This window comes from Panthera pardus, unplaced genomic scaffold (assembly GCF_024362965.1).
Source record: "Panthera pardus isolate Hobbes unplaced genomic scaffold, ASM2436296v1 HiC_scaffold_6, whole genome shotgun sequence".
NCBI lineage: Eukaryota > Metazoa > Chordata > Mammalia > Carnivora > Felidae > Panthera > Panthera pardus.
In genome coordinates, this window is record NW_026526991.1 from 108,302,921 (window position 1) to 108,375,009 (window position 72,089).

The following is a 72,089-nucleotide window of genomic DNA, read 5'->3' on the forward strand; positions in this document are numbered from 1 at the left end:
GTCCCTTGCATTAACTTGGAATGGCCATCAGATCTGAGTTTGGTGCAAAATGGGCTGGGTCTCAGTTGCGTCTGTATGGCAGGACAGCTTCTCCCTTAGCTCATCTTGCCTTCTTTACTTCCTACATGTGCATCTCCCAAGAGTGAAAAAAAGTCATTCTCCAGACTAGCAATGCCCTTCAGATTAATGAGAAACAGAACAAAAAGTTTCTAAATTAAAACAAGACAATACAAAGTTCTTTGACCATGGAAACATGCTGTAGCAGGTGGTTTTATTGTTGATGGTTTTATTCTTTTCTTTGTTTACTCCTGTAACTGCAATACCTCAGCCTGAGTTTAGCACATCATAAGTGGGCAATGAATATTCTTCAAGTAAAGGAATGAATTAATGGTTTTCTCATGTAACTTTTGGAGCTCTGGATCATATTCTGTTAAGAGAGTTGAGATTTTTAAAAGTAACTATTGGGGGCTCCTGGGTGGCTCAGTTGGTTCAACGTCCAACTTCAGCTCAGGTCATGATCTCGCAGTTTGTGGGTTCTGTGTTGACAGCTCAGAGCCTGGAGCCTGCTTCAGATTCTGTGTCTCCCTCTCTCTCTGCTCCTCCCCCACTCATGCTCTGTCTCCCTCTGTCTCTCAAAAATGAATAAGTGTTAAAAAAATTTTTTTTAAGTAACTATTGGAGAAATGGGATGACAAGAAATGGGGAGTCTTGTGATCAGCTTGCTTCTAATTGAGAAAACTTCCTACCCTGGGCTTCAAAGTTTACTCATTGTGCTAAGAAACTTTGGAGAGAAAGAACTTGTAGGCTGTTTTAACTCTGGATGGGTAATGATCCTCATTAAAAAATTTAAGAGTATCTCTATGAATAAAGGCTTATTAGGTAATTATCCAGAATAATTCTTCAGTATCACCTAAGGAATCATATAATATATGGTAAGTCAAGGTTATTTGATATCACTGCCTAAAACTAGCAACTTGTTGCTCAAAACAAGTAATTTGATATGATTTAACATTTTAGTAAAAAATATATTCCCATTGTTTTTGGATTATTGAAAACTAGTGTTTGACCCCACACGCACCCTGGTTGTGGAGCAGCCTTCCACGGTCTCCTCTGCAAATGGGCTCTGTGGCCAAGTGTCCCAGTCCCTCACCTGTGATTGCTTGCCAAGGCCCACAAGGGGTCGCTCCTGAAGTTTCCACCAGCTCACTATCTACAGCAAGTCAACCTTCACCTCCAGTGGTCAGCTTGTGGTCCCCCTTGACTATCACCAGTGCTACCTGGGTTCCATTTCCAGTAACAGCTCCTGCTGAAGTGCAGAGTATATTGGGGAAGGCTTCCCTCACCACCCCGGTTTCCACAAGGCCCACTTGGGTCACTGGTGGACAAACTTCTTTTTCAGGAAGTCCACCTTCTAGTTCATGGCTATAGTGTTGGAATCCCCAGGAACCTAGGAATCTCCCCAGGCCTCCAATGGCATGGTTGCCTGTGACTTTGCTCTGTAAGCCATGAGGAAATAGACTACTGGCCAATTTGGCATAGCCAACACAGGGCCCCAGTTCTTGGTGGCCACCACCAGCCACCAAGTTTCAGGAGGCACTAGGCTGGTTCATCAGAGCTCCTTCCCTCCCCTCCCTGCAGACTAGGCAGGCTGCAGCAAGTAGAAGCAATTGGGTTCTTTTATATCAAAACACAAAACACCAGAAAGAAGCTTAGAGAACCCCACTCTTTACTATCCAAGCCACACGCAAGCCTTCCTTGATGTCCTGGCACTGTGTACCTGGCACCAGATGGAAAATAAACCCCAAACAGCCAGTAACAACAGAAAAAAAAAAAGTAGTGTTTATAGCCACGCCTCCAAAATTTTTCAAAAGCATTAAGCTTTGTGTTGGCAGTCATCTATTTTCTAGGTTTCTAATATCTATGTTGTATATTTGTGATGGAGGCATTGGTGTTTTTTCCAGCTATTCTAAGGTATAATTGACAAATAAAATTAAATATAAAATATACAACATGATGTTTTGGTATACGTGTACATTATGAAAGCATTATTCTTCATCAAGTTAATTAACACATTCATCCCTCACATTATTTATCTTTTTTAAGTCTATTCTGTTAGCAAATTTCAATTGTACAATATAATTTCATCAACTATAGTACTACCTGTATGATACATTAAATCCTCAGACCTTATCTACCTTATAACTGAAAGATTGTACCCCTTTCTCAACTTCTATTTCACCACCACCAAGCCCCTGACAACCACCACCCTACTCTGTTTCTATGAGTTCAGATTTTTCTTCTTTTTTTAGATTCCATATGCACAGATATAAGTGATACCATGTATTATTTGTCTTTCTCTGTCTGGCTTATTTCACTATAATAATGCTTTTGAAGATCTTTCATATTGCTGTGAATGGCAATATTTACTTATTTTTTAAGGTTAAATAATATTTTTATATTCTATATTGAAATATAGAATTTATATATACTATATATAGATGTTTTGGTATATGTGTACATTATGAAAGCATTATTCCCCATCAAGTTAATTAACACATTCATCACTTCACATTATTTATCTTTTTTTAACTCCCTTTATCCATTTATCCAACAATGGACACTTAAGTTGTTTCCATAGCTTGGCTATTGTGAATAATGTTGCAGTGAACATGGGAGCAGAGATATCTCTTTGAAATAATAATTCCATTTCCTTTAGATGTATACAAAAAGCATAATTGCTGGATCATATGGTAGTTCTATTTTTAATTTCTTTTTTTAGCAGTTTATTTATTTATTTAATTTGAGACAGAGAGAAGGAACATGTGTGCATGAGCAGGGAGGGGCAGAGGAATAAGGAGAAAGAAAATCTTAAGCAGGTTCCACCCCTAGCATGGAACCCCACATGGAGTTCCATCTCATAACCGTGAGATCATGACCTGAGCCGAAATCAAGAGTCAGAGGCTTAACTGACTGAGCCACCAAGGTGCCCCTATTTTTAATTTCTTGAGGGAACTCCATACTGTTTTCCATAATGGTTATACCATTTTAAGTTCCCATCAACATTGTACAAGGGTTCCCTTTTCTCCCCATCCGTGGAAGCATTTGCTATCTCTTGTCTTTTTCATAATAGACATATTAATAGGTGTGTGGTGATATCTTATTTTGGTTTTGATTTGCATTTCCCTGATAAGTCGTGATGTTGAGCACTTTTCCATGTACCTATTGGCCATTTGTATGCTTTCTTTGAAAAAAAATGTCTATGCAGGTCCTTTGACCATTTTAATTAGATTATTTATTTATTGCTATTGAATTGTATCAATTCCTTGTATATTATGGATATTAGGCCCTTATCAAGTATGTGATTTGTAAATATTTTCTGTCAGTTCATAGGTTACATTTTCATTTTCTTGATGGCATCCTTTGTTGTGCAGAAGCTTTTTGGTTCTATATAATCCCTTATTTATTCCGGTTTTTGTTGCCTTTGCTTTTGGTGTCAAATCTAATAATTCCTTGCCAAGACCAATGTCAAGGAACTTATACCCTGTGTTTTCTTACAAAAATTTCACAGTTTCAGATCACTGTTCAAGACTTTAATCAATTTTGAGTAGATTTTTATGAATGGTTAAGGTAAGGGTCCAGTTTCATTCTTTTGCAGGGACTTTCCAGTTTTCCTAACACCATTAGTTGAAAAAACTGTTCTTTCTTCATTCTATATTCTTACTCTTTTTTAAAAAATTATTAAACATATATACATCAGTTGATTTCTAGGCTATTTTGTTCCAGTGATCTACGTGTCTGTTTTTATGCCAATACCATTCTGTTTTGATAACTATAGTTTTGTAATATGGTGTGAAATCAGGAAGTCTGATACTCCAGCATTGTTTGTTTGTTTTGTTTTGCTTACTCTCACGACTGCTTTGGTCTTTGTGTGTGTGTGTTTGTGTGTGTGTGTGTGTATGTGTGTGTGTGTGTGTGGTTCCTAGAAATTTTAAGATTTTTTTTCTATTTATGTGAAAAATGTAATTAGATTTTTTATAGAGATTACATTGAATCTGTAGATCACTTTGTGCAGTACTGACATACTAACATTATTAATTTTTCCAGTCTATTAACATGGAATATATTTCTATTTATATGTGTCTTCTTCAATTTCTTTTATCAATATCTTATAGTTTTTAGGGTACAGATCTTTCACATACTTGGTTCAATTTATCTAGGTATTTTTGATACCACTGTAAATGATGTTGTTTTCTTTATTAGTTTTTGATAGTTTATTTTTAGTATGTAAATATGTAACTAACTTTTGTAAACTGATTTTACATCCTGCAACTTTACTGAATTCCTTTAGTTTTCTTTTTTATGAGGTTGAACTTCCCTTGCTATATTACATATTTCTGACTTTTCACCAAATTGTTCTTGCACAAGGAAATCAAATTTCATGTCTCTGAATATAAAATTAGAAATGTAAATTTCTAGGATATAAATTCTTGCATATATATATATATATATATATATGAATGTGGGTATATGTATGTGTGTTTGTCACATGTTAACACATATGTATACCTTATGGGATGAACTGAAACACACCTGCTTTTCATTTAGCAAAAAACTTGAGTCTGTGAGCCCAAGTTCCTGAGCAACAGATGATCTTTCATGCTTAAGGAAGAATGAAATATCTGTAAGCACAATAATCCTAGGGCTGCCGTTAAACAAGAAATTGAATCAAATTATGTGAACAAAGGAATATACTTTCCTGCTAGATGAGTAGTTTGGGATTTCTTCAGGAAAAAATAATTCTGTGGAGTAAAGAGTGATGACAAGTAAAACCAGTAGCTGGCTTTTCCAACTTTATTTCAGACAACACCATCAAAATATAAACAGAATAAACTTTATATTAACAAAGGGTTCAGGCCTACAAAAACAAATGTTACATGTCTCAGAAAGGGTCAGAAATCCTAGACTCATATCTCCTGTGATATACACTTCCTGTAGAAGATAATTTGACTACCAGGACCAGTTGGGATTAGTACAAATAGAGAGGAGGATGCCTATATGAAATCTGAAAAGGATGAACACATCCAAGTAGGGCCACCTGCAAAGGTCTAAATGAAACTTCACATTCTTACTTACATGGTAAATAAGTAGTCACATAGATTACAAGTACTTGTGTTTTTATTGCATTCTGCTTCAGGATGCATTCTTGATCCTTCAATAAAATATATGTTCATACCTCCACTGAAGTCAACTGCAGGTTGGTCTAATAAAAATGGACATAATTTATCTCACGTAGTACTATCTTGAGTTGCGTCCTTCCCATAGATAAGAGAAGGTATCACTACAACAAATATGCATGCCCTCTCAGAGCCAGTGACTCCAGTTCTAGACTTCATTCCAGTTACCTGTGAGGCCAAAAATAACAAACTTCCCAAATGTTATCGAGTTCACTGTGAGAAACTATTCCATTCTCATTGGTGGGTCAGCTTTTTAAAGGCAAACTCTCCACCAATATGGAGGTGCCTGAGCTTGACCATGAAATAATTATTTGGTAGGGACAAGGGAGATCCTAGAACTCCAACTTGCAGTGGACTGCAGAAGAGAGGCAAAGATGGAAAAAAAGATGGGTGGGTACCAGCTACAGGCGTGGCACCACTTGTAATTGCAAATGTCAGAATTCTGCTTGTATTCAGGAAGGGGAAAATATCTTGTTCATTTTCACCAGGCAAAGAGCCAGCAGATAAAAGCAGAGATAAAAAGAACTATAATACCTTCTACATTCCAGTCCTATTATGAGATCGATTTATCAGATATTCCTATTATAAAGTAGGAGATAATTATACACACACACACACACACACACACTAATTACACATGGTTCAGAAAGAAGAGCTTATCATAAAGTAGGCTAGGAGAGGAGGAAGAAAAGACAAAGCAGAGATAAAACGTAAGAAATGATGATTAAAAGCAGCAGTATGCAGTCATTTTTTGTAATTGTGTCATTTTACATTTCCTAAAAATGACTTTATGTTTAAGATAACACCTTCAATCTCTCTTTAATCTTAAAAGAGTCAATTTAGGTAGGGAATGAAGAAAAGTTAGCAGGGGACCAGTCATGAGTGAAATTGACATTGTTAGAATTATGATGACTATGGCTATTTAAGTTCCAAGGAATCCAAAAATTTTGGAAAAACACTGGAATGTACTTATTCAAAAAAATGTTAACTCTTTTAAATCAACCTTTGTTCTGTGGTACATGAGATTAGGGAGGTGTCAAGCCTGCTTTTGTTTAATATTAAAGGGAAGAGAGACCCTGGAAGTCTAGAGGACTGGGACACAAACTGAAGACATCTGGATTATATTAACTGTGTGTGTGTGTGTGTGTGTGTGTGTGTGTGTGTGTATGTGTGTGTCTGTTGATTAAGAGCAAGGACTCTAAAGGCCAACTGCCTAGATTCAAAACTAAAGTCTGTCTCACTGTGTGGTTCAGGCAAGTTCCCTAATTCCTCCATTTCTGATTTTCCCATCTGTAGTTATAATGTTATTGACTTTATAGCACTGTGACATAATGAAATAAGCTAATATATGTAATATGCTTATAGCAGTAATATAGTAAGTGCTCAATAAATTTTAGTTGCAGTTATTATTGCACTGCATCTTGCTTTTGTCATTTCTAAAATGGAGAGATTAAATTGACAATCATACATTATATTCTGCTTCTAAGTCTCTATTATATGATTCTATCATATACATAAATAGAGTTGTATTTTGTATTATTAGTATTCTGAACTACCCATAGGCAGAAATAATATTTCTTAATTTTTTGTGAGGGATTTTTTCAATCATAGACCTTGAGGTTTAAATCCTTCATACATGATACTACTTGCTTTTTCCTTCTGAAAACCTAACTTTAGAAAAAGAAGCACCCATTTACAGTGATTCCCCATATTCTTTTTTTTAACTGTAGGAAATCAGATTATGTTCTCCATATGGCACCATAATACACACTGCTCTTAGCTCTCAGTATATTGAGAAAATCAGCTCAAACTGAAACCATACTATATTTAAAAAAGAAATAGTTATGATGGATTTAACTCTTTACTGATAACAAAAAGACATGGAATTTCAGTTAGATGAAGTTTAATGGCAATGGGAGACTTTTAAGCATGTTGGAGTATCTAAAGAACCTACAAGGAATTCAATATACAATGAATTAAAATTTGAAGAAAAATTCAATTATAAAGGAGTGTCCCATAAAATAAAATAATTTGACACAAGCTTGGAAATTTTCAAAACAATGACACATTTAAATAATAAAGCACAACTATTCTAATACCAAATTTTCAGATACCTTAGGCTTAATAAAGCAGGTTATGAAAAGTGCCTTAACTAGTTAAGTGTGGGTTTAGGCTTATGAAAAGCTATGAGTCTATAATGCTCTTTTTTTGCTCTGTAGATGCTCAATAAATGCTAGCTTACTGACAGAGCATTCTGTTGTGTGACCAATTAGTCCTGCAGGGGATTCAGAATAGCCCATTGTTCATCTATTTCTAATGCTATTCAATCCCTCAAGGCCTGGAAAAAGGCTTGGCCAGTCTAGTGGGCTGAGGGGTTAAGCACATCATTAGTGGCTCCCTCCTGTGTTACACATTGGCTTCATCAGAAAACAGATTTAAAGTGATTAATTCATTCCCCAGAAGTGATCTGCTCACCTTCTTCAGGGACAGAGTCAAAATAGCTATTCACAACTAGACCCTATCTAAGTAGCACAGATGGCAAGATTTCCTTAATATGCCAGTTGGAAGGGAATATTTGTAACAAGCTAAAAGATCCCACCATGGCCTTTATGGACTATTCAAGCATTTCTACCTTCAAGTGGTATTTTCTAAAAAAAGTGACATGTGTGTTTCAAATTCTGACAACTACAGGAATAGTTGGGCCATGGAAATAGGGTCAGGGCTTGGGGCCAGGAGACATGTATAGAGTTTATTTCTCTGCCACAGCACTACCAATTTATTGCATGACCTTGGGCAACTCAGTTAACCTTGACTGATATATTATTTACTGAGCAAAATAGTGTTCTAGAAGATATGAAATGTTCATAATGAATTCCATGTATATGCCTATGAGGCATACAAAGGAGGGAACTGGGACTTCCTGACTAAATTAAAGGCCAAGCTCTGTCGAGTCCACAATAAGGAAAATCTGCATACTCGGAATTAATAAACATGTAAGCATCTGTTAAAGGCTTAGATTTGACCCCTTTCCCTCTATTTACTGCTCAAAGAAGGGAATATAGGAATTCTCATTCAGAGGGTATTGTAGACTTATTTAAATTAATGAATGTTGAAGGGTCTAGCCTTTTGTCTGGAACAAAGTATACAATATTTTTTGACTGTGAATCATTACATCAGAGGCAATGATGCCAATCAAATCCAATGGGACACTCAAGAATAGGTGTAGCTCACAAAAATCTATTCTTGGATCACCTGGGTGGCACAGTTGGTTAAGCATCTGACTCTTGATCTCAGTTCACATCATGAACTCACAGTTTGTGAGTATGAGTACAACATAGGGCTCTGCACTGATGGTTTGGAGCCTGCTTGGGATTCTGTCTCTGCTCTCTGTCCCTTCCCTGCTTGTGCTCTCTTTCTGTCTCAAAAAAAATAAACTTAAAAAAAAAAAAGAAAAGAAAATCTATTATTTTCTAACTAAGCAGGTTTTGGCCAAATAAAGTTACATTTTTTCCCTAAAAGTAACAAAAGAAGCCACATAAGGAGACTGTTGGTCTCAATGAAGATCTTGGGCCTTAGAAAAGGAACACGGAGAAGCTAGTCCAGACCCCACATGTTAGCTATGAGGCTTTGAGTATGGTAAATCATCTCTTTGAGCCTCAAATTCATTATTGTTGTTACTGCTGTTTTTTTTTGTTTGTAAATGAAAATAAAAATCTTGCTTTGTTGAAGTATAGAGACAATGTTAAAAACTTGGGCAAAAATAATATAAACCAAGTCAAAAACAAAAACCAAAACTATTTACATTATATAATCTCAGTCTTCAATTCTTTTCTTTATTACTATGTATATCATGGGTGATGTATTATCTTTTCAAGGTTTTAACTGATAAAATCTCTGTGCTATTGATGCCTGTGATGAGGGAACATAAGGCAGGCTGAGGGCAAAGTACAAGTTAGCATTACCACCACCACCCCATGTGGAATATATGTGATATTTGTCAGGCACACCTGGCTGCCCAACGACAAAGGAAAGGACAGAAAACAAATGGTTAAACTGATATAGTCTCCATCAGTTTACAAATATCTTAATAAATTACAAGAAAAAGACTATCTTAACAATGGCCTAAACTGCAAAAACCTGTAGAGTCAGTTTCCTGGAGCCCCAACATCATGGCTCCATAGTGATGTGGGAAACAAAAGCAGGAAGGAAATGGCAGGTAAAATTAAATTTCCTTATAACCTGTAGCCCACTGACAATTACTTGAGGCAAATACAGAGTATAACATTTCTCCAGGAACTCCCTACTCTCTTAAAGTTAATGCTTTGCTAGAGGGGAAAACAACCCTAGCTTGACAATAGCTAAGCCTTCTGTAATCTGTGAGCCTTTAGCATATGAAAATCTCTTTGGAAACTTCCCTTTTGACTTTACTTCCCCAGCCCCATAGTATATAAGAAGCCACTCTACACAACCCCAGTGCAACTCTTTTTGCCCAGGGGTCCTGTCCCTGTGCTTTAATAAAATCACATTTTTCACCAGAGATGTCTTCAAGAAATCTTGGCCATTGGCTCCAAACCCCATGAACCTCATCATCACCTCAAAACTTCATCACCTGGATTCATATCTCCAACCCAGGCCTCTCTCCTGATCTCTAGTATCTAAGAACATCATCAACTAGATATCTAATATAAACATGAGATTTAATATGCCAAATCTCCCCTACAAACATGACTTTCTTACTGTCTTCCTCATCTCTTTTAGTTGCTTGGATCAAGTACCTTGATATCATTTTGATTCTTCTTTCTTTCTTTTTATTTATTTATTTATTTATTTATTTAAATTTTTAAAAACTTTAACCTAAATTCCTATTAGTTAAATACAGTGTAACATTAGTTTCAAGTGTACAATATAGCAATTCAACACTTCTATACCATACCCTGTGCTCATCAGAACAAGTGCACTCCTTAATCTCCATCGCCTATTTCTCCCATCCCCCCAAACACTTCCTCTCTGGTAAACTTCACATTTTTCTCTACAATTAATAGTCTGTTACTTGGTTTGCCTCTCTCTCTTTGACACTTCTTTCTTTCATAACTTCTGTCTAATCTGTCAGTATATCCTGGTATCTTGGTCATACAAAATACATCCAGAAATTTACCTGTTCTTATCCACTCCCCTATTCTACAGTTATATATGCCAATATCACTTCTCTCTGATTTCAATAGCATCATAACTAGTATTTCTCCTTCCTCCTTTACTCAGTACATGCGTATGTAACATGACAACCAGAAAGCTCAGATACAACCCAAGTCAGATGGGTCACTCTTGGTTTAAAACCCTCTAATGATTATCTTCTTCACTTAGCACAAGTGAAAGTCCTTAGGATAGCGTATGAAGCCCTGCCCAATCAAAACTTTCATTTTTCAGAGTTCACCTCCTTCTACCTTCCTCCTCTCCTGCACAATCTCAACCATGATGACCTTACTACACCCTGTTTATGCAATTATGTTCCTGCCTCAGAGCCACTGCAGCTGCTATTCACTCTGTCTGGCAACTCTTCCCCAGGAAATCCTCACAGACTGGCTCCCCAATCACCTTCAAACATTTGATTCAATGTTACCTTTTACTGAAGGCTTTCATGGCTGAATACACACACACACACACACACACACACACGCACATACACTTACATACATATACATACACCACACCCTAGTTCACTTTTCAGCTTTCCAGTTTGGTAAATTTAAATAATTTATTCCAGGATTTATAAGAAATATTAACTCACAAACTGCTGTTAGGAGTATAAATTTCCAGGGAGATACACAATTATACAAAAATGTATACATTAAAAGTGGTCAGTGCAGCATTGTTTGAAACATGAATGAAACTTAACCTAAACTTCCATTATTAGAAAATTGATTATATAAGTTATATTCAATCAGTAGAGAACTATGATGCATATGTTAAAAGGAACAAAGCAGATATATGTATGCATATATCCACACATATATATATACACACAAATACATAGATACTTGGAGATACATTCAGTGGGGGAAAAGCAACTTGTTGAACATACTTATGTTCATTTGTGAGATATACAATATTTGTGCATGTATACGGGGGGTGGGTGCATGCTTGTTCAGGCACATAGAATTTGTAGCATAACAGTGTATCCCTCTGAGGAAGGAAACTGAGTCAAGGCCTTTAATTTTCATTTAATCTCATCTTCACTCTTTTAATATTTTAAATGTAAATGTATATTAGTTTTATAAATAAAATTACTTTTCATAAAATTGGGTATGCTTTGGTATCAGCTATACCTCAGCTTTAATTGAGCTTTCTCGATGAATAAGTCACTTAGGGAAAGTAAGTTACATTATCTATGCTTACAATTTTTAATCCATGAAATGAAAGTAGAACATCTATCTCATAAGATTATTATGAGTATTAAATAAAACAATATATATAGAATGTTTACCAGGCATGTACTATACACTCCACTGATAGAAGTTACTATGTGATTTTTATCAAAAGATGTAGCATCTTAAAAATGAGAAAATACATGCAAAGTACCAATTGTAATGCCTTGAATAGATGCATTTTATCCTTGGCAATAAAAACCCTAATTATTATTATTATTAATATTATAATATTAATAAAGATGATAATAATAATAATGAAGGAAAGAACACCTTAGTTTTAGGTTACCCAAAGTCATGTGGCTAGTGACAGAACCAGAATTAAAGCCAGGGTGTGATTCATTGAGCATGATCAATTCAATGCCTATATCACGAGCACCTAAGACCTTGGTCTTTCCATTATAACATGTTGTCCTCCAAGGGATGAGAACAATATATAACACAGTAAAATAAGACAGCTATCAGTCAATTAGGTACAAAATGAATACCAAGAACAAGTGGATGGAGTTCCCAGAAGATGATGGAGTAGGATGATCCTAAGCTCACCTAATCCCATGGATATAACTAGATAACACTCACATCACTGTAAATAATCCAGAAAATGGTCTGAAGGTGGGCAGAATAAACTCCACAACTACAGGTAGAGAAGAGAGATGCTGTGAAGACCTAAATGGACAAGGAACATCCATGGGAGGGAGGGACCCATGAGCTCAGGGAAGTAAAAGAAACAGATGGTCACACCAGGAAGTCCACAAAGGAAAGATGAATCCCCGTAACATTTGGCTTTAAAAACTGGAGGGGTAGGGGGTTGCCTGGGCATTTGACTCTTGATAGTGGCATAGGTCATGATCTTGCCATTGTAAGATCTAGCCCTGCTGAGCATGGAGCCTACTTAGGATTCTCTCTCTCTGCCCCTCCGCTGCTCTCTCACACATTCTCTCAAAATAAACAAATAAACACTAAAAAATAAAATAAAGTAAAAACTAGAAGGGCAAGGCTTCCTAAATTTTTACAACAAATGAGATTTAAGCCAAGGAATTTTTAAACTCAGCAGGCTCAGCTCTGGGAGAGCCTGAGGGCAATAGGAACTCAAGTTCCTGCCCTTAAAGACAGCAAGACAAACAAACCTCTGCAATGCAGCAGTTTGAAAACAGCCTGGGGCATATGACAGGGAGAGTTAGTTACTAATCTCAGAACAGATCCTGGAGAGACAAAGTTTCCTGAGAGACATATTCAGGAACAAAGGAGCTGGTAGGCAACATTTCCCTCCTTCCATCCCCCAGAATAAACAGAGCCAACTGCCAGAACCAGTGCTCTGTTGACATTTGCTACCAAACTTGTTTACACCAAACCATCCCCCCACTCACACTTCAGCAGATCCACCCTTACCAGTCACACTTGCTTCAGTTTTGGCACTGCTGGTCCCTTCTCCCAGAACATGGCCAAAACCTTGCTAAAACCACCTCTATTGACCCATGCACTTTGCAGGCCTCAGTCCTAGTGACAGTGGTGGCACCACCAGCAGTGGGGCAGCAGAAGACGAACGTGCACATTCTTAGAATTGCTCCCACACCTGCACACTCACACATTACAGAACTGTGCAGGCCAGCCCCAGTTCTGGTGGCACTACCAGCAGTGTTCACTTCCCAAACAGACCAGTGCATACCTTATTAACACTGTGCACCCTACCATGGCTGGCCAGTCCTGGCAGTGGCAGAACATCCTTTACCATTTGCTTCAAACCAGAGCCACAGCCTGGCAGTGTGCAAACAGCCACAATAAGGGTCAGCAATACTCCAAAGTGACTACTGCCCTGGGGTGAGGAAATGAAAATCACACACCAGTCAGACAGCAGTCTCAGCAATAGGTTGGGGGCAGACAGTTGTCTGACTGAAACAGCTCAGGTGACAACACAGAGAAAGTGTCCAGCAGTTCAGTGCTACTACATCTCTTGCAAAAGCCTGGGATGACTCAATTCAAGCCCAAGGTTGCCCAGACTGGTTCACTAACACCAAAGACTGGTTCACTAAAACCAAAGGAACCAAACACTGTCCACATTGGCAACAAGAGCCACTACAGATGAATAGACTGGAAGAAAAAGTAGCAAAGACACAACAGCAAGGCTCTTGCAACACACATAAACAACACCTGAAAAATACTAGGTTCTAGTGAACAGGGGACACTACTGTAACACACTACAGGAAGTCTTATGAATAATGCCATTACATTATGTTTCTAAGAGCAGCAGACATAAGTGACTTTCCTAACACACAGAAACAAACACACAGAGTTAAGACAAATGAAGAGACAGAGGAATACATCTAAAATGAAAGAACAGGACAAAACTAGAGCAAATGACTTAAGTGAAATGGAGATAAGTAATATGTTTGATAGAGAATTTAAAGTAATGATCATAAAGATACACATTGGACTTGACAAAAAGAGTGGTGGAAATCAGCATGACTCTTAACTAAGAAATAAAAAAAGAACCAGTCAAAGATGAAAAACCCAATAACTGATATTAAAAATACAATAGATGGAATAACAGCAAGTTAGAAGAAACAGAAAAACAAATTAGCAACCTGGAGGAGAGGTAATAGAATGTAATAAAGCTCAACAGATGATAGAAAAAAAATTATGCAAACAAGAGGAGACTTAAGGAACTAGGTAACTCCATTAAGCATAACAATATTGGCATTATAGGGATCTCAGAAGAAGAAGAGAGAGAAAAGGGGACAGAAAACTTATGTGAATAAATAATAGCTGAAAACTTCTGTAATCTGGGGAAGGAAATAGATATCCAGATCAGGAGGCACAGATATTCCCCCAGAAAATCAACCTAAGGAGGTTTACAAAGCACATAGTAATTAAAAAAAAAAAGTAGTGACTAAGAGAGAATTTTAAGAGCAGCAAGAGAAAAGAAGACAGTTGCATACAAGGGAAACCTCATAAAGCTCTCAGTGGATTTTTCAGCAGAAATTTTGCAAGCCAGAAGGGAGTGGCATGATCTATTCAAAGTGAAGAAAGGCAAAAGTCTGCAGCCAAGAATACTCTACCCAGCAAGGATATCATTCAGAATAGAAAGAGAGATAAGGAGTTTCCCAGACAAACAAAAATTAAGAGTTCATAACAACTAAACTAGTCCTAGAAGGAATGTTAAAGGGGATTCTTTGAGTGGAAAGGAAAGATGATAAGTGAAAGTATGAAAAGTAGGAAACACAAAAGCAGTACAAATAAATATATCAGTAAAAATCAGTCAAGGGGCCCACAAAATGAAAGGGTATAAATTATGACACCATATACCTAAAGCTGTGGGCAGAAGAGCAGTAAAGATTGGGTTCAAACTTAAGCGACCATCAACAATATAGAGTGCTGTATGCAGAAGATGTTATATACAAATATAATGGGGAGAATCTGGGTGGCTCAGTTGGTTGAGTGTCTGACTCTTGATTTCAGCTCAGGTCATGATCCCATGACCCTGGGATTGAGCCCTACTTCAGGTTCCGTGCTGAGCTTGGAGACTGCTTGGGGTTCTCTCTCTTTCCCTCTCCTTTCTCTCTCATTCTCTCTCTCTCTCATTTTCTTAAAAAAAAAAAAAACCTAATTGTAACCACAAATCAAAACTAGAAATAGATATACAAAAAATAAAGAGAAGAGAAAGGAATCCAAATACATCACTAAAGAATACCAGAAAACCATGAGACAGCAAGAGAAGAATCCAAGAAACAAAATATAACCACACACCACAAAAATAATCACAAAACAAGAAAGAAAATGCCAATAAATACATATCTATCAATAATTACTTTGAAAGAAACACACTAACCACTCCAATCAAAAGACATAGGTTGATGAAATGGATAAAAAAACAAGACACATCTATATGTTGCTTACAAGAAACTCATTCAGATCTAGCAATACATGAAGTTAAAAGGGAAGGGCCACAGAAACATTTATCATGCAAATGGATGTCAAAAGAAAGCTGGGGTAGCAATATTATATTAGACTAATATAGATATTAAAACAAAGACTGTAACAAGAGACAGAGAAGTATACTATATAATCATTAGGGGGACATTCCATCAAGAAGATATAACAATTGTAAATATTTATGCCCCCTACATGAAACACCAAATACATAAAACATTTAGTAAGAAAAATAAAGTAAGTAACTGATAGTATTACAATAATAGTAAGGGACTTTTAACACACTGCTTATATCAATGAACAGATCATCTATATGGAAAATCAACAGGGAAACAATGATTTTGACTGACACACTGGGAGAGATGGATTTAACATATATATTCAGAATATTTTATCGTAAAAGAGCAGAGTACACTTTCTTTTCAAGTGCACATGGAATATTTTCCAGAATAGATCACATATTAGAACAAAAAGCAAATCTCAACAAACTAAAAAAGATAAGTCATTTCATGCATTGTTTCTGAACACAAAGCTTTGAAACTAGAAATCAACCACATGAAAAAAATCTAGAAAAACCACAAATACACGGAGGTTAAATACCGTGCTACTACACAATGAATGCATCAACCAAGAAATCAAAGAAGAAGTAACAATTACATGGAGACAAATAAAAAGGAAACACAATAGTTCCAAAATTTGGGGCATGAAGCAAAAGCAGTTCTAAGACAGACATTTACAACAACACAAGCCTACCTCAAGAAGCAAGAAAAATATTAAACAACCTAAGCTTATACCTAAAGGACCTAGAAAAAGTAAAACAAACAAAACCAGAAAACACCAGAAGTAAGGAAATAATAAAGATTAGAACAGAAATAAATGATATAGAAATTAAGGAACCCAAGAGCTGAATCTCTGAAATGACCCACAAAATGAGCAAATCTCTAGTTAGATCCATTAAACAAACAAAGAAACAAACAAACAAACAAACAAAAATAGTGAAAGAGGGACTCAAAATCAGAAATGGAAGAGGATAAATAACAACCAACACCACAGAATAAGAAAAATTGTAAGAGAATATTATGAAAAATTACGTGCTAACAAATGGAACAACCTAGAAGAAATGGATAAATTTCAAGGCACATTTAACCCACCAAAACTGAAGCAGGATGAAATAGAAAATTTGAACAGATTTAGAACCAGCAAGGAAATTTAATAGGTAATCAAAACCTCCCAAAAAACAAAAGTCTAGGACCAGATGTCTTCACATGCAAATTCTATCCATCATTTAAAGAAGAGTTAAGACCTATTCTTTTAAAACTATTCCAAAAAATAGAAGAGGAAGGAAAACTTCCAAAATCACTCTATGAGGCCAGCATTACACTGGTATCAAAACCAGAAAAAGACACCACAAATAAAGAAAACTACAGGCCAATATCCATGAAAAGCATAGCAGCAAAAATCTCCAACAAAATATTAGTAAACGAAATCCAACAACATGAAAAAATTATTCACCATGATCAACTAGGAATTATTCCTGGGAAGCAAGAGTGGTTCAACATTCACAAATCAATCAATGTGATACACCACATCAATAAAAGAAATGGCAAAAAACATGATCATTTCAATAGAGACAGAAAAAGCATTTGGCAAACTGCAACATCCGTTCATGATAAAAATCTTTAACAAAGTAGGTTTAGAGGAAGGGACTATACCTCAACATAATAAAAGCTTTGTATGAAAAACACACAACTAACATCATATTCAATGGGAAGAAAATGAGAGCTTTTCCCCTAGGGTCAGGAACAAGACAGTGTGTCCATTCTCACCATTTTTATTCAGTACAGTACTAGAAGTCTTAGCCTCAGCAACCAGACAACAAAAAGAAATAAAAGGCATCTGAATTGGCAAAGAAGAAGTAAAACTTTCACTATTTTCAGATTATATGATACTATATATATAAAATCCTAAAGACTGTACCCAAAACTACTAGAACTGATAAATGAATTAAGTAAGGTTGCAGGATATGAAATCAATGTACAGAAATATATTGTATTACTATACACTAGCAATGAAGCAGGAGAAAGAGAAATTAAGAAAACAATTCCATTTAAGGGTGCCTGGGTGGCTCAGTGGGTTAAGCGACCGACTTCCACTCAGGTCATGATCTTGAGGTTCACAGGTTGGAGCCCTGCATCAGGCTCTGTGCTGATAGCTCAGAGCCTGGAACCTGCCTTGGATTCTGTGTCTCCCTTTCTCTTGGGCCTCCCCCACTCATGCCCTGTCTCTCTCTTACAAATAAATAAACACTTTTAAAAAAGAAAGAAAACAATCCTATTTACAATTACACAAAAAAACAGTAAAAAGCAAACAAACAAACAAACAAACAAAACTAAGAATAAACTTAACCAAGGAGGTAAAAGACCTGTACTCTGAAAACTATAAAACATTAATGAAAGAAATTGAAGATGACACAAACAAATGGAAACATATCCCATACTCATGGATTGGAAGAAGAAATATTGTTAAAGTGCCCATACTACCCAAAGCAATTAAATGCAAACCCTATCAAAATACCAATAGCATTTTTCATAGCACTAACACAGTCTTAAAATGTGGATGGAACTTCAAAAATACCCCTGAGGAACCAAAGCAATCTAGAAAAAAAAAATAGTGAAAGTTTTACTTCTTCTTTGCCAATTCAGATGCCTGGAGGCATCACAATTCCAGACTTTAAATTATTTATTTATTTGTTTGTTTGTTTTAAGTTTATTTATTTTGAGAGAGACAGAGACAGCACCAGTGGGGGTGGGGCAGAGAGAGAGGGAGATGAGAATCCCAAGCAAGTTCTGCACCATCAGCAGGAAGCCCAATGTGGGGCTGGAACTCACAAACCCTGACATCGTTACCTGAGCTGAAACCAAGAGTTGACCACTTAACTGACTAAGCCACCCAGGCACCCCAAGACTTTAAGTTATATTACATAGCTGGGAATTTAACCAAAAAATACAAAAACACTAATTCAAAGTGATACATGCATCCCTATGTTTATAGCAGCATTATTGACAATAGCCAAGATACGGAAGCAGCCCAAGTGTCCATTGACTAATGAATGAATAAAGAAGTAGTATATACATACAATGGAATATTATTCAGTCATAAGAAGGAATGAAATCTTTCCATTTGCAACAACATGGATGGATCTGGAGAGTATAATGTATGTGAAATAAGCCAGTCAGAGAATGACAAATGTCATATTATTTCACTCATATGTGGAATTTAAGAAACAAAACAAATGAACAAAGGAAAAAGGAAAAAAAAAAAAAAAAGGGGAGACCAAAGAACAGACTCTTAACTATAGAGAAGAAACAGAGGTTTACCAGAGGGGAGGGGAGTGAGGGATAAGTGAAATAGGTGAACTGGATTTAAGAGTACACTTATCATGGTGACCACTAAGTATGATATGGAACTGTTGAATCACTATATTGTACACCAAGAGCAAATATAACACTGTATATTAACTACACTGCAATAAAACTTTTAAAAAAAAAAGAACAAGTGGCCGAGGTGTTTCAGGAAGAGAAATGTTAAATGTTCAAAAGCAGAGATAAAAATGTGATAATGTTTAGATATACCTGGTAAGTAAGAACAAGTCTTCATATTAGGGAGGATTGCCAGCATGCCAAGAATAAAAGACCCGTTCCCCAAACTGCCTGCAGTCCTGCAGTGACCTCATGAAAGACCCAGAAAAGTGTCTAGTAGCAGCAAACCACGTCTGATCCCTATAAACTAGCTTATGTCATATTTTGGTTGGTTTTCAATGATTTCAGAATAGCTCATTATTATGTAACAGCTTACTTCAACCCAATAATACAACATGACTTTGAAAAACTAACAACCACCTCTCTGTCACATGATTGTATTATTTTGTCTTTGTATGGATATTTTCCCCACTGTCTATGAACATCTGAAGGGCAGTGTCTTATTTTCCAAGTAGGCACAGAACCTAGTAATGTTTAGGATATAGTGCATACAAATTAAATGTTTAATTGATGAATTGATGAACAAACTGATGAATGAGTAACAAGATTTGGAAAGGCAAACAAGAAAATAGAGTAAGCAAAGGTTATAGTTATGTTTATTAAATGAAGTGAAGACATAAAGTATCCACGGTTGGAAACAAATGTTTGTAGGATAATGTTTATGTTAGTGGAGATCTTTCACACATGTATTAAAGAGTTAGTGGAGGGTTTTTACGGAAAAAGAATGAGTAAGCCTGCTTAAGAATGATAAAGGAGACCCAGGGATAACATCTGTGGCAGACATGCTTTACTCAAGTAATTTAAAGCGTAGAACTAAGACAATGTTTCTAGGATGAGCATTTTCATGTAAGAAGAATATACAACTTGGCTTACTGTCAGTACTTATCATCTCTTTGCCTCCTCCATTATTCCTGCAAAATAAGAAACTGAAATGGTAGGCTATCTCCTCTGAGACTAAGAAAGAAAAATCTAACTCCATGTCTACCACAGCAGTTCTTGTAGGACAGGATTATACTAACGGGGTCATTGTGTGGGAGTGGGGTAGAGAACGTTCATAGCAGAACAGCAATACGTATCCAAATGGAATGCTGTGAGAATTTATCAGAGATTTCTCCAATTAGAATTGGAGCCTTGGAGCTTAGCTATGAATCCACCCGCCAGGGAGTAGTATCAGTACTAGTTAAATAAATGATTGAGTTGTCCTAAACACTCCTGACATGCAGAGTTTAAGACATGTTCAGACTTTAACCCAAGGTAGCTGATGTTGAATAAACAAACTCTTGATTGTTATCACAAATATCAGCACACACTACTGTATCACCTGTCCAGAGCAAACAGAAATGTTCCAAACTGTTACTGACTTCATGTTATTACTATTTGTATATTGAACATAAAGTGATGTAAACATTAAACTAACACATATGAATGTCATTTCTATATTTTTTAGCCTCTCTACTATGAACACACGAGCCATATATCCACATATTTCCTCAGATGGCTTTCTGCAGTTAATTCAATGTAAGAAATTTTGAGTTGTGTTAATCTTCCAACAGAGCTATCTTAGCCTACTTAGAATTATTGTTGAGATCTATATATCCATCATGCAAAAGTGTATAAATTCATCAAATATTCATGATCATAAAAATCCTCATACTGTATATGTGGGATTAGACATTGAGAAAGTCAGATCCCATGGGTTTTTAATGTTAACATTTCCATTTAAGAGGAAACATGATATTACACTTTAAATAACTTAGAAATTTGCAGTGCTTCTCTTCAGGTTGAGATAGCATTATCTTTTGTCAAAAGAGCCTTCTTTTAAGTGGATACTTTTTGAAGAAGAGAATATTTATAGTTGCATATATTTTACTTTACAGAATTTTGGTTAAGAAAGATTGAATTTAGGTTGTGGATAAAATAGACTGATAAATCTGATCACAAAAATCCAAAATAAGTGCATAAACAAACTAAAATAAAACAAAACAAGATACAAAACAAAGCAAAAATAAAAACTTGCACTTCAAAACAAATAGTACATGTAAATAAAAAGAGAATAATAAAAAATTACAACTGATATAATAAGGCGTTAATTTCTCTAATGTACAATGAACTCTACAAATTGAGAAAAGGAAGAACCCATAGAAAAACAGGCAGAGATCAGAACAATAATTTTCCAGAAAAGGTACACAATGTTTGCAATCATTTAAGAAAGATATGCAGTCTCTGTTAAAATTTTAATGCAAACTAAAATGAAATAAAATGTCTTATCTATCAGAATCACAAAAATGTCAATGAATATTTGATAATGTAGAATGTTTGCTCGGCTGAAGGAAAACAGACACTTTCATTTCTGGTGATATTGCAGATGTTAAAATTCCTATGAAAGATATCTTTCAAAATTACAAATGAATTTACTCTTTGACCCAGTGATTACACTCCAGGGAATCTATCCTAAATGTATATCTACAAAAGTGCAAAATAACATTTGCACAAGGTTATCATGGCAGCACTGTTTATAATAACAAAATTTCATAAAGATTATATTTTTGTAAGAAACTACTTAAAATACAGCATTCCTTGACAGTCTGACAGATAGAACATTATCTGCAAATATGGAAATTATTAATGGATTGGTCCTTCTGTTTAAGTCTGTAAATATTGTGAGGCCAAAAAGTGTTACGTCATTTTATAAATATTCCTATTATCCTGAATCAAATCACATATATGATCATTACTTCTAGTTTGATAAATATACCCATGTGTACATTCACTGTTGTATGTTTGGCTGGTAAGAGTGATTTGTTTTTCTACTTACATAAAAATAGAAGTTCTGAATACATGAATATACAACTGAAGTTCTCTATATACTTATATGGAAAGTCCTGAAGGAGCTGCAAGAATATTCAGGTCAATATAGTAAGCTTCTATTTGCATAAGGCAGTAGAATATAGGAAAACATATTCATGTTTGCATAATATGCATAAACAAAACTAAAAACATACATTCAAAAGTAATAAAGGTCATTTTTTGGGGGTGTATGAGGTATAACAAGATGGGCAGAGATAAGAATGGAAACAAGTGTTTTCAAAATATATCTTCTTATATAGTTTTCCATATACATGCAACTATTATCTATTTAAAAACAGATTAACTTCAAAAGCTACAATATAATGTACATTTTAAAGGAAAACAGAAAGCACCTACTTCCTATAAGTTAAGTTAATTTCACACATCAGTTCTTCTCCAAATCAAGATTTTCTATTACGGTATTTTTTATTACAGATTAATCTGTCTGCCAGATAGAACATTATCTGAAAATATAGAAATTATTAATGGATTGGTTCTTCTATTTAAATCTGTAAATATTGTGAAGCCAACAAGTGTTATATCATTTTATAAATATTCCTATTATCCTGAATCAAATCACATATATGATTATTATTTCTAGGTCAATAATTATACGAATGTGTGCATTCACTGTTGTATGTTTGGCTGGTAAGAGTGATTTGTTTTTCTATTTAATTCTATAAAGTACTTTTAAATTGTCTGCAATAGAACTATATTAATTTTATAATCAGAATATAAATAATAGTTACTCTCAAGATTTTATTTCATTGCCAACAAACCCAGTTCAAAGAAAGACCACTAATATATGGCAAGTGCATTTAAGATGAGTGTAAATGTTATTTGGATTGAGATGTATTGAACTTCAGCTCTCATGTGGTGCAGGAGGTGGCACACTTTCCTAACAACTTTGAGAAGCTAACCCATCTCTACTAGCACAGTTAAAACACTGGATTGTTTCTAAAGTCAGGGAGATTTCCCAGAAACAAGTAATACTCAGGGCCCACCAGTCAAGAATGAATTCTGAGTCCACTATTGTACTCTTTGCTAATGATATAGACTGCCCATTTCCTTAACAAGCTGGGTTTGTTCATCGGAAAATGTAACAAATAATTTCAAGGTTATGTCACTCTTGGCAAGCACAGTAACGCTAGTGGAAAAAGGAAGTTTTCAGAGCAAGGCAAAGACTGAAGTCTTGTTTGGAATCACTAGCTGACAAAGCCTGCAGTAGAACCATATTGTTCAAATTCACAGGACTCTCTGATACTCACAGATATGGAATGCCAATTGGCTTTTAAAATAATATAAGTTAAAACAGATTAATTTGTTCAAATTAAGCTTCTACCAGTAAGGAAATAGCTTTGTAACATACATTTTAGTTACTGTGTCTTTCCTTTAAATGTTTGCTTGGTAAAGACTACATTGTCCTTGCTTCTAATCACAGCCAACTTTTAATTATTCAAGAGATGGTTATTTGCACGAACTTGACTTCTGCATTTCCTTCCTCTTGTCCTCTTTTCTAATTTTATTGTATATTAGTCTTTATTACATAAGCAAAGAAAGGAAATTGAGGTAAAATAATTAGTTTGTTACAGGCCACTTTTATGTTAAGTGTGCTATTCCCTGACCATGGATAATTGCTAGTGCTTTTAGGTCAAATTTTATGATTAAACCTATTGCAAAGTTTTTTGTGTGCATGTGGATAAGAGAAAGAAGAACAGTCATGCATCGAGTTGAGCCGTTCTATTCTGCCCTCACTTTTGTCTGAATTCACTTGGTGACACTGAATGAGTTGTGTGTCTCATTGTCCCCTCATGTTTTGAGAGGATAGTTGTCCCACTGACTCTTTAAAATCACTGTGAGAAAAGAATTGGGGACGATAATTTCAAATGCCTATGAAATACAGAAATTTCCTAAAGAAAGTATAACCTTGTCCACAGCTACCAGCCAATTAGCTATGCATGTAAACACTGAATTGCCTAGAGCCTAAAACATTCAAATTTTCTAAGATTCTATTGGGGAGTATTATTCTGACAGATAAAAATCACATTGTAATCAACTCTTTGTCCAAAATATGATTCAATGTGCTTTAGAATACAACCAGAGCTAGGGAATTATAATTTTTGGAGCATTGTTTCTGTTCCTAGCATATTCTGTAATTTGACCATTGCTGCTTTAATTACAATGGTACCTGCCAATAACATCTGGCTAGAAAGATGTTCTAAATCTATACTCTTAAAGGAATATATGACCTCCATGGCTAAAAGGAGCCATCAAATACATGACTTTGAGAAAAGAAATAAATATGTTCGTTTAAAAGTTTACTTTTAGTGGAAGAAGAAGGGATATTAACTTCCTTTTTGTATTCTTTCTGGAAAGGGAGAAGGTATATATGTATCTAGAAAGTGAAAAAGTTACTATCTTTGTTTTTCTGTTTTATATGTTCTCAGTCTTCCTTATGCAATAAGATATCTTGACTCCAATAGTGAAAACTGCTGACCACCCAGTATGGAGGTAGGTTGGTGGCCTCATTACAACACTGAAACCTTATCCATATTGTTTCCAAAAAAAGAGAGCTTATAGAAAGGAGCTAAAGAAAACCTGGTAATTTTCTTTTTCTTTTTGTTTTTCTTTGTTTTTTTCCACTAAAGGTCCATTATCTATGAAGAAGTTTGAGGTATACTAAACAATAAATCCTGTCTCCTCACAATATGTGTATTTACCAATACTCTTACTTCCTGAGTGAGTATTGTAGTGAACATTTTAGAGAAAATTTAGCTATGTTTATCTGATTAGATTTCTTATTGGAATACATTAGCTAAGCATTTATTTAGGAAATCAGCTGGCTTGGTAATTGGATAATGGCTTTCATTGGTAATCCATAAGTTTTTAGAAATATTTTATAGCTTCTGGAGAAGGAGGAGGAAAAAGGAAATCAAGTGGGGAGATAATAACAGCAAAAAAAGTTCTATCTATATAACTGCATAATCTTATTTTAATAGTGTTAAACTTTGAAACAATAAAACCTTGGAAAAATCGAAGGTAAATAAGACAGTAATGCAAAATGAGCTGAAGAAATATGCCAAAACCTTCTTAAACATATACTTCACTTCTGGCTTATGAAATATTTGATATACTTCTATTATATCTTATATTCCATATTAAAATTCTGATAAACTAATACATAGTTTACATTTGAAGTAAAACTCAAACCTGAATAAGCTTTCTATGCTTCCTCATTTTCCCAGACTATGAAGTGGGGATACTGAAATATACCTTTGCTAGAATTAGGAAAAATGTGACATGAATGTAAAGTAGTAGCAAAAAAAGTATTTTATATGTTAACCTTCTTGTAATGAATTATAAAATAATACAGGCCCCTTTAGGTGGGTGTTTTTTATCAAAGTGATTTCATATTTTCTATTTCTGTCTTCTCCTCTTTATTGTTATTATTACTTGAGAATTATGCATTTAGGCTAAGCAAAGAACATATTTTAATCAGACTGCAATTTTTTTTCAAATTACTCTTCAGTTTATAAATATGAAAATAAAAGTCAATATGCATGACATAGACCCTAGATATATATATATATATATATATATATATATATATATATATATATATATATATATTTTAAATAGGCTATCCCTTATGCAACTCTGTGAGTTTTGTTATGATATATAAAAAGGAGGAGCCTTGAAATTCAGACATAGGACATGACAGCCAGGCTTACAACTGAACAGACATTTGAAATAAGATCATTTTAAGAAAATTAAGGACTATGTTAGAGTTTTTGTTTCCTATCTATACGGTGTGCATTTACTACTTCTGCTCTTTCCAATCATCACAAGCTGAGACCTGAGCACAGACACATGGCTGCAGCCAAATCACTCACCTATCTGAGCCTTATTTTCTCACACTAGAATGAGAACATTAAAATAGATGATCCTAGGGACACCTGGGGGCTCAGTCGGTTAAGCGTCCGACTTCGGCTCAGGTCATGAACTCACGGTTTGTGAGTTCGAGTCCCATGTAGGGCTCTGTGCTGATAGCTCAGAGGCTGGAGCCTGCTTCAGATTCTGTGTCTCCCTCTCTCTCTGCCCCTCCCCCACTCATGTTCTGTCTCTCTCTGTCTCAGAAATAAATAAACATTAAAAACAATTTTGTAAATAATAAAATCAAATAGATGATCCTAAAAGAATTTTTAAATTCCAAATAAATTTAGCCTATACCATAGAAAGTCAGGGCAAAAGAACAAATATAAAAATGAGATAAGTTATGGGGTGTCTGAGTGGCTCAGTCAAACATGAGACTCTTTACTTCGGCTCAAGTCATGATCCCAGGGTAGTGGGATTGAGCCCTGAATCTCTCTCCTTCTGCCCCTCTCCCTTGTTTGTGCTCTCTCTCCCTCTAAATAAAAGAGTGAGAGAGAGAGAAAGAGAGAGACAGTTTTTTTGATGAGTATACAGAAACCTATAAATTTGAATAAGTGCTATTTTTAAAGTAATACTAATGCTAATAATAATAAATCGTCCAGACTTAAGTAGTGCTAACCATATGCCAGATACTATCTTTCTATATACACTCATATTAATCTTCATAAAAACCCTATGTGGTTGACAAACATATAGAACACAGAAAGGTTAAGTCACTTGAAGAGTTTTGTAAATAGTTAAGTGGCAGAGCAGAGAGTTAACCCCAGGCAGTCACATGCAAGTAAGTGCATCAATCCTGGTTCTCCTGCCTATCTTAGTTGGCTTCCTATGCAGTTCTACCCATCCCAGCATCTGTTTTTCCAAGATGAATTGAACCATGTTTCTGGTATACTTTCTTCCCTACTTTGCTTTTAGCCTTACCAGAAGGTAATACCAGAAGGTATGATATGTTCTATTTCATATCTGTATCTTTGAAAATGAGAATAATAATTAGTACTAAGTTTATTGTTAGGATTTCATGCAGATTAAGACTTAGTGGAATGCCTAGTAAATAAATAGTGCTAGAAACATTTTAGCTATCTCTGAGTCTGCCCATTCAGAACAAAATTTTCCATAATTTTAGAGATGCAGAAATTTATTACAACCTAAGATATGTCCTTTGGTGTTTAAATTATAACCATTGTTTTCAGTCAACAAATTTTCTTGAGGATCTGGACCCTGTGAAAAAGGGGAGCAAAAGACATATCCTTGGTGTCTTGGTGACAATCATATTAAAAGTCAATTATGGTAAATGCTTTAAATATTATGAGAGATATAAGAACAAATGTCTAGGCAGTAGAGAGTAGATTGTTTCTTAAGGTGTAGAAACCATACTTCTGAAGCTAGTCATACATGAATAAAATCCTGTCAATTTCAAACTGACTTTAGCAATTTTATACCACTGAAGTCTCAGCTTTTTCATTAATAAATGTATGCTTTGTATATTCAAGAAAATAAATGTTATTTTCATACTATAGGCAAGCCCTCCTGTCATTAATCTTTCCTGTTTTAAGAACCCTTTGATATATGTCTTAGAAAATCTGTGAATGACCCATAATAGAAAGGGGCCATAAAATATGAGAGATGAGAAAGAAGTTACTAAAATGTTATGTTGTTTAACTATGGCTAACTTTTCCATTGGACTCTTGCTGGAAGCTATTTCTCACTGTCTAAAATTAATACTGCTTTGTCAACAGTATTGAGGCTCATAATATTGAGACCTGGAATTCTGGGAGAATCTAAGAGATATGTTGGTCCATCTGAAAGTTGGTTATTGGTGATATGGATCAGTGTAACTAATGGAACCAGTGATTTCAAAAATAAGTTATCAGCAGTAAAGTCATTGGTGCTACTAAAGAACCCCAAAACTTGGAATTTGACAAGAAGGTCACTGCCCCCGGGCTCTGACGTTGGTAATAAAAGTCATATGACCCAGAGTGTATGGCAAATCACAACAGGAGGGAAAAATATTAAACAGCAAAGAAGAATAGAGACCATGAAACAAGTGCAGTAGTAGCAGAAATAGCAACAATATCAAGAGTAGAGAAAATTTATGGTGAAACATTAAATTCTAGCTCTGTAACAGTTGAATACTGAACTTACAAAAATCATTAAGACAACCTAATGGAAAAACGGGCATATGAGTTAATCAGGCATATGACAGAAAAGAACATCCCAATGACCAATAAACATATGAATGGATTCTCAACATCATTAGTCATCAGAAACATACACATTAATACTAGAGTGAAATTACATACTCAGCAGAATGAGTAAAATTACAACAAAACAAAACCTGACAATACCAAATATTGGTGAATCTTCATGGAAGCTCCATCATAACATTTGAAAACAACTCAACTGTCTATCACTAGGATGTATGAAAACTGTACAGTATAAAATTAATATATAGAATAATATATAGAATTACTGCACAGGTACAAGAAAGAATGAACAACACAGATGGATTACACACAACATGGATGGATTTCAAAAATTATACTGGGTGAAAGAAGCCAAACAAGTAAAAAGTGCTTATCATATGATTCCTTTTTTTACCTGTAATATTTTATTTTATTTTTTAAATATGAAATTTATTGTCAAATTGGTTTCCATACAACACCCAGTGCTCATCCCAACAGGTGCCCTCCTCAATGCCCATCACCCATTTTCCCTTCCCTCCCACCGCCCATCAACCATAAGAGACTCTTAAAAACTGAAAAGTGTTTATCATATGATTCCATTGATATAAATTTTAACAATAGGTAAAATTATTTCATGGGACTAAGAGTCAGAATAGCAGTTACTATTAGGGAGTGCTAATGGAATAGAGCAAATAAAGAGCCTTCTGGGGTGCTGGGCATGTTTTATATATTGATTCAAAAATAATTACAAGGGTTCTTACAAGTGTCACATAGGGGTAAAAATATATTGAGATGTACATCTAAGACTGTGCACCTTACCTTATGTATATTATGCCTTACAGATTTAAAAAAAGTAAAAACAAACAAAACCAAAAGCAATTCTAATCAAGAAGTCACTACTGCCAACCAGCAGAGAAAAACATGAAACTCAATGAAAGGAAAACTCATAAAAGGATTGAGCTGTGTTGAAGTTTAATCTAGATGCATGCAGTTAATTAGTTCCACTGCTTAGTGAGAAAGTATTGAACGAAGCCACATATATCTCATACGTGTAATAATTAATTATACATTTGTCTAAGATTAATAGTTTTGCCTATAAGTTTTGGCTCATTTCAACTGATTGATTTTCTTTTTTTAAAAATCTAAGTTAAAGAACTCTACTCAGGTCATTTAAACTTAGCTTTGATGATTCATTTAATAATTTCTAAATAGAAGCATCATGTTTCTAATTGTTTACATTTCCAATTTTTGTGGTAATTCTTTCAATTAAAAATGTGCATGTTGTTGAAATTCCTTAAGTAACTAAATATGTTAAGCTCTTCCAGAGATAAAAACCAAATGACCAAATTCTGCCCCTAAAATGCTAACTGGCAATGATGACTATTAGGTACCTTCAGATGATCTAGGCAGGTTAGGTCCACAAGGCATATTGTGAGGTCATAAGTCAGTTTTTGCCACCACTTCCCTCTCCATGGTGTAACACTTATTAGGGGCTTTTTTTTCTTTTAGTAAGGAGTTTTTTACTAGACGCTTATTCTTATGGAGAATCAAAACCATCCCTTTTTTGATATCTTATTCTCCTCAGTTTCTAGCACAGCTATATCTTATGGTTTCCTCACTTAGCCTCAATCCAGACATTATTTTAAACATCTTACAATGATATAGCCATAAATATATAGATGAACTTGTTGATTTCTCAAAGGAGACTGAGAAGAAAAAAATGAGGGTGAGCATGTAAAATTAAGTCAACATGAGATTTAAAAGGTAAGTCCTAAAATGCTATGTACTTTACAGGGACTGCACTTAAATCTGGCTCTCAGATCTCTAGCAGCCAATTCTGATGCTTGGGCATATTGTTAGTGCTCAATAAACATTGAATATTGCTGAAAGAAAATAAGGATATAGACATCATAAGTACAACGTGGAAATCTACACCTAGATTCTTTTCCCTTTCTGTGGGGACTTTTGATTTCTCTTTCTGTAGCTTAGTTTTATTTGTAAGCTTAAACTGTCCTAGTTTCATGAGCCTTTTGTTTCTGATCTCCTAATTTCCTGCTCTCAATTATCCAGAGCTAAAACTTCCAATTCTGTTTGTTTTCATTCTTTGTATTTAATAATTTGGCTTTGGAATTTTTGATACTGTAATGGTGAATAAATATTAACAGCCCTGTGTCAATTAACAATAATTTACTTTATTAATAATAACTTACTAAATTAACAATAATTTAACACTTAGAGCAAACATACAATTCAATATTAGTATAGTATGCCATGCTAAAGTGTCTTTTTAAATAGCAGTGACAAAAATAAAACATTAGTAAAATAATTATAACCTGGCCACTGTTACCTTGTGCAAAATTACACAGGGATTAGACATGATATTCTGTATAATTTACACTCCAGGTAAATAAGTTAATAATATACAGGGAGAGAAAAGAAAAAGAGAATGATTTGCAGGCTGTGCACACAAAAGTTTGAATAACTTAACAGTTTTTATTAGGCAAGTAGAAGTATGGCGCAATTAGTATTTTCTTCCTACTTGTGTATTTTTTTAATTTTTTGAAAAATTTTGAATTTATTTTGTAATCAGATAATCATATTAAACAACAAATATGTATTGATGAACATAACTAATCAAAAAGAAATATCTTTAGTACATATATTTTTAACCTCGATAAATTATCTGAAAGCCCAATTGTATATTATTTTTATTGCTTTATAACAGGCAAAAAAGGATAACTAAACACATTGTGTCAAATGAATGGACTAGCCAATGTTTCTGCTTATTTTCTGGACATTTCACATAGCTGCACACGTCTATACCTATCTGTGTGCCTGCTCACATCTGACTCCCCCTCTTATACTGTTTATATAAACAGATGATAAGATCTTATTCTGTTTGGCTGATTAAGCGTTAGCACTCAGGTGCAAAAATGCTCAAAGTAGCTGTTATTAATGTTTTATTCTAGACAATTCAGCCAAGATTTAAAAAGGAAAGGAGAAGGAAAGGAAAGGAAAGGAAAGGAAAGGAAAGGGAGGAAAGAAAGAAAGTAAAAGAAAGAACAAAAGAAAGAAAGAAAGAAAGAGAAAGAAAATGAAAGAAAAGAAAAGGAAGGAAGGAAGGAAAGAAGGAGGGAAGAGAGAGGGAAAGAAAGAGAAAGGGAGGAAGGGAGGAAGAAAGAAAGGAAGAAGACAACTAAGGACCCTATTCTTCCACTGATATAGCAGGATTAGAAGACAAATCTCTATTACTATTAATAGTAGTTACATGACTGAATTTCCTCCCACATTCACTTGAGAGCTTACTCCCTAAAATATATGCAGCAACAAAAATCTTGTCTTTTCAGATTTTTCTAATATGCATCTTCCCTCAAATCCTGTACTTAATTTGCCACACTCATTAAATTTGATTAGAGCAAAGTTGAATGATTTTTTTTTTTTAACTCTCAACTAATTGTTTCTTAATGAAGTTGGGTAATTTGTGATTCAAAAGGGATGTTAGATTTCTAGTCAGGTAGGACTCAGCTCACAGTTACTGATGTAAGAAAAGTAAGATACAGAATTGAGTTTCAGAAATCAATGCAAAATAATAAAAAATTAAAATGGAGAAGCAGTCTATCAATAGTACTGCTGTAACAAAGGGGAGGCTTGTTTTTATATCGATTAGTTACTGTTAAATAATGCATCGGTGCTTCCCAACAGTGCACACTCTAGCTGGGTTGTTTATTGCAAGGGGTAGTTGGACAGAATCAAGCAATCAATACTGGTGCTGTAAACACACTTGAAAATGCAGTTCTGCAGCTCACATCACAGTAGTTCTCTGGCCATTAAGCTCCAGTGGCCTGGAAGGTGCAGCACAAAATTCTTCAGAGTTCCCTATAGAGAGCACTAAGATTTGCTTTTTGTTAAGAGGTAACTAAGTCAAGATGTTATATCTGAACGCTCTCCTACTCATTTACTACATTTCATATACAGATTTCACGGCTCAAATGAGTTACGCAGAATTTATCAGCCTTTTACAATATATCAGATATACTTTCCCACTATTCAATTATCAAGTATGTTAGCAGTCATTCTTTGCCGTGATAAATCACCCCACAATAGGATACTCAGCATTATGATTCTCCTCAAAGCAATCCTCTTATAGTTTTTTTTTAAATTTTTTTTAACGTTTATTTATTTTTGAGACAGAGAGAGACAGAGCATGAATGGGGGAGGGTCAGAGAGAGGGAGACACAGAATCCGAAACAGGCTCCAGGCTCTGAGCTGTCAGCACAGAGCCCGATGCGGGGCTCGAACCCACGGACCGCGAGATCATGACCTGAGCCGAAGTCGGCCGCTTAACCCACTGAGCCACCCAGGCGCCCCGAAGCAATCCTTTTATAGTTTAAAAGCAACAGTATACATGGGAATTGCAATTATTTTATAATTTAAAAGCAACAGTATCTATAGGAATTTAAAAGCTAGGTATATCATTATTATCTTCAAGGTTCAAAATCCTAGTAATGTTTACAACTTTGCAGCAATGAATGTTTTCATTTACCATGAAAACTAACTATACCCAAAATAGTATCTAGTGTACCCTGATCTCCTAGGAGAGAACAATAGGAATTGTAATTTGTTTTTTAGGGAGTTAATGGAGTAAAAACGGGGCTAGAGCTTCTGCTGCTTACACAGTATATGATTTTAGTAAAGCATTTAGACTTTTGAAGTATTGCCATCCACACAGTGAGGATAGTAGTATCTTCCCATTATGACTCATAAGACTTTTGCAAGAAGATAAATAAGTTAATGTACATGGCATTTTTGTGAACAGTGATTTGTGAATTTAATTACATTATTCTGTTTTGAAGAAAGAGCTGAAGACAAGTTCCAGAGAATCTTTCTTGGGAACTAATCTTCCAGTTGTAATTATTGCTAATAAAACCAAAGATGAAAGCTAGATTTGGCAGGTATCACAAAAGTTGTGTCCAAAATGCATCTCCCTACTAATGAGTCATTTGGGATTTTTGTATTTTATCTGACACCATCAAGGATTGAAGTTGATTTAATTTTGTAATAAAAATGTGAATAATATAGTTTTGATTTGTATTTCCGTCATGATGAGTGATATTGATCATCTTTTCATGGGTCTGTTGGCCATGTCTTTTTTGCAAAAATGTCTATTCATGTCTTCTGCCCATTTCTTCACTGGATTATTTGTTTTTCAGGAGTTGAGTTTGGTAAGTTCTTTACAGATTTTGGATACTAACCTTTTATCCAATATGTCATTTGCAAATATCTTCTCCCATTCCATTGGTTGCCTTTTAGTTTTGTTGATTGTTTCCTTCTCTGTGCAGAAGCTTTTTTATTTTGATGAGGTCCCAATAGTTCATTTTTACTTTGGTTTCCCTTGCTTTTGGAGATGTGTTAAGTAAGAAGTTGCTGTGGCCAAGGTCAAAGAGGTTGTTGTCTGTTTTCTCTTCTAGGATATTAACGGTTTCCTGTCTCACATTTAGGTCTTTCATTCATTTTGAATTTATTTTTGTGTATGGTGTAAGAAAGTGGTCCAGTTTCATTGTTCTGAATGTAGCTGTCTAGTTCTCCCAGCACCATTTACTAAAGAGACTGTCTTTTTTCCATTGCATACTCTTTCCTACTTCGTTGAAGATTAGTTGGCCATATATTTGTGGGTCCAATTCTCGGTTCTCCATTCTATTCCATTGGTCTATGTGTCTGTTTTTGTGCCAAGAAGATGTAGTACATATACATAATGGAGTACTGCTCAGCAATAAAAAAGAATGGAATCTTACCATTTGCAACAACATGAATAGAACTGGAGGATATTATGCTAAGTGAAATAAGTCAGTCAGAGAAAGAAAGATATCATATATTTTCACTCATATGTGGAAGTTGAGAAATTTAACAGAAGACCATGGGGGAAGGGAAAGAAAAATAATACTTACAAATGGAAAGGGAAGCAAACCATAAGAGACTTTTAAATACAGAGAACAAACTAGGAGTGCTCAGGTGGTCCAGTCGGTTAGTGTTCAACTTCAGGTCAGGTCATGATCTCACCACTCCTGAGTCCGAGCCCTGTGTCAGGCTGTGTGCTGATAGCTCAGAGCCTGGAGCCTACTTCCAATTCTATGTCTCCCTCTGTCTCTGCCCCTCTCCCACTCATGCTCTGTCTCTTTCTCTCAAAAATAAACATTAAAAAACTAAAAAAAAATAAAAAGTAAATACAGAGAACAAGCTGAGGGTGGAAAGGTAGGAGAGAGTGAGGAAAATGAGTGATGGGTATTGAGGAGAGCACTCATTGGGATGAGCACTGGGTGTTGTGTGTAAATGATGAATCGTGGGAATCCACTCCTAAAGCCAAGAGCACACTGTATACACTGTATGTTAGTTAACTTGACAATAAATTATACAAAAAAAATAGATAAATAAATAAATAAACAACACAAGCAAAAAAAACAAGGGTACGAAAAGGAAGAGCTAAAAAAAAAGGTATAAATAGCATATGAATAGGGCATAAATATCATGCATGGGTCCAGCAGTACACTGGAACTGGTTCATACCAGTTTAAAAATCCAACTGTGCACATTTCTTCCCAGTTCCACCCATCATGACATTATGTTTGTAGCTTAAAATCAGCTTTAGTGGAAGAATTTGTACCTCAGAAAATGGTAAATACTGCAAATCATAACTTTTCTGTTTTCCCTAGAGATGTAGTCATGAAACATTTAGCAGCACCAAGGAGAGGCTGAATATTTGACTCGAAGCTTGCAAGTACAAAAGAAACAAGGGAAATGTCCATTACATGGTTCAAAATCAATAGGATAATTTTATCTAATTTGTAAGGAGAATTTGTAACTATTCTTGTTACTAAGTATAGGTACTTCTTGCTAGGGATTCTCACAAAGAAAATACTAAATGAGGGCTTGGAAAATTCTCTCCCATTCCTGGGTCCCCACTAAATTCAGCGAAAGCAATTGTGCTATGAGTAAGGGGTTTTAATATCATGCTTTTAAATTGCCATTGTACCAAAGCTACAGGAAACTAGGCAATATTTTTCCCATGAAAAGCACAAATTATTATTTTTAAAAAATTACACTATTATCCAAAACAATTCAAAATGAAATTTAATAGCCATGAGAAATTAAATAATCCTGATTACAGAGAAATTACCACAGATGAGAAGATAGAAAGTATAATTCCTATGAGTAACATTATCTTTCACAGCCTGGGCATATTTCTTAACTGCTTAACCCTTAGTTATTAATTTGATGGGTGTTATTCCTGGTGAGCCTCTACTTCTATCTTCTGTCAAAAAATTTCGAGGTAGTTTACAACTTGCTCCATATATATTTACATTGACACACTTGACATAACTCTTAAAGCACAAACTTTATTCTTACTAAAAATAGCAATCTCTGTTTAAAAAAATCTTCATTTTAATTGGGTGTATGTACATTTGCATACATTTTCAGATTTACTCGCCCCTTTAGGTCAATATTTTATGTCCTTTTCATTAAACCAAATTTTATAAAAGTATAGAGAGAAGGAAAAAGAAATTGTAGATAGATTGATAGATTCCCATCCTGTCTTATAAACAGATTTATTCTAGCCAAACAAATTTGGTCTGTTCTTCTCTTTTCTGTTTTTAATACAAGTGTTATTTGTTCAGACAAGGGTGTCAGCATCATTGGAATTTCAGAAAAGGAAAAACACTTGTCAACACTTTTACTTTCCTTCATTCTCACTCTTTTATGCATTACAAATGCACCCATCGGAACACAAACACATACACACCTATCTTCTGAGCCACTCACATGTAACACTCAATTTCCAACTTCATCTTTCACTCTGCTAACTGTTAAACTACAATACTTTCACACTCCTGATGAAAGAACACTACTTAAAATATTGGACAATCATCAACTCTACCTCTTTTACATTACAAAGAGTAATGGACAAAAGAGATTTTTTCAGGAGTTTGTTAAGTACATTACTAATTAAAGGGACACAATATATATTTCAATAGCATTGTTTGTGGAAAATCTATATGTACTCATAAGAAAATTCTTAAATAAAGAAATGTATCCCCAAAAAACCATAAAATAAAAACATACAACAAAAAGATACTCACTGTTAGTACTTCAAGACCAGTCATCAAAGTATCTCTATACATATATGAAGAAATATGCCTTCAGTTTATAAAGTATGATTGCAATACAAATCTTACTTTGTAAAGGTTTTTTGTTTTTTGTTTTGTTTTTTTTTTTTTTTAGTTCACGATATTGAAGGTGTTTCTCTGTACTATTGGTTTTAAAATTTGTGGTTTTTTAAAAAATTTTTTTTACATTTATTTATTTATTTTTGAGAGAGAGACAAAGAGCACAATCGGGGGATGGGCAGAAAGAGAAGGAGACACAGAATCCAAAGCAGGCTCCAGGCTCCCAGCTGTCAGCACAGAGCCCAACGCTGGGCTCTAACACACAAACCGCGAGATCATGACCTGAGCCAAAGTCGGACACTTAACCAACTGAGCCACCCAAGCACCCAAAAATTTGTGGGTTTTTAAATTTTGGCTGTTATTGATGATGGAAACTCAAAGCTTATTGCTTCATAAATAAGAAAAAGATTCTTACATGTTTTAGTAAAAGAGAAATATAATGATCTATGATTAGTAGATTCTAAATTTATTTATCATTTAAAACATTGCTGGACTTATACTCTGTGGTGGAATAAGGTTGGCTCAGAGAAGAGCTTTTCTTTTATGGTTCACATCCTATAAAAGAGATAAAGTTGCAACTGATAAATTACATAGAACAGAGTGAGTGCTGCCAAGTCTTTCCTATATATATGTATGGAGCCATTCAACAACTGTTGATGGAGTTTACACTAGTGTCAGGGATAGATCTCAGTGCCCAATAGATCCTGCCTTCAAAGAGCCTACAGATGCAGAGGGAGATAGATGTAAAAATAGAAAATGTAAAATAACGTGAGGGAAAATTGAATCAAGAATCATCTGGGAGGGGTGCCTGGGTGGCTCAGTGGGTTAAGCATCAGACTTTTACTCAGGCCATAATCTCATGGTTGGTGGGTTTGAGCCTCACAAACCTGCTTCAGATTCTGTGTCTCCCTCCCTCTCTGCCCCCCACCATCTCAAAAATAAATAAACATTAAAAAAATCTTCCAGGGATATTTGGGATAATTAAATGGTAGATTGGGTGCAGAAGAGTTTTTCAAAACTCAGTTTGAAGTTTCCAACTTAGAGAGTCACTGGATGAATGAATAGTAGAGATGGAAATACAATGCATTCGTGAAAAAAACTACTAAAGACTTCAGCTTTGGACTATGTAAGTTTAGGATGTCTATGGGAAGGGGGGGGAAGATGCCTAAAGGATTTAAAACTTTATTAAGAGGGTGGATCACATGTTAACTGTTCTTAACACAATTTAAAAAAAATACAATAAAAGAAAAAGATGCCTATGAGAGTTCAGGGAAGAAATATCCAATAGATATTTTAAAATATAGTTCTAGATTTAGGAAGGAGTTCAGACCTGGAACTAAAGATCAGCTTAATTGGAACACATTGATGATGAGGAAGTGTCCAGAGATGAGGCAGAAGATCTAATCAGGAATCAGATCAAGATTTGGCTGAACTTTATCAGAGGGAAAGTGAGACAAACATAAGTAAATGTTAGAGAAATCATTTTGACTTCTACCTGAACAACCAATGGGGCAGAAGACAGAAGGTGGGAAATCAGTTAAAAGACAACCATATTAATCTAGGTAAAACATTTTTATGGCTAATGGACTAGGAACAGTGGAAATGAAAAGAAGCGGACTAATTAAAAAAGTAGTAACAGTTTCCTGAGAATAGCCATGAACTTCCCCATGTTCATGCCTTCAATTAGTTGCAAAATTGGACTCCAATGAAAAAAAAATTTTTTAAATAGAAATTTGATGCTCTTCTCAATATATTACCTATATGCCAGGCTGAGAATATCAACTAAATTGACTTACTCTAGCAGCAGTCAATGCCACCACCAGTTAAGTAGCTTATCTCTCAGGACACTGAGAAAGCATGAAAACTGATGAGTGAGAGGCCTTATTTCAGGACACACCTAAACCAGGAATCTGAGATGCTCACTTAGGATGTTTAAATTCAGGGTATTATAAAAATGCCACATAGTTATTGTAAAGTCTTTTGTGCTCAAGTGAATAAAGAAAGCTGTACAAAGCACCCTTGCTTCTTTCTGTAGCACATTCCTATACCACAAGAGCGATACCATCAAAGGAATCACATAATCTCTGCATACTTTTGGTAAAGGATACATAAACCTTGTGGCTGACACACTTTGCCACCACATGGCATAAGGCCAACAAAATATTAAGCAAGTTTCCAACAGCATATTTCAGGACCCCCTGGAAATTGTTTAACTTAGAAGCATAAGTTATAGAGTTAATTCCATTGTCAAATATGTGAAGAGGCAAAAATTGGGATCTGTTAGACAATTACATACTTGGTTTGAGTCTAGTAAAAATGTCATTATGGCTTTTCTAGATGCTTTTCAAAATGTTGGGTTTTTTTTTTTTTTTTTTTCACTTCCTGGTTCACCTCACCCCTGTATCCTTGCCTTTCTGAGTCCTTGGTCTTCTGAATGTCCTTAAGTGCCTCCTTTCTCAATTAGCAGCCCACTCTTGCTATCTACCTTTACTTTCTTTTATTTTTTAATGTTTTTGTTTAAATTCTATTAGTTAATATATAGTGTAATATTGGTTTCAGGAGTAGAATTTAGTGATTCATCACTTCAATACAACCCCCAGTGCTCATCATAACAAGTGCCCTCCTTAATGCCCATCACCTATTCAGCCCACCCCCCATCCTCTTCCCTCCACCAAATCTCAGTTTGTTTATCTTTACTTTCAAATTTCAGTTTCTTCAAATATCTAATTGCATTTCATATGTAGAGGGGAAATGACTGTTGTAATTCTTTGGGGCCTTTGCATGGGCATACGGCAACCTTATTTTCTGAAGCAAACACTGAAATAAATCACCTAGTAAACAACTTATTTAAAAAAATGACTAATTAAATTGTTTTAATGTTTATTTTTGAGAGAGACAGAGAGAGAGTGTGTGCAAGAGTGGTGGAGGGGCAGAGAGAGAGGTAGACACAGAATCCAAAGCAGGCTCCAGCCTCAGATCTATCAGCACAGAGCCCAATGCGGGGCTCAAACCCATGAACCACGAGATCATGACCGGAGAAGAAGTTGGACGCTTAACTGACTGAGCCACCCAGGTGCCCCCCAAAAATAGACTATTTGAACAGAACCTTCTTTGTAAATTAGAACATGTAGTTAAGCACAATACTGTATCTGTCATACTGCTAAGTTACAAAGTTTTACATAATAAATGGTTATTTATCTATTTATTACTTTTTTTTAAATAACATAACTTAAATACATGAGTGATGAATAGTAGGATTTCAGACTGTGTGGAAAGGGTTCTTCTCACAAAATAGTGTACTTTTTACCTGTATTCTGTATGCATGTAAGGTCATCCCTGATTTCAATATATATACATACACTGGTCTTACAAGCCTTTTAGGAATGTGGCACAGTGTATGTATGTGAGTGAATTTTGGGTGTATAGATATTTCCCATTTAAAAAGTCGCTTTTTTTAGATGTTAGGGGAAAGCTAGTGGGTTTTTTTAATTATTTTTTTATTTAAAACCTTTTTTAATGAGTATTTTTGAGACAGAGAGACAGATAGAGCACAAGTGCGGGGGGGGGGGGGGTGGGGGGTGGGCAGAGATAAAAGGAAACAGAATCTGAAGCAGGCTCCAGGCTCTGAGCTGTCAGCACAGAGTCCCATGCAGGGCTCGAACCCACAAACAGTGAGATCATGACCTGAGCCAAAGTTGGGCGCTTAACCAACTGAGCCACTCAGGTGCACCAAAGCTAGTGTTTAGTAAATACAAGACCCTGTTCTCAAGAAGACAAGGTAGACAAACATCTAATTACACAGACACCTAAATACAGACAATTAACATAGCAATAACTGAAGATTGTGACCATTATGGAATTTGATGATAGATACTGGAAGTGCCCAGTGTAGAGTCTAATTACTAATGTGTCAAGAAATTAGAAATATAACAACATGTCAAGTGCACATTTAGAACAAGATACAAAGGTTGTATGTTTTCAAGAAGTTACTTAGTATTAATTTGGGGGTGGGGGAGAAGAGGTCTTATCTGAAATGTAAATGAATGGTTTTTTTTTTCTTTAGAAATAAACTTTTTTTAAATGTTCATTTATTTTTGAGAGAAAAGGGAGACAGAGTGTGAATGGAGGAGGGGCAGAGAGAGAGATAAAGAATCTGAAGCAGACTCCAGGCTCTGAACTTCCAGCACAGAGCTGCCAGCGCAGAGGCCGGTGCGGGGCTTGAACTCACGAACCAGGAGATCATGACCTGAGCTGAAATGGGACACTTAACTGAGTGAGCCACCCAGGAGACCCAGAAATAAACTTTCTTAATACATGTGTATATATGCATATTCACACAGGCCACAGACAAATATAGCTGTATTTTCTGTAATGAAAAAGGAAACAAACCAGAGACTCTGATTACATTTTCATCAACCTATCAGTATGAAACCTAGTTTTATGTGTGTTTCTGTTTCACGAAGTCTTATTTAATATATACTTCAATTTATTAGTCTTGAACTCACAGCCAACAGCAATATAACTCATGCCTGAATGAAGCTTACCTAAGACACATATTTTCTCCTTAAGACACATCACAGCCTTCCTGTTTTTAGGAACTTTAGATAGTGTTTCAACACCATGTTCAAGGGCCATTTTAAAAAATAAAATCACCAACCAAAAAAAAATGCAAAATTATGACACTCAATAGACTGGGAAAAGAACACTTGCTTGTGAATGTGAGAACTGAAAGGAAAAGGCAGAGTGTAGTCTTGGTCTTCCACTGGGAAAAGTGCATGTTGGACAGCTCAAACTTTCCCCTACTCTGAACATGACTACAAATGGTGTAAAAACACTGCTAGTATCAATTTTGGGGTTACAAATATATTTTAGCAAGCAGGTGAATTATATAATGGAATTTGTGAATAAGGAAGTTTGACTATATATGAAGAAACAATGGATAGATTTTGGACATAATACAGCACAGGAGGAAAAGGACAAGGGAACAAGCTTACTTCCTAAAGGTAGTTTTCAGGCTACAAGGCAGGGAGGGAGAGCCCAAGTAGAGATAGGATGCCTTGTTAAGTTGAGGAGACAGACACAGTTCAGTGAAGCTGATGCAGTTAGAAATTATGAGACAGAATACTAGAAAATAGAGACAATGTATGCACATGTACACACACACACGGATACGCAAACACACACTCACACAGTTCCAGACATTGGCTAAGGAATCCTCTGTGTCTTTGATTACATACTGACTAAGGTCGATGTCTGGAATCACCATAAGTTCAGAAAGAACATCCAGAAAGTATTCAACCAAACAATTTTTAGAACTAACACAGGGATCGGGACAATTTGTGTTTCTTTGGCCAGAGTAAAGAAACATCATAATATGTGGGGCATTAGAAAGACTCCTCAAAAGGGTGTGACCATTGTAGTGGGGAAAGTTAGCCCAAGAGTAGAGACTGCTATGTATATGCCATACCCCAGATAATAAGCAAGTCTTAACAGAATTGAAATAATCTGTAAGTAGCTGCATCCTAGTACAAATTTTAATATTTCTTAATGGAATGAAATAAAATCTTACTTAACAGTGACTGCTTTGACCCCTGAAGACTGATAACAAGGTAAGAGTGTCCCTTCCATCTGCTCCACTCATATTTATAGTGAAGACCCAGAGAGTGTAATAAAGCAATGAATGACAGCAACAAAAAAAAATATGGATAGAAAAGGAAGAAATAAAACTTTCTTGTATGCAAACATTATTGTCTAATTAGAAAAGCATAAGGGATCTATAAACCGACTATTGGGAGTTTAGCAAAGTCATAGGTAACAAAAATCAATTTATTTCCATATATCAGAAAAAAATGAGATAAATGAAAAATACTATTTACAATGACATCAAAAATGAAAAACTCAGATATGGCTTTAACAAAATTTATGTAAGATATATATATATCTCATATGGTGAAATGTAGAAAAATACAAAGCATTCCTGACAGGAATTAAAGAAGGCTTAATTAAAGGGATATAACACACTAATAGAACAGAGCACTCAATATTACTAAAATGCCAAATCTTCCCAAAATTGATCCATAGATTCAATACAATCACAATTTGGAAATATGATAAGGTGATTTAATATTTTTATGGAAATTCACTGAACCTAGAATAGCCAGAAAAAAGAGAGAAAGAAAGAGAGCAAATTTGGAGACTTCCAGTACCTGCTATCAACACTTACTAAAAATAAGTCAATCAGAACACGATAAATACCAATATGATTTCACTCATGTGTGGAATTTAAGAAACAAACGAACAAGGAAAAAAGGAAGAAATAAACCAATAAACAGACTTTTAACTATAGAGAACAAATTGATGGCTACCAGAGGGAAGGTGGAAGTATGGGCTACATAGGTGATGGGGACTGAGGAGGGCACTTGTCATGATGAGCTCCAGGTTATGTATGGAAGTGATGAATCACTATATTGTACACTTGAAACTAATATTACACTGTGTATTAACTAACTGGAATTAAAATAAAAACTTAAAAAATTTACTGGACTGCTACAATAACCATGACAGTGCAATACTAATGTAAAGACAAAAAAAAAAAAGAAAAATGGAGCAATATAAAGCCCAAACATAGATCCACACTGATATAATTACTGGATTTTTGATACCAGCATTAAAGCCTTTCAAAAATGAGAGAAAAGTCTTTCAATAAATACTGATGAAGCAACTGGATATTCATATCAAAAAGGGAAGAATCTTGAATATTACCTTATATTGTATATGAAAATTAAATACAGAATTATTTTAAACCTAAATTAGAGCTGAAGGAAACCAATTTGACAATAAATTATATTTTAAAAAAAGAATCTAACAAAAAATATATATAAGAGCTGAAGCTGTATAAAACAGGAGAACATCTTTGAGACTTTGAGTTAGGCAAAGATTTCTAACAGGACACAAAGAGCTTGAACTATGTGAGAAATATTCATAAAATGGATCAAACTAAAATTTAGTTTAACTTATATATAAATTTGTATATTATATTTATATTTGTTATATATTATTTTATATAAATTCTATAAATTTATTTAGTTCAATAAAACTAAAACTTGTACTGCAGAAGACAATTATAAAAAAATTAAGATGCAAGGCAAGGACTTGGAGAAGATATTTTCAAAATATACATCAGATTACTGACTATCTATTTTGCCACTTGTTTATATACCACTTATTAAAACAGTAGGGAGGACTTTATTCAGGACTATTTCAGATGGTGTTAGGACTATTACAGCTGAAAGAGATCTGAAAATCACTTATGAGGGGATATCAAGGGTAGGGGGATTCTTGCTAAACTGACTGTACAAGATTCTTGCTGAAGGCAGACCAAGGGCTTAGACTTCAAGAATGGAAGATAAGGAATTTGATTAGATATCAGGGGTGATCAGATACCAAAGATACAGAATTCTCTGTCAACTAATTTACCAACATTCTTACCACAACCGGACTGGGAAGGCTGAAGATATGAAAGATATGACCTAGTGATGAAGCCTGATCAAAAAGAGGGAGTGCCATGGAAGAGGAGGTGAGGCACCAGGAAGCATCCAGCGTGATGCAGGCTGCAATCCCATGGCACCTCAAGGCCCCATCAGGCCATCTTAGGCCCTGCCTTGCCATCTCCTCTAGTAGGTGACCTGGGCCAGGCCTGGGTCCCCTTCATCTGCCCACCCTCCCCACCCTGGCCAGGACTTGCCATGCTTCCCAGCCATCCCGGGCTTTACTGGGCTCAGCATGGTGCCAGGGTCAGTGTTTGTTTTGGATCTCTGGACAGGTGAGGATCCTGTTAAAGGTCACCCTCCTGAGGCAGCAGTTCGAATGGTTCAGGAGATTGTGGGCTCCTTCTACAGGGGCAGGGGAGACCGTTTACAGGTCATTTCTGATTGTCACATGATCTGGAGCACATTTGTGTATAATGGAAAGTGATGCCCTCCCTTCTTATGACATTTTAGATAACAGCAAGATTATCAGTGAACAGTCCTGGAAGGAACTCAAAGTGCGCCCTCCCCACTATTACCCGGTTGAGACTGACCTACGCTGACCATCAAAGTTACCTCATATGGTGGAATGGTGGGCCAAAGCACAGGATCTCCCATGCCAGCAGAAGATTTAGAAGTTTCAGATCGCCCAGGTGTTTACAGTACAATGCAGTGCTTAGGGAGGGATACAAGACTTTCTTTAACACCCTTTACCAAAACTACATTCCCCTTTTTTTCTTTTTGGCAGGCATTGGTGATACCATGGAGGAGCTTATCTGACAAATAAAGGTGTTCCGCCCCAGCATCCACATTGTGTCTAACTACCTGGACTTTGACAAAGACAGTTTTGGACAGGGATTCAAGGAGTCAGCTCATACACACATACAACAAAAACAGCTCCATTTGTAAGAACTCCAGGTACTTCCAGCAGCTTCTGGACAAAACCAACATCCTCCTGCTGGAGGACTTCATGGAGGACCTCACTATGGCTGATAAGGTTACCAGTGTGGAGAGCTTTCATTCTCAAGATTGGTTTCTTACATGACAAGGTGGAAGAGCAGTGGGAGCACTACATGGACTCCTATAATATTGTGCAGGAGAAGGACCAGATGCTGGACATGGTCTGCTACAGCACATCCTGAACAGTGGGGACTGGATGGAGATGTAGGGCTCCTGAGTGTGCAGGTGTGGGGCCAGACACTGCAAGCCACAGAGAAAAGGAAGCCTCACCTAGAGGCCATCCTGCTAGGAATGCTGTTCCTCCCCATGGGTACAGAGAAGAGTCCAGGGTGATGCAGCTGCTGAGCCCATGCTCCACACTCTTCCTTTCCCAGTGTCTTCTATGGTGTTCTGGCAAGGCTTGTGGGAGGCCCTGCCAGGTGGAAGGTCCTACGAGTTTGAACACAGGACCTACAGGATGTTAGCACTCTAGGGACCAACTGGTCCAGGGATTCCTTTTTCCCCAAATTTCTAAACATGGGAAGCTGTTCTTCAAACAAATCTAATGTGTGAAACAGATCAAAATTTAAAAAAGAAAAAGAAAAACCAAAGCCAGGACAAAACAAAAAAACAAAAAGAGGACCAGAAGAATCTACCTAAAGTTTGGTCAAAGAGAGTCTTGGTCAACAATTACAACTCAATGTTAAGACAATTAACTAGATTCTTAAAAAGAAAGATTTGAATGAAAACTTAACCAAATAAGGTAAAAAATAGCAAATAATATAAAAAGATATTCAACATTTTTATTCCTTAAAAATGCAAATTAAAACAACAATAAGATACTAATTCATACATAAAGGAGCTTAAATTAAAACATTGACTTAGATGTACAATTGAACTCTGTACTTTGCTGCTGGAAGTGCAGAATGATAACCACTTTGTAAATTATTTTGGTACTTTCTCAAAAAATTATATATGTAGTTACTCTATGACACAGAAATACCACATCTACAAGCTTACCAGTAGAAATGAAACATATGTCTACACAAAAAATTTACATGAATATTTAAAATAGCTTTATTAGCCAAACCCTCAAACAACCAAAATGCTCATTGGCTGGTGAATGGATAAATATATTGTTGTAAATCCACAGGGTGAAGTAGTATACAGCAACACTGTTTGATGACAGTTCTCCATCAAACAAGGTTTCTACACTTCCAGTGGCAACTTTTTCCCAGATTGTCATTTAAAGGATGGTTGTGGGCAAAAAGCTTGGGAGAACAGAGACAGTGTCTGTATTGTGCGGCTTTTTCCTGACTAGCATAATGAAGATGATGTTAAAACGAGGCAAGTTTTTAATTCCTTTGCTTTTGGGTGTGTCAAGTAAGAAATTGCTGCGGCTGAGGTCAGAGAGGTTTTTTTCCTGCTTTCTCCTCTAGGGTTTTGATGGTTTCCTGTCTCACATTCAGGTCCTTTATCCATTTCGTCTAAAAGGCAACCAATGGAATGGGAAAAGATATTTGCAAATGACGTATCGGACAAAGGGCTTTATCCAAAATCTATAAAGAACTCACCAAACTCCACACCCAAAAAACAAATAATCCAGTGAAGAAATGGGCAGAAAACATGAATAGACACTTCTCTAAAGAAGACATCCAGATGGCCAACACACACATGAAAAGATGTTCAACGTCGCTCCTCATCAGGGAAATACAAATCAAAACCACACTCAGATACCACCTCACGCCAGAATGGCTAAAATGAACAAATCAGGAGACTATAGATGCTGGAGACGATGTGGATAAATGGGAACCCTCTTGCACTGTTGATGGAAATGTAAACTGGTGCAGCCACTCTGGAAAATAGTGTGGCGATTCCTCAAAAAATTAAAAATAGATCTACCCTATGACCCAGCAATAGCACTTCTAGGAGTTTACCCACGGCATACAGAAGTGCTGATGCATAGGGGCACTTGTACCCCAATGTTTATAGCAGCACTTTCAACAATAGCCAAAGTATGGAAAGAGACTAAATGTCCATCAACTGATGAATGGGTAAGGAAAATGTGGTTTATATACACAATGGAATACTATGTGGCAATGAGAAAGAATGAAATATGGCCTTTTGTAGTAACGTGGATGAAACTGGAGAGTGTTATGCTAAGTGAAATAAGACATACAGAGAAAGACAGATACCATATGTTTTCACTCTTATGTGGATCCTGAGAACTTAACAGAAGACCATGGGGGAGGGGAAGAAAAAAAAAGGTTAGAGAGGGAAGGAGCCAAACCATAAGAGACTCTTAAAAACTGAGAACAAACTGAGGGTTGATGGGGGGTGGGAGATGGGTATTGAGGAAGACAGCTGTTGGGATGAGCACTGGGTGTTGTATGGAAACCAATATGGCAATAAATTTCATATTAAAAAAAATAAAACAAGGCAAGTTTGCTAGCAGATTTGCTGGCAGATTCATAAGCTCACAGGTCTTCCCCTATGACACAGAGGACTTAGATGTGAAAAAGAACATGAGGAAGCTCAAACTTCCTGCTGTGCCATGAATAATAAAGTCTCTGACTCAGCAGTCTAGTGTCTTCTGTTAGAATCCTGTGAAACTGTGGCACACTTACCTGCAAGCATAGTAAAATTCCAAACTATTTATAGTTCCTTGCAAAACTACTGATAAGTGCAACAGCATTAATGAATCTCAAAAACATTAATATGCTAAGTGATAGAAGTCACATAAAAGACTATATCCTGGAAATTGTAAAGAAGAGAAAATTGTAGTAATGCAGAGCATATCAGTGGTTACCCTGGGGTAGGGTTAAGCAAAAGAACTGGCTACCAAAGGACAGGTAAAAATTTTGGAGTAGTGATGGAAATGTTGTATGCCTTGATTGTGGTGGTGTTATAGCTGTACATTTTTTAAATTAAAACTCATAACTTATACATTTAAAATGGGAGTTGTATTATATTTAGTTTATATTTATACTTTAATAAATTTGATAAAAATATTAAAAATAGGGGCGCCTGGGTGGCGCAGTCGGTTAAGCATCCGACTTCAGCCAGGTCACGATCTCGCGGTCCGTGAGTTCGAGCCCCGCGTCGGGCTCTGGGCTGATGGCTCGGAGCCTGGAGCCTGTTTCCGATTCTGTGTCTCCCTCTCTCTCTGCCCCTCCCCTGTTCATGCTCTGTCTCTCTCTGTCCCAAAAATAAATAAAAAACGTTGAAAAAAAAATTAAAAAAAAAAAAAAATAAATAAATAAATCTAAGCATACCTGTATTTTCAACATTCTGAATTAACTTTTTAACAGATCTATACTTTTTTTATTTAATTTCTTCAGTCAATTACTAATTAATCAAACTCAACAAAACTGTTAGATAACTTAAAGACGGTAAAACATATTAGATATATATTTTTTGAGTCATCTATTTTGCAAACATCTGTTTGTCTTCTATATATGCTCTCCATTGAGCTAGTTTTTCCCTAGAAATATAATTCCAAGCCCATCTTAGGCAAAAGGGAATTTCAACCTCAGTCATTATGGGGATCCCTTTGTAGTATTACAACATTTTTTAAAAAAAAATCCAGGTGTGCAAAGCAGAGTAAAACATATGCAAAGGACCTTGTGATCTCTGGGCCATAGTGATCACTTCTACTGTGCCCTTGTCCAAGCCTGCAGGACTCAGTGAAGTCTAACACTTCTGCTGTTCCTGTGTGATAATGGCCACTGGAATTTTTGCTGAGGCTGAGTCCAGGTACCTTGGGGCTGCCCTTCTTACATGCTTCATTCAGCCACTGCCCTGAGGACCTGAACCTAAATGTGGTGTGACATATAAACACAGGTCTCCAAAACTTGAGGAACGTGCAGACATCTGAACTCATCCTAGTCTTGGGAAATGTCACTTCTCTCTCCTGCTCTCACCTCCCCTCCCTCAGAAGCACTTTCTCTTTGCCATTATTTTACACTTTACATAATTTTTCTATGCTTTCACAGAAAGATGAGATACTGTCTTAAACCTATCACCTATAATTATATGAAAAACAAAGGAATAGATTTCTCTGAAATCTTCTCAACACAAAATTTAATTTTTAAGTTAAGTATTCCTGAGGGGAAAAAGATTTTTCCCCTATGAAGTATATATTTTAGTTGAATAAAGTATTTTTATTTTGTAACATTGTAAAGCCAAGTATGCAGAGATTAGTAGGTTCTTGAAAAATTAAAAGTATTTTAAGATGTATTTGGTTAACAGAATAACTTGGGTTTCCCTCACAATTTTGGCATTTGCTTCATTCTTCACAAACCACTGCTCTTAAATTGTATGCTGTCCATAATGGACACAGATATAATGGACAGTCGGTCACAGCAGACAAAAACAGATCTGCCCAAACAACTTATTACATTCAAGACATTCTTCTCTACTTATGACAAACAGAAACTCTGGCTGCATTTGACTGGGTCTGAATTTCTCCATATATTGCTATTGGTGTAAAAAAATATTTTTTAAGGACAGCTACAGCAATAGTAATGCAATATAATTTGATTTCACATAGTACTCTTAGGAACTAAATTATAGTAATTCTACTTTAATTTGTGGCATACCAGAAAGTTATGTGCAACTTTCCAAATTAAACCAATAGGCCAAATCCTGCCACAATATCTTGGCTTCTCTCAAGAGAATGCAAATTCTCCAGCACATGACTCTTCTTTGGAGTAGCACTTATGAGACATGTCAGATTATAGCAATGGAGTAAAATCAGGAGAAAATCTAGGCTATGACTGGATAACATTGGTTTACATACAGTTCACATAAAAATGGCAGTATGGTATCCCTGAATGAGGATAAGTGGAGTACTGGGAAAGCTGAACACTAGACCTGGTCCACCCACTAGCTAGCTGTCAACTTTGTGCCAAACTTTGCATTTTTCTTGACCTTATTTTCCTCATCTGTAGAAGTAGAGGGTTAGAATAACTAATACCCATGCTTCCTCTCATGCGAAAATTCTAAGGTAAAAAATGATTATATAAGTCAACCATTCTTAGCATTTTACATATATGAATTCAATCCTCAGAACCATCTGTGAAGTAGAAATTGTTATTATTACCATTTTACAGATAAACAGAAGTATTATATGACACTTTCAGCTACAAAGTGAGCCTGCCAAATATATGAAAACTTTATTTGTATTATCTTGGAATCTTCCCATATCCCTCCTGCTCATCTCTATTTCAGTCTCATCCTACTTTCTCACTCTACCACACAACCCTAAGAGTTATCCCTTGGATCACCAAAATTTGGATGTATACATACTTGGACAAAGTGACAGAAATTCAGAAGAGAGATGAAGATTATAGGTAGAGATTTTAAGTTATTTTTTAATGTTTATTTATTTTTGAGAGAGATAAAGACAGAGCACAAGAGGGAGAGGGGGAGAGAGAGAATCTGAAGCAGGGTCCAGGCTCTGAGCTGGAGCCCGATGCGGGGCTCAAATTCACAAACCATGAGATAATGACCTGAGCCGGAGTTTGACACTTAACCAACTGAGCCCCCCAGGTGCCCCTGTAGATAGAGATTTTAGACTTATCAGTTTCTAGGAGGATTCCAAAATCTAACTGTGGATAAACTACCATAAGGATCATACACGTAATAAAAGAGATCTAGGGCAGGAAACGCCAACAATAAGTAAGTGGATAAAAGGAGAGCTTGGAGGTGGTGATATTCCCCACCGGTATCTGTTTTCCCTCCACTGCCAGAATGAGGATGGTATTTCATGTCTAATGGAGTCAGGCGCAGTCACGTGACTAACTTTGGCCAATGAAGTGTGATATAAATGAAATGACAGAAGCTTTACTGGTCAGTAAAGCTGGCCAGGCTGGGCTTACTTTTCCCTCTGCCACTGTGACCTGCATGCTTCAGAGAGACTGCCCTGACTGCCAGGCAACCAGAAGAGAATGAGACAACACAATGATTATACAACCTAACTGAAAAATCAGTCTTTGTTCTCTTTAGCACTGAGATATGAATGTACTGGGTAGAATAAGAAGGAGGGCCCAGAAAGGTAAAGGCTAAACAAATGGAGAATTATGTCACCAAATTCACATTTGAAAGCATGGGGAGCAAAGTCAAGAGTGTCAAATGTTAAAAGAGATGGAGTTAGAGAAGACAACTGTACACTGTTTTGATCTTCTTGAGAGCATTTTCAGTGGAAGAGTAGGGGCTAAGTCAGACAACAGTGGTTGGTATCAGTGCAAAAACAGGAAAATGAAACTAGTAATGCGTAGAACTTTTTAAAATTTAAGGGGTAAGAGAGATAAGGTTACATAGGAAGATAGGGAGAGTTGGGGAACACTGGAGCAATCTGTGTATATGGGAGGTGACAGGGCATCCCATATTTACTGGGAAAGCATCATAAGGAGCTGAGATTTTATCATGACACAGAGTGACTTAGTGACATGGGTTGTATCCATGTATAGTGCACACACACGTCTTTTCTTGTGAGTGAGTTATGTATATTCATGTAGATTCCTGAATGGCAATCAGGAATCTTTATAATTTGTAGTGAGCTTACTTCAAGATACACATATGCACAGATACATGAGGCTATGCAGTAATAAATATGATGTCTAAATACTCTTCTTACTTTGATATCTAAATCAAAATGGAATCTAAGAGGATCTTAAGTTATAGGCCAGTACCCAGAGTGGAATTTAAATCCACACCCCACCACTTAGTATCTGTGTGCCACTAGTGGAGTTACTTAACCTCTTTTTACTTCTGTTTAATTACCCAGCCTTAACTTGCCCCCAAGATACACTATATATAATCCTTATTAATATATGCCCAGAAATTTTCCATAAGGAAATCTATGTCTTTTTTTAAATGTTTTTAATGTTTATTTCTGAAAAAGAGAGAGAGACAGAGACAGAGAGAGAAGCCATGAGCATGGGCACAGCAGAGAGAAATTGGGAGACACAGAATCCAAAATAGGCTCCAGGCTCTGAGCTATCAGCACAGAGCCTGACTTTGGGGGGGAGGAGGGGGAGGGGCTCTAACCCACTAAACGTGAGAGCATGACCTGAGCCGAAATTGGATGCTTAAGCAGCTGAAACACCCAGGTGCCCCAGAAATCTGTATATCTTAAAATCATTTGTTCATTGGTAGAAAGTAGAGGACAGGGAAGGAAACTTGCTGAAAATGCAGATCATACAGGACAAACGCTACAATCAGTGCTGAAGTCTCCCAATCCTAATCACAGAATGCAGGGAAAAGGCAGGGAATTGAATGGGTCAGTTTTTAAAATTCTAGAATAGAAAGCCCAGATGGAAAATGATGAAAAATTATTGCTATTATAATAATTATGCAAAAACGTTTTGTAAACATTATAGATTTAATCCTGAGAGTAACAATTTCTCTTTTTTTTAATGTTTATTCATTTTGAGAGAGAGAGAGAGAGAGAGAGACAAAGCGTGAGTTGGGGAGAGGCAGAGAGAGAGGGAGACACAGAATCCAAAGCAGGCTCCAGGCTCTGAGCTGTCAGCACAGAGCCTGTCATGGGGCTCAAACTCATGAACCATGGGATCATGACCCGAGCCAAAGTCTGAAGCTTAATGGACTGGGCCACCCAGGTGTTCCCCGACAGTAACAATTTCTAAATTTAATGGCATACTTCTTCATTTTCCTAAAAAATGCTATATGACTAATTTAAAATATGTATGAATTTAAGGCAATTTTAATTTGAGGTCAGCACTTCAATTTTTTTAAAAATGTGAAAGCAAAGATGAGTGGAGCAACAGCTTTTTTTTAAATTGGTCAAATTTATTGATACTAAGTGAGTAATTAGCTGGGTTTATCTCACTGGTGTGGAAAAAAAGTGAATCTTAAATTATTTTGTTGCCTTGTCTCAAAGATTATTATAATTCTTGACTTTAATAAGACTCCAACATTAGAGGAATATTTTTGACACCACACGAATGATAGAACCATCACAATCGTTTTAATTGGAATGTGCCTTAGAATCCATTCTGTCTCTTGCACATAAAGATGTTAAGGCTCAGAAAGAGTAAGTCACTTACCCAGAGTCCTACTTCATAGAAAAAGATCAATTATTAGCATTAAATGTGAAATAAATGACTGTAAATTGTTTTAATATTATAGTATCATTATTTTTAATGATATCATAAGTGAAGCTATATTTATAGCCCAGCTTTTGTTTCCAATCATAGCTTTTTCAGTTCTACTCTTGTCTCATACAGAAAGAACACCTTAACTCTACGAGTTGATTAAGATTCACATTAATGACAGTATCTTTTTGGTTTTGATTTCACCTCCTTTCTTCAGACAAAAGTCTTTCATGAATGTCACAGGATGCTCTGATTCATTGAGAAGGGTACTCTTATTTCATCCCATATGCATGAGATCATTATTAACACATGGTTATTTTAAGAATATAAGCAGAGCATGAATTACAGAGCAATAACTAAACACACAGGTAACTAACCCTATCCACTAGTGAATAAACCATAGGAGCCAGAGGGTGTGGGGGTTGAGGAACTGCCATAATAGAGCACCAGGTTGCCCATAATGTCAGAAAGGTCATCAGACAGTGGGAGGAGGTGTTTATACCTATATGTGCTCTCCTGTTTACAGTTTCTTAAAGTGAAATTTTGATTAATAAAATAAATTCAACATATTTTCTCTCTAATAAAACTTTTCAAAGGGTGAAGCTCGAAGAACTATTTTATTATTATTACTTAAAACATTATAAATGGTTGCCGTTTATACAGAAATTGGAGAGGTGACATAATGGCATTTGATCTATGAGTCCATCCACTGAAAAAAAAGTCCAGATAGAAGTCATTGAAGGTGTGTGTGTCCTTTGTTACTTACAGTATATTTCACTCCAAATGAAACAAAGTGCTAAGGCTCATACACTGCTTGAGTGTCCCTCACAGAACGCCAATTAGCATCAGTGCCCAGTGGCAGCCTAGCTCAAGCGCAGTCTATAGGCGCTCACCCATTACACACAGCAGGAAGTTGTATTGCTCTAAAACCACAAGCCACTGCTTTGATGGTGCAGGAGACCTTGGCCTTTTAAACGTATAAACAACCTTTCTTTTCTAATCTGGGCCATTAGAGGGAAATGCTGTGAAAGCCTGTATTCTGAAATAACCAGGTTTGCTCAGAGTCATGACAGTTTTCAATCTTGCTGCCAGTAAAGAAGAATAGCGTTAAACTAAAAATAACATGGGTGCAGAATGTGCCTTGGGCACCTACTGAGGCCTAAAGTGCTTCAGATTAATTTGAAACCAAGCAAAGGTGGATTTTCTCTCTGCTTTGGCCCTTTTGCGGGTGTTGTAATCAGGGGGAAAATTCATCTGTCTAATGAGCTCTAGTTACAGAAAGAAAAGAAACTGTGTTCAAGACTAAAACACTCATCAGGCAACCCTATGGCTTTTTTTTCCTAAGTTATAATAAGCACTTCTCTATTGATTCCGTGCCATTTTTTAGTATGAGTTCCTTTTTATCTGCAAAGAATTCATTTGCAATCGAGTATTATAATTAAAATTAATTAATTAATATGGATCAGATTTCAATACTTTGGAAGGTGCTAATAAAATTAAAGACAGCTAACAAGAATCATATTCTGGATACCCAAAAACACAGACAAATTTTTTATAGTGAATGAAGTTGTAATTTTCAGACTCATTTAATTGTCTTTTGGGGCAATCAATTGAACTGATAGATGATAGCTCAAATACTCAAGTCTTTGAATGTTCTGAAAACCCCTGAAACTTAATATGTTTAAACTACTTTTTCAAATTTAGAGCTATTTCTTGACTCTAATGTCACTCCAGTAAGTCCCACTTCCTAATATTTGCATCTGCTAGAACATCTGTTTTGTGTATGCTAAAAAATGAAGAAAAAAAAAAGCTACTCCATGTCCTTCTAAAAACAGAATGAAGCATACCCAAAACTTGACTTTTAGGCTTTGTAGGGGGAAAGACACAGAACAAGAGTCTGCAAAAGAATATATACTCTTTTGGGCTAAATATGAGACTTCAGTCCCACAATTCAAAACAAACATTTTCCTAGGCAGAACAGTGGGAGAAAGAGGGAGTGGCCCCAGTAGATTAGGGCAATGGAACCATCATGGATGAATCTACAGTAAAAAGCTTTCTTGTCCAGGTCCAAATATTGATCAGGTAGACATAGATATTTTATAGCTTTATTGTTGTTAGTCATTTTAGTACTGTTTATTTCATTTGTTAGTTTTCTTTTTAGGAGATATTTCTTTCTCTCCAAAAAAAAAAGAACTTTCAAAGAATCCAGGACTTCAGGGGGGCTAATGCATAAGTTTGTTTTATGACACTAAATATATAACTTTAGGTGATTAGGAATTTTAAGAATATATTCATCTATGATTAATTACCAATTTATGATACATAAAAGTGTTTTCTCAGAGCCTTAGAAAATAAAATGATCTGAGAGCTAAATATAGAACTCTTATTTTTTTAAAACTATGTTCAAAAATATTTCACAAATACTAACATATATGTCTTAATTATTTTTGTGTAATGGTGTTTTTTTTAAATGTTTTTATTTATTTTTGAGACAGAGAAAGACAGAGCGTGAGCAGGGGAGGTGCAGAGAGAGAGGGAGACACAGAATCTGAAGCAGGCTCCAGGCTCTGAGCTGTCAGCACAGAGCCTGACGTGGGGCTCGAACTCACAGACTGAGAGATCATGACCTGAGCTGAAGTCGGACGCTCAACTGATTGAGCTATCCAGGCGCCCCTGATCTTTTTCAGTCATTATTTATTCTTGTCAGAACCCCCTTATTCTTGTAAGAACAATTGAAGACCTGTTTTACTATCCTACATTGTATCAGAATTGATCAAATATAGTCATATAAGTAATAGTTTCTTGACTCTATATTGAGAAGACATTCAATATTGGTTTGTTTTATGATTTCTATTTTCCTCTTAAATTTGATCAAAGAAAACACAGGCCAGTTAACAGACTATTTTCATTGCTTCTTTCTCCAGTTAATTGAGACTTTACCACACACACACACACACACACACACACACACACAGACACACAAACCCTCTATAACTTTCTACAATAGTAATTCTCAAACTTGTGGTCTCAAGTCTACTTTCCAACCTTAAGGAATCTTGACCACAACAATCTTGAGTTTACATGAGTTATACCAAGAAATATTTATAGTCATAGAAATTGAAACAGAATTTTTTTACAAATTATATTCATGCACTTAAGAATAAAATTATAAATATATTACATGTTAAGACAAATGACATGTTTTGTAAGGAATAACTATATTTTTTAAAACAAAAAGAACTGGCGAGAAGAATGGTATTTTTTTTAATTTTGCAAGTCTCTTAATGTCTGGCCTAAGACATAAGAGTTCTCGTATATGCTTATAAATTTAATTTTTTATATGTTGTTTTGTTTAAAACATGAAAAATATAGCTTCATACATATATGTAGTTTAAAAGGGAGTATTTTAATGGCCTATGTAAAAATCTTTATAGAAATTCTTGTTAGATATTGCATCAAGTCTTGATGAGTGGTTATTTTTTAAATGTTAAATGTAAAGTGGATCTGAAACCTTTTCAATCAGTTTCTGTCCTCTCTTACATTAAAATCCAGTGGTCTGCCCTACGCTTTGATGGAGTCTTTTTTAATTATTATTACCTTTCTTTATTTTTGAGAGGCAGAGAGAGACAGAACATGAGCAGAGGAGGGGCAGAAAGAGAGGGAGACACAGAATCTGAAGCAGGCTCCAGGCTCTGAGCTGTCAGCACAGAGCTGGACGCGGGGCTCGAAGCCATGAACCATGAGATCATGACCTGAGCTGAAGTTGGACACTCAACCAACTGAGCCACCCAAGCACCCCTGAAGGAATCTTTTAACTCACACATGACTTTGTAACATCGTGCATTGGTAATTAGGAAAATATTAGTTTGCTAACATATAGATTTCACAAATGTTGACATCATTCACTATTTAATATTTAAAACTTACAGTGGTTAATATTGCCATTGATATCATCAGAATAGTCATTAAATATTGGAAAACTGTCAACCTCACAGTGGTAGATAGAAATTTTCCAAAATTATAATTTCAATTTGAAAGGTCTAATTTTGTCATTGGCCACAAATACAGTCAGCTCTTTTCTTGAACTAATGGGCTCACTTCCTTCTTTTTCCTAAAAAAATGTCAGCCAAAAATCCAAATTAAATAGGAGATGGTGGATGCATTAATTAACTTGATTGACACAGTCCTTTCACAATGTATACATATATATCAAAGCATCACACTGTACACTTTAATTATCTTACAGTTTTATTTGTCAACAAATTTGAAAATAAATTTTACCTGCAAAAAGTGAACAAACATAACCATAGTTTGTAAGTCATTCTTTCAAATAAAATGGTAGTCCATTAAAAAAAAATGGCTAGTTCAGCTCCCAACTCAGTCACTCAAGTGTTTTTCCTAGAGAAAACCATCATTCTGTCATAGACAACATATGTGTTTTATGAGTACCTTCCACTTGGTCACGTAAAATTACAAAGACATACATTCATGTCTTGAGATTTAATAAAATTCATAATTGTTATTGCTTAACCTAGGGCATTCTTAAATAAAACTGGCTCTTAATACTTCCATGACTATGTGGTAGTGAAAAATGCAATGAGTGCTAGTTCAATATGGGCTGGTGCCCTGATTTATGCTTAAGTACCAGCAAATTCATATCTCTCTTCCTCTGCAATGCTTTTGCATCATCCTTGCAAATGTCATCAAATGAAGGATATTGCATTATTTTGAGGGTAGTTTTGACTTCATGGGACCACTTGAATGGGTTCCATGGACACACTTTGAGAACCATTGGTTTACAAAACAATGGTTTTTATGAAGGTAACATAATATAGTTGAATGAATTGGAATCCTACTGACCTGAATCAGGCCCAGTAGCATTTGTTAAGTTATTATGGAGAATGGTTTTTATGTTCTAGGACTTAGTTATTTCATCTACCAAATGAAATCACAAACATAAATGATTAGAAGGATTGGCAAACTACTGCTCATGGGCCAAACTGTTACTACTTTTTGTTTGTTTCTTTAAATTTGGTTGAGAGGCACTGATTTAATTTGGATTTATTGTGGTGTCATAATCCTCAGTACAATGTAGTTTATGAATATAAATGCACATTTCAGTACTTTATAACTAGAGAGAAAGAAAGAAAAAAAATAGATTTTCTAATCTTTAGAAAAGATTGTGCTCTCCAAATGGTAGGTACTAGCCACTTCTGGCTATTGAACAGTTGAAATGTGGCTAGTCCAAATTAAGATGTAATTTGCCAGAGAACATTGTATTTCTATTCAGCTCTGTGTTGCTGTCTACTATCATTTCATTTCAACTTAATCTCTTTTACTATCTATTGTAGAACAGTTCAGTGGTAATATCAGCTTTTGTTTACCTGGGAAAGTCTTAAATTTCCTTCATTTTTTTCCCTTCATTTTTTTAAGGACAATTTTGCCAGATAGAGTATCTTAGTTAACATTTTTTTTTTTCTTTCAACATATTGAACATATCATTCCATTCCCTACTGGCCGACAAGGTTTCTGCTGAGAAATCCACTGATAGTCTTACAAAAGATCACTTGTATGTGGCTAATTGTTTTCTCTTATTGCTTTTAAGATTTCCTCTTTGTCTCTGACTTTAGACAGTTTAATTATAGTGTCTCAGTGTGGCCTTCTTTGGAATTGTTTTCTTGGACGTCTTTGAACTTCTGAATCTATATGCCCATCTCTTTCCTCAGATTTGTGTAGTTTGGGGAATTATTTCTTCAAATAAGCTCTTTATCACTTTCTCTCTCTTCTTCTGAAATTTCCACATTGTGTATACAGGTCCTCTTGATAATATTTCATAAGCCCCTTAGGTCTCTTTGCTTTTTCATGTTTTTGTTTATTTTTCCTTCTCTGATTTGATGATTTCAAATGAACTATCTTCAAATTCACTGATTATTTCTTCTGCCTCTGAAGTCTTATGTTGTACCTTTTTAATAAATTTTTCAATTCAGTTTTTGTATTTTTCACTCCTGAGTTTCTGTTTGGTTCTTTTATATATTTTTTATCTCTTTGTTCATATTTTCATTTTATTCATCATTGTTCCTTGATTTTTTTTAGTTGTCCATCGTGTTCTCTTTTAGCTCACTGAAATATTTATTAACATCCTTATTTTAAGTTATTTAGCAGATAGTTTGCAGATATATTTCTTTATAGTCAATTTCTGGAGTTTTATTTTATTTTTTTAATTAAGCCATACTAACCTATTTCTTTCTCTGTCTTGTGATCTTTAGTTGAAATATTGGAATGAAAAGAAACAGACAGACAGACATTGTGTACTGACTGAGTAGAAGACCTTCACTGATCACCCTAGCTGGAGATTCTAGGACTTCTCAAACTTTACTCACATCTTGTTCCACATAGTCTCTGCCTGAGGAACTGCAATTTTAATATACATCATATCTACCTCTGTTTTCAGCAGCTTTCAAACTGTGATGCTGGTTCCATCAGTGCTTTGAATCAGGTGAGGCAGAAACCAGTCCCTGGGGGGGTTCCTGGGATGCTCAGTTAGTTAAGCCTCTGACTTGATTTCAGCTCAGGTCGTGATCTCACAGTTGTGACAGACTCCACACTGAGCTAGGCTTGAAGCCTACTTAAGATTCTCTCTCTCACTCTCCCTTTGCCTTTCCCCCACACACACTTGCACTCTTTGCCTCAAAATAAACAAACAAATAAAAAGAAACCAGTCTCTCAGACTGCCCTCAGAGAAGCAAGAATGTTGAATATATGTCCATTCTTTCGTTTCTCTCCTAAAGAAGGAGCCCCCTATGAGGGTTTTCCTCTGAGGTTCTCTGCATTTGGCTGCAAGGAGGAGGGAAACACATATGACAAATGCTACAAAATTTCCCTCCCTTTTCACTAGAATCCCCTCTTCATTTTATACAGCCTAGGTGCTATAGCTTCTCAGCTGGTATCTAGATCTCACAGAGGTATTCTTGTTCATCTGTTGCCATTAATTGAGGGCCTATAGCTTCCTAATTCTGTCATCTTGCTGATGTCATAACTTCTACCACTTATTTTTATAATTAAAGTTTTATTGTAACACAGCCATATTCATTGATTTTTTTTGTGTTATCTCTGGCTGTTTAGTACTACAACTTCAGAGTTGGAAGTTGTGCCAATGACTAGTGGTCTACAAAGCCTAAATATGTGGTCCTTCATAGAAGAAGTTTGCAGTGTTGGAAGAATAAGGTATACTTCCCATCTTTTCCAAAGTAAAAGTCAAAGTTTTTAACATTTGTCACAAGCCCTTTAGAGTCTGGTTTATGTTACATTTATGACCATTTCCCTTATTGTCCTCTAGTTGACTCTGTTCACCCCAACCACACAGGTATTCTTGTCCTCAAACACTCCAGGTATACTTCTACCCTAGACCCTTGGCACATGCCTAGAATGCCCTACCAACAAATACCCATGTGGCTAACACCAATGTCTTCAGATACTTATTCAAAAGCTATCTCAGTGACTAGCCATCAAATCTAAAATTTCAACTCCAAGTCTTACCATTTCATGTCCTCTTCTGACTTATTTTCTCATTGAACATAATTTATTCACTATCTTCCTACTTACCTTTTAAAATCCTTTCTATCTCCCCCTATGAAATGCAATCATGTGGGGTTTTTTTGTTTTTTATTTTATTTTATTTTTTACTACAGTATGCCTAACAACCAAAAGGTACATAGTAGGTGCTACAAAAATATTGTATTGATAAATTAATAAATGTGAGAAAACTTGTGTTATTAAAGGTGACAAAATATTGTTACCTATTACTATATTCTTGAATTCAATATACCTTAACTATAAACAGGTTCTAGTATACATTGGAGTGGTTAAAATCTCTCGATTTTAAACCTCTAGTTGGTTTTGAAATAAAACTATTTATCCTACTCACAATTTCCAAATCATGTCATCACAGCCCTATAGAAATTGAGGAAATTTATTTGACTCTGTATTTTCATTCTTCCAAAAAAGAAAAGATTAGTACAAAAGAGTAAAGTAAAAATTAAGCAACGGTGGTGATTTAATTGTATTATATATTTTAGGTATTACACCTATTTGGGGTATTCTGCACTTCTTATTGCCATCTTTGGCATCTAAAATGGTCAGATTCATTAGGATTTCTGACAGAGCTTCAACAAAGCGATGTGCATTCAATCCTTTTTTCTCAAAATATCACAGTGTTCACAGCTGAGCTCCAACTACACATCCTGCAATCCATTTACCTCAGACCTCAGAGGGCCAACTATGTTGTGTGTGGCTTCTCTTACAACCCAGCCATTAAACTTCAATAGGTTTTTCCTTTCCTTTTTAATTATATGTCACAGGTTTAATTTCTTTTTAGTTTTTTATGCGTGTTGGATTCTGTAGGAACACACTCACTCCTAAATTGTATCAATCCTCTTTTTTAATGAGGAGAACATATTTTTATAAAAAAGAAGAAGTATTCGAAATTGCACTTGGCATTTGGAACACAGCAAAAGGTAGCTGTAGTCCTGTTTTATTGTACAACAATCATGTAAACTCCAGCTGTCAAGTCGTCTGATCAGTTCTTCAATAGGAAAAAGGGGCTCTGCTAAATCCTGCCCACATGCTGATGTATACCCGCCTAATAACTGTGTTTTTCAATCTTTATGAATTTCATTTACAATTTTTCTGGGACTTTCAAGGAATATTTTGAAAGGAAGATGTGACTGGAATTACTAAGTAAAAACATTTCCTATTGGGGGTGTGGAGAAAACACAACCTGTTTTAATTTACTCTGAAGCAAAGTGATGAAACCTATTTGCTGTTCTTGGTGTAGTTTTCCAACTTAGTCCACAAAGGTCTTCTCTTTCTTTGAATTCTTGCAATAAAGATGTTAGAGATTGACCTTAAGACATCAACAGAACATAGTGGGCAAGGAGATCTAAAGGACAGGATCTTTGGGAACTATTATTAAAAAAATCCTCATTAAGCAAAAAGCAGAAACATGGTGCTCAAGTAACCTGCTTAAATTCCCAGAATTAGCTATGTTTTTTTTCCTTCCATGTCCAGACTAAGAACAAGATATTGAGAATTAAAATTCAAGTTCAGTTCCTTGGATTTTATATACATACACACCTGTGTGCACATACCTACACACACACACCTTATCAAAAATGGCTTTGTCACAGGAATGAGAGATGGACTGAAAATATTGCTGCTTCTCCTTTGCTATTGTTCTTAATTATTGTTATTATCATCATTAAGGGATAAGTGTTCTGACAAAGAAGAAAGAAACTTCATATCCCCAAAGACTGAGAGCAAAGACTTAGTCTTATTCACTTTTGCATACAAAGGGACTGCCATATCTGAACATGGTAGATTGTGAATAAATGCAAATGGATGGTAGATCTTTAGCCATTAAAAACTTTTAACTTAGAAGAAATGGCTTATTTAGTTGACATAATTGGAATTCAATAGAGATGTTTTACTTGATTCTTCATCATGTTTGTATTCAGTGAACTGAGTAACACACTAATAGTTTGGGAGATGTCATTAATTTATCACCAAAGAAAATCAGGACATTTTCTATGGATTTTATAATTTCTTACCTTTGGAACCCAACTAAGCTGTTACCTTGACTCAGATTATGCATAGTTTTATAATTAATATAGTTACGTGATTATTTTCACTGATACCCACTAAACTAGGCTGAGCAAGAAAGCAAAGCAATCTTGTAACTTTTCATTTTTCTTCTTAAAGGAAACAGTGATATTTGGGTATAGGCCAAAGCCATGCAAACATAACTTGCTAATAAAGAAATCTATGTTGCTACTTGCTAATAAAGAGATTATGTTGGGTCATGATAAATAAACAAAGGAAGGATATTAAATATATTATTTGAACACATCTTTTCAAAGAATTTTTCAGAAGAACCACATATTTAAAAGCCAGCGTGACTTAGTTTCACTTGGCTAAAAAAGTTTTAGATGATGAAATCTGGCTAAAGCAGTGAGGCTGATTCCACAAAAATCTAACTTGTCATTTTTCATTGAGATATATATGTTTGAATATAATATTCTTATTTCCAGATATGCTATGCTGGTTTCTAAAGTTACTTGTGAAATTGCCATTTTCAATTCCCAGAACTTTTGCAGTTCCATTATCTAAACATAAAAAGTTGTCTAAATAAATAATTGCTGAAAGTAGGAACCTCAAAATTTGACATTAATTTTTATAGTGTAAGTTGTATTTTATCAATAGGTATTTGGACTATAAGACTTGTAAATAATGCTCTCTGAGATACCCTAAGATATAGGAAGTATGAAATCATCACGTAAGTTACTCTTGTATGACTTCCAGATCTTTGTCATAATTGCATGCTCATCACATGTACCTCTGTTTCATAATTTATATAATTTGCCACTCTGTGAAGCATGTTTCCTCATGTAAAAGTAGTCATACGGTAGGCTCTATTACAGCAGATAGAATTCCAGTGTGATAGTTTCATACTTGTGTTTTCATTTACAATAAGTTCAATAAAATTCAAAATTATCCATCTAAAATGAATAAATAAGTTTTTAAACATGCAATTTTATGGATCCTCAGCACCACTTAGAAATGGAATTTTTTCCCCAATATTTGGTCATGCTAATATGGTGTTTAAAAATGTAAATATTATGTCAATTATAAAGTTTATATGGTCATACACACTGATCTTAGAATGGTAAGCTGAAATATCTAATACATAATCTCAAATCACTGAGGAAAGATATGTATAGCTAAAATATCATGTATTTGTTAAACAAAGGAATTTCTCAGAACCGATTTTACATTTTCAATTTCTCAAATAGAACTGGGTTAAGGTAATAGAATATTTTGTTAACAGTAGAAGAGTACTGATAATGGCTTGGAAAGTACAAAAATTACTTCAGGAACTCCTTTCACAGCTGACTAATTAAAATTAATTTTATAATATTTGTAGGTGTTTAAATTCTATAAGGAATGACAGTTTAATTTAAAGAAAACTTGATGGTAAAACTTGACTGCTAAGAATTCATAGATAATGAAGATATGATTTTTATACCTCCCCTTTGGAAAGAGTAAACTGAAGACAAGTGACCACCTTAAGTAAAGTTATGATTAAGCTCATATATAAGGATTTTTACTCCAAATGTCTAGCATGTTATGGTTGAGTCCATCTCTGCCAACATTAATGCCTCATAATAAGCCTTCTTCAGATCTATTTTGCGTTTATTTTCTGTAAAAACTATGAATAATGAATGAACAGAGAAGAAAAACATGAACTAGAGCAGGAGCAGCAACAAAGCATTGCTATTATTCCCCTTGATGGAAAATGGACATGTCCAAAGATGGGAGAAAGGCACAGAGAATCTATCCAAAGAGCTATCTTTTGCAGCTCAGTTCAGAAATATGTTTGGGATGTTTTTATACCTGTGACATGGGTTAGGAAAGAGTGGGGGTAAAAACAGCTGAGAAAGTGAGATGTGCAAAAGTAAGATTAATAATTAACATTGGTGTAATGGTCCATTAAAAAAACACTATAAAAGTGAGAAAATATTATATATGTGCATTCTACATTGTGCATTTGCCTAGGCACTTTAAAATTTAATTTAAAGTCAGTTTAAATTAAGTAATATTATGGGGGCGCCTGGGTGGCTCAGTCGGTTAAGCGTCCGACTTCAGCTCAGGTAACGATCTCGCGGTCTGTGAGTTCGAGCCCCGCGTCAGGCTCTGGGCTGATGGCTCAGAGCCTGGAGCCTGCTTCCGATTCTGTGTCTCCCTCTCTTTCTGTCCTTCTCCCATTCATGCTCTGTCTCTCTCTGTCTCAAAAATAAATAAACGTTAAAAAAAATTAAAAATAAATAAAGTAATATTATGAAAATTTTCAGACTGATTTTGAGGCAACACTTTTTCAATCTCCTGATTAACATATGGGTAAATTGCAAGCAAAAATTATTTCTGGTGCAAATTGAATCTACTTTGGCAAGCAATCTGGCTGCTTTTGCCAAAAGAAGTGATGTTCATGCTAATAATCCAAAAGTAGCTTTCTGTGCCCCAGCTGGTATTCCCTTAAATGTCATTTATCATCTTCATTTAGAAACAAACCTTGTCTCACAGGGTAATGTTAAAACTCGAATGACTCTTTATGCTATCTCAAATGTTCAGGAAGCCAAGGTGTTGACACAAATAAGAGCTGACTGAATATAACTAATAAATATAGCTCTTTTCAATTATTATCTTAAATCTTTTATCAATTTTTAATCCAAAATAATAAAAAAGTAGTAAAAGAAACAGATTTGATTTTATACCTTTCCAGTATTCAATAAGTGATAGACGAGAAAAGGAGTGAAACTCAGATGATGGGCAGTGAAAGGATAGAAAGAAAGAGCATTCTAGACCCTGGATTACACATGTGTGGATATCAGTGCCTCGGTCCATCTGTGGTGTGTGCAACCCGCACTGAAATAAATTAGAGATAAGATTCATCCTTCTCATGGAAAGTTTTATATAAATCAACAGAAGCATATCATCCTGGCAAAGAGAAAGAGAGGGAAAAAAGCTAATAAAGAAAGATTGATTTTTTTTCTTTATATCAAGTAGTCCTAATGAGCAATGCTTTGATGAGTAAGAGCAACCTTATTAAATGTCATGTGTTTTTACTCTCCCTTGAAAGCATTTACATTTAAGGATTAATAGTGCTTGGAAAAGAAATTTGGGTTTTTCCTAGTCCAAAATATTTAAATACTAAAGAAAAATATTAAACCATAATTTAACTTTCTTACTAAAAGAAAGAAGGGGAATAAAAAAGTCCTCATTAAGTAAAACTATTTTCTGTTTCTATTCAAATTGTTTTAACATTTCATTTATTTCTTAATTAATCATTTATTTTATGATATTCACTAGCACAGATAAAATCCATGAATATAAATGAGTATTGAATCACTTTCATTACTTATCAAGTGAACTTCTATTTGGATTTTGTAAGCTTTCCAAATGCTCTTGAAGTGATTATAACCAAATTCATTTAGTCATTTATTGTTAACTTTGAGAAATTTGAGATTTAAAAAGTTAAAAAGTAGATTTGGGGAGTTGTTATAAAACTGAAAACAAGATGAAACATACAGGAATTCAAAAAATGAGGGAAAGAAAAAAAATAGAGGAAAAGGTGAAATACTGAATTCATTGTCTCCAAGATTCTATTAGGAAAGCAAAATATTATATTGCAGAGATTATTTGTAGTCTAAAAGAGGACCATAAAGAAAAGACAACACTTCTCCAAAATAAATGAATTAATAAAGATATAAATTCAGATTTCAAGGATTTTTTTTTCGATTTGACTTAGGCTAGCTATACAGGGATTTGACCCTAGTTAGATCTACATGCTTAAAACAGAATGGGATGTGAATAAAAGTTCTCATTGGTTAGTTAAAGTGCACGTAAACTATCTGGTCTTTTTGTGGAAGAACCAAATTTGTAGTGAATCAAATTGACTATATCTGTCATTTGCTTACAGTTTTTTTGTTTTCCTTCCTAAGCCAAGATAAACTCTTAACTCTGAAGATTCCCATGAATATGCTTGTCCATTCTGAAGCATATTTCTTGTTTTGTGCATACCCACTTTGCTTTAATTTCTGGCTTTGTTTTAAAGAAAATTCTAGCTTTCTGTTTCAGAAAAATCCAGCTAGAATTTATGTATCCCACCATCTGAGATAAATTTATCTATGTTGCATATTTGTCATAGAATCAAAGGCTACATTCCAAAAAGAGGTGAAATACACAGTGGTTAAGGACTCACAATTGGGAGTTCCATAAACATGGAATTATGTCTTCACATTGATACCAAGTATTGGTCACTTTGTACAATGTATTGAATCCCTGAGGTTCTCTGTTCATAGGGTTATTACAAGCATTAAATTATCTAAGACAGCCCCCTTTCTGGAACTCAAATCAATAAATGTTAACTATTATTTTTCTCAAGTTATAGTGAAGGAAATACCTCAAAAGGTACATCAAGTAACCATCAAATTTAAAATATCAGTCAGGTAGCACAATGCAGTTCAGGTATGCACAAACTAAGCCTGAGTGTCAATCCCGGCTCATGGCCTGTTTCTATAAAGACAATATAACTTCACTATCGACTTTATTTTCTGCACAATTTGACTTTGCAATTTGACTACTTGTAAGGCCTTTTAAAATTGTGTTCACTTCTTTTCTATTTCAGAATATTCTTTATTACTATTAGCTCTTTTTTCTGTTTTTTGCCTTGTTTCTAATCCAACTAATGTTTGCCCCATCCAACTAATGTTTGTTACCATCTCATCCTCATTTACTTATTTTCTAAAGGAAACCATGTCTTCTCACATTTAAGTAAGAATTTAATTACTTTGCTTCTGCCTTTGGATCAAGAAATTGCTTTTTGTTTATCTACAAATGTCAACTGCCTATAACCTTAAGTTCTAACTGTCACCACAACCTACAGTGACTAAGGATTCATATAGAACTTTCTCAGTGAGAATAATAAACCAAATTAGAATTCAGTCTTCACCACTGAGGTGAGGATGATTGTAAGCCTAGGGTCTTTCCCACATTGTACTGAGGAGCTACACCATTTTTCTGACAAGTCACTTTAAAGTTTGCCCTAATTTAATGCCCCATCACAACTATGTATATGAAAATCTTCCAAAGATTTGGTATTTGAATAATTTCCTTTTCCAGCTTCTAAGGCTAATTCAGATTTTCCCTTATTTTTACATCCTCAGTTATTTCTTAAAGAGTAGAATGGAAGATAAATAGGGTGTGGATCAAACATAATGTTCTCAATTCTTCACGCAGTAAGTAGGGCTAGGTTATTTTTCTGTCTTCTGATAATTAACTTCTGATGATTGATTCATCAAGAAGCCCTCTGTATTCTTCACCTGGCTTCTTCTCCCAAAGGAAAATTGACTTTCACTTCAATTGTGCCCTTCTGTCATAAATATATCCTGACCATTGTCTACCGAAGGTTATGGCTGTATGACAGTTGTCCACCAGCTAATGATAGTTGGGGCTGTCAGCTTCTAAGAAACTCTGGGTATCTGAAAGCACACACCAATACAGTCCAGTATCTCTGTTACACATGGGTGTCTTCAGATAGGCAATTAGGGTTGAGGGTTGTGGTAAGCAGTGAAGCTCCAAGTATTTTATGCAGACTTGTCTTCCTCACATTTTTTCCTTATTGTCTACATAATCCCAAGAATGACTGTGCCTGGAGCTTCACACTATGGGAGCACTTGTGGAGCATCTTAGATTTCCACTGCTGTGGAAAGAAGATAAGGATGGTATGCACAATCCAGAGAAGAGGCCCACAGAGGCAAAGCTGCTGACTGCCCTTCAGGAAGTAAGTAGAAGCCATGTCCCCCATGCAGGGTTATCAGTTATCAGTTCTAGTTATCAGTTCTGGGCTGAAAGTTAGACTCAACCAAATCATCAACCACTAGAATAATTTATTATTCAATACAACCCACAAACAACCTGAAAGGGCCTGAGATCATACAAAAGGTCAAGGAAGGATACAGAGGCCAGTGAGCGGGACAGTCTCTGCAAAATTCTAGAATTATCTCCCTGTGTTCATGCAAGTCAGATATAGTTTTATGACTACCCAGTATTTATGGGACTGCTATTAGTATTGCAGCCAGTTTTAAGAGTTACAAGGAGTCTGGGATATGGAGTTGCTTGAGAGGCAGACTCAAATCAGTTGGCAATTTTCTCATCAATAAAATGAGGATGACAAAAAAGAAAATCTTGCTGAACTTCTTTGGGATTTTAGTGATCAACGTGAAGCTCCTCACATGGAGTCTGGCATTTTGTAGGTGCTGAAGTGAAGATGGCTGCCACTCCTCCTCCTGCTTCTATTCTCCCCACTGGCAGTGCTATCTCTACCACTACTAGTGAAAATACTGAACAAAGTGATACAAGCCATATAGGTTACACTGGAAAAAACACATTTGACCCTAATTATTTAAACCAGTAGCAGCAACTCCAAAAGTATCAGCAAAGATACACTTGGTACATGGCAGTTTACAAATGGGATCTGAAGTCAGTGCTTAGCAAAGTGACAAAACCCAACAGCCTACTTGGATGATGGAGGTGGGGAGGATTGATGTACATGTCTCACTTGTGTAATCACTTGGTGTGAGGTCTGCAAACTGAAGCTCTTTTCTCTGAACCTTACCAACTGAACATTCCTTAAAGTAGAGAGGTTTGGTTTAATTCCAGCACAAGCAACTAGGAAATGGCCTCTGTGAAACAAATGCATTCAGATCAGTTTGGATTAATTTATAGGGAAATGGAATGAACTGGATCTAATTATTGTTCAGAAGGCTAAAGGATGATTCTCTGTTAGAGGTTGTCCCAGGTAAAGATTAGTCTGATTATATCCAGCCTCAAATTTACCCATTTTATCAGTGGTGATCCTGCTGCCCCACGGTTCATGGAACGCAGATGCTGCACATAAACCAAAGGGGAAAATGAGGATGTAGCAAACCAGGAAGTCCTGTGTAAACCAGATTGTAAGATCTGTGAGAAATTATACGTGGTAAAATTATGGAAAATATATAAGTATTATAGTACTTTCCTGAAAAGTACATAATTTCATGTTCTAAGTCAGCAAATATAAACATATTTTTAAATATTCTTGTGGGTCTAAATCATACATTAATATAATTTGTTTCCATTTATATTCATTTTATTATGAATTATTTTAATCTCTAAAATATTGTATTTCTAATTTTTTTGCACTTTTAAAATATTCAGGACTCTTCTATTGTGTTTAATGTAAAATTTGTCTCTTAAATTCTTATAACTTTAATATTTACAAATTAACTTATACATGTTATCTATTTATTTTAAAGGGAGAATCATGTGAAATTTGCAGGGCAGGCATTTTCCCTTTTTACAAAAGAAAAAGTAGGTTCTCAGAAGTCAAGTCATGTGCTAAAGACACTAGCCAGTTTGTGGTAGAGGAAGAGTCTAAACACAGTTACTTGGATTCCCCAGTGAGGAGACTTTTCACTCCACCCTGTGCCTTCCCAGAGATTCTAGATAATACCAGTAAATTCTGGGAATGAATTCAGTTAGTGTGAACTGAGGGTGATGGGGTAGTCATTTACCACACCACTGGATTCTATATTCCAATGTGGTAGCAATCCAAAAGAAAATACTTTTTTTTAATTTTATTTTTTATTTTTTAAAATTTACATCCAAATTAGCATATAGTGCAACAATGATTTCAGGAGTATTACTTGGCAATCAAAAAGAATGAAATGTTGCCATTTGAAAAAGAAAATACTTTAATGACACCATCTCTACAAGAGCATTGCAAAATTCTCTTCAAAAACAGAAAGTAGACACACGTTAGATATCCTGTGCCTTTAGTAAATGAACCTTTCACGTAGTCCCACACCTGACTTTACTCTCTGAGTAAGAGCCTTGGCTGACTGCAAAGAACCAACAACAATAGGCTCCATCCATGTGTGAGAACCAAAGGCCTGCCCTGTTCTGATGTGTGTGGTGGTCACCAGGAGCCCAGCAAACTCCTAAGCAAAGGTGGACCAAGTAGCCATAAGCCCCACAGTCTAATTGTAATTCAGCAACAACCTGCTAAGGTATTTACCTAAAATATTGTCCTTAGGAAGGTTGGGTCCACAAACTTAGACATGACCCAAAGTGTCCTCTCATGTACTTTCAATTACACAGAGATGAGAATTTAGCTTGTCATTCCAAAATTGAACTGTCCCTAATTTGGATCTGTTCTTTTGCATTCCAAATACCTCCCATGAAGCACCCAGACTATAAAGCCACATTCCAACACCTCAGAGACTTTGGTTACATTCCTGGGGGAGGGGCTTGGGCTTCACATGCCACATATGATTCATACCAGAGTAGTATGTTTTCATTATCTGAAGCTAAACAGATTAATACACATTTATGAAATCCATTTGTTTCTTGAAAATTTGGCTCAAGAGGATTTTAATAATCCTGCTGGATAGTGGATTAAATAACCAACCCTAACATCTGTGCACTGGCAAGCCAAGAAGCAAAGCACAGAAGAAGAAAGAAATGTCTCTAAACAGACAGAACTTTCTCTATTTGGGGGCTTTCTTGGAACAGCTGCTCAGTGTCATGTTTTAACTAAGCAAGTAACCCTCACATGCTTCTTGAGAGGGATAAGAATTGCTATACTCCAAGCAGACAGAATGCACTAAAAAGTGGTGATGAAGCTTAATATCAGAACTTGCTAATTTCTAGTTGCTTAGTAGATGCAGTGAGGTAATGAAAAAGAGATGTTTTGACAGACTCTACAGAGAACAGGATTTGTAGGAAATTTGCCCTGGAGTGGTGTAGGAGGTGAGGAAGAGAAGAAGGATAATGGGAAAATACAGGAAAGAAATCCTTTTAACCTCATCCTGAAATTTCTAGATCACTTCTTTGACTAACTGAAGCATAGGAGAACCTCCTACTGGTGTAAATATCTTCTTATTGATTGGAAGAAAATATTGCTCAACTTTGTATCTAATGTTTCATGATGATAATCACTAAATTTGAATTAGGCAAAAGTATTTTTTCCTGGTTTGTGGGAGAAGTATTTCAACCTGTGTAAAAATAAATTACCTTTAGTTATATACTATAAAAACCACCTTTATCAAAAAGACAATATTACATTAGATTGAAACTGTTCCTGAAAGTTCATTGTAGACTGTTAATATGAGAAGATTACAAAAGATTACAAAAGTTAACATGTCATGTTAACTTTAAACAAAATTACACCTTTTGGATTCTACTGCCTATGTTAACTTCATTCCAATTCTTGAATTTTGTGTATGATATTTTCACAATGATAGAAAGAGAAAGAATAGCATGATAAGGTGGGTAGGATAGTGGGGACCTATTAAAACAGGGAACATGTAATCCTTTTTGTGAGAAACAGAAGTGGTGTTGTCTAGATGCTAGATTGGCACATCCAACACCCTGGACAAACTGGGGTCACATTATCCCCTGTCCTCAGTCTTTCCACTTGTGAAGGAAGAGATTAGTTTTGTATATCCTAAGTTGCTCTTCTATTCTATTCTTCCATGATTTTGTGACTGAACTCACATTGTGGAAGTTAGAAATTCCAATTTGTCAGGAAGCTTCCATATGCATCAAT

At 35.5% G+C, this 72,089-nt stretch overlaps 1 pseudogene; it reads left to right on the plus strand.

Annotated features, from left to right (window-relative positions):
* Window positions 1-13,346: 13,346 nt before the first annotated feature.
* Window positions 13,347-45,006, plus strand: LOC109276174 (7-methylguanosine phosphate-specific 5'-nucleotidase-like; annotated as a pseudogene).
* The last annotated feature ends 27,083 nt before the right edge of the window (window positions 45,007-72,089 follow it).